Source organism: Coptis chinensis, chromosome 2 (assembly GCF_015680905.1).
Source record: "Coptis chinensis isolate HL-2020 chromosome 2, ASM1568090v1, whole genome shotgun sequence".
Classification (NCBI taxonomy): Eukaryota; Viridiplantae; Streptophyta; class Magnoliopsida; order Ranunculales; family Ranunculaceae; genus Coptis; species Coptis chinensis.
The window spans coordinates 90,106,364-90,177,538 of NC_141457.1; the positions used below are offsets into that span (position 1 = coordinate 90,106,364).

Here is a 71,175-nt window from a genome sequence, read left to right on the forward strand (position 1 = left end):
CGGAGTGGAGCTCCCAAATACAGATGGTAAGATGATTTCAGAAGATAATGCCACAACGTTATTCTAGTACGCAGAGATAGCGGAGGGGATGAGCCCTTCGCGGACGATAAGGTCCGAATTCAACGTGGGGGCGAACTGAGCAGCCCCACCACAAAGGCAGCGGGGGATGAGCCTTCGCGGACCCTCGCGGTCCAAACAGCGTGTGGGGGGCGGGAGGAGAGCCGTCCCGGACCCTCGTGTCCAAAGCCTCGAGCGGGATAGGATCCGCGGACCCTCGCGGTCCAAACAAGTAGCGTGTGGGGGCGAAGCAGAGTATCCCGGATCCTCGTTTCCAAAGCCTCGAGCGGGATAGGATCCGCGGACCCTCGTGTCCAAATAGCGTGTGTGGGGCAGACAGAGCTGTCCCGGACCCTCTTGTCCGAAGCCTCGAGCATGATAGGATCTGCGGATCCTCATCAGACTCCACTCCAGAGCAGAGATAGCGGGGGGATGAGCCCTCCGTGGACCTTCATGTCCGAATCAAACATGGGGCAGGCTGAGCTGTCCCCAGATGTGCATTCCGAAAGAGAGCGGAGGGGTGCGGGGGGGATGAGCCCTCCGCGGACCCTTGTGTCCGAATTAAACATGGGGCAAGCTGAGTTGTCCCCAGATGTGCATTCCGAAAGAGAGCAGAGAGACCTTTCACGGATGTGTCGCGGGGTTATCCGAATGAGTGCGGGGGGGACGAGCTCTCCGCAGTCTTTCGTGTCCGTATCAGATGTGGGGGCAAGCTGAGTTGCCCCTCGTCAGCCTCCACTCCAAAGCATAAACAACGGGGGGGATGAGCCTTCCGCGGACATAAGATCTGAATCAAACGTGGGGGCAAGCTGAGTTGTCTCTCATCAGACTACACTCCAGAGCCTAGATAACGGGAGAGATGAGCCCTCCTTGGACATGAGATCCGAATCAAACATGGGGGTAAGCTGAGTTGCCCTTCATCAGACTCCATTCCATAGCAGAGACAGCGAGGGGGAGGATCCCTTCGCGGACTAAACGTCCGAATCAAATTGGGGGCAAATTGAGTTGCCCCTATCTCGCTTCACAACTGATCAAAGGCGGGGGGGAGGAGCCCTTCGCGGACTAAACGTCCGAATCAAACTTGGGGCAAATTGAGCTGCCCCCATCTGGCTTCACAGCTGATCAAAGAGAGCGGGGGGGAAGAGCCCTTCGTGGACTGCACGTTCGAATCAAACTGGGGGCAACCCTGAAATAGCTTCACAGCTGCATAAAAAGAGCGGGGGGGAGCCCTCGCGGACTTTACGTCCGAATCAAACTGGGGACAAATTGAGCCGCCCCCATCTAGCTTCACAGCTAACCAAAGAGAACGAGGGGATTAATCCCTCCGCGGTGGTAGACAACTTGGGGGCAACCCTAGCTGGCTTCACAGCTAAACTAAGGCGGCAGGGGAAATGAGTGCAACAACTTGGATGAAAATCAAGATAGCCACTTCAATGCATAACGAATCGAAAGAAGGGCTTGAACCTTCGACCTTGTGATTAACAGCCACACGTTATTCCAATTGAGCCAACTGAGCTATTTCAACATGAGACCCGAATCAAACATGGGGGCAAGCTGAGTTGCCCCTTATCATACTCAATTCCGTAGCAGAGACAGCAGGGGGGATGAGCCTTCCGCAAGCCGGAGTTCCAAACTGCAATTGGGAGTAAGCAGCTTATCCAGAAGAAACAATACTATTGAGTTCGACAAAAGAGAAATAGAGGGTACGAGTCCATTTGTGGACGGGATATCGAGTTCCATGAGTAAGTGCCAAGGGGATGAGACCCTTCGTGGACAATATGTTGAGTGGAAGAGTGAGAGTAAGAGTGAGAGTGAATCAAGGTCTTCTCGGGTCCACCGGCTTTGTCGACGGACCCGAGAGGGGGCATTTGTATCAGCCTAATTCATGACCATCAAGGTGACATGTCTTCGGGACCGAGGCAGGTGAGGTAAAAGAAAGAGGGAGCATGTGATCCAGTCTACGAGTCATGTAAGGGGCGCGGAATTTGGAGGGGCATAGGGACTAGTGGGATTTCAGTGACCCAAAGGGAGGCGGAATAGTGAAGGGGCATACGGGAGTACGATAGCAAAGTCGTGATATATCAAGAGACAGTTGGATAGTTAGAGGAGGGAAGCGAGAAAGAGGATCAGGGGATAAGGGAGCGGAGATCGGTTAGAGAAAGGAGGAACTACGGTTCGGCTTGATCCCCCAAAGAAGGGGTACGTAGGCAACCCACTCGGGTTCAGCCGGTCAGTGAGAGTGAGCACTATTCCTGGAGAACGACCTGTAAGATCGGGGGTAGAGAAATCGGTAAGTACAGATGTCTTCTTCTTATTTATCGTATTTTTTTCCCTCTAAATAATTATACTAATTGCAGCATCCATGGAGTTTTAATGATGGATTGGTGGTTATGTAACTGGCTACATCATTGTGCATGATGCACGCATGCTGATTAATCCAGGTAGAGCAGGAAATGGAGCAGTATTTAGAGACGACACATGTCAGATTCTGCTAATCACTTGTAGGTATGTTGGTATCAATACTAGTTACATGGCAGAGTGCATGGCTATTTTAGAAAGCATTGAGCATGCAATTCAGAAAGGTTGGAAGAAGTTGTGGATCTAGTCTGACTAAGTGGCGGCTGTCACAGTATTTGGGTCATCTCAACTCCTTTGGAGTGTGAAACCAAGGTGGGAGAAGTGTATGAAGGAGCTGGGGCATTGTTTCATTTGAAGTGCATGGTGAGTAGCCAACTTCTCTGCAGATCAAGCAACAAGGCATGTTACAAGACTTCCTTCTCAGTGTTTAATTTTATGCCCCCCATGGATGACCAAATGGGAGACACCAGGAGCTACCTATTTTAGATTTGTATGAGTCTAGAAAGTCTAATGGCAGCCTAGTACTAAACCCTTGTAACTATGTTTTTTCCAATAATATATTTTGCTTATTCAGAAAAAATAAAATAGATGAGACTGCGACATTGCATTTAGATGTATCTCTTAATGGTGTAAACAACGTTCTTCCACTCTCCGTACTCTCTTAATTGGCAGTTCTCATTGCTCAATTTATTGTTGTTCTGCATAACCAGGCCAGTTGCTTTTGTTTGATCTTTGGACTTCTATAACTAATGGATAGTGGATACACAACTGCTTTTATTAGATTATTACTAATTTAACACTTTCAAGTTGAATTTACAGTTAACTATAAATTTGCAGAACTCTGTCCACTACTAAATTTGCACTATTGAGTTTGTATTAATTATACTATAAAAGTTGTGTCCGGGTGCATGTTTTGCTACTAATAGCATCTATAGGTGGTGGTAGTATACTCTTCATATTTGAAGAATGCGACCACAGAAACTAGTCGCAAATTTCGACCAACTCTAGGTGGTATAAATTTCACCCATAATTTGATCGTAGGGGCCACCAACAGCCATTATTAGTATCGGGCGACGCCACCATTGTCGTCGCGCCATTGATCGCCATGCGCCAAGATTAATTACTAATGGCGCGTGCTATCGAGTACAAACTCCGGCATTTTAAGAAATTGCTTCATTCTCACCCAACACTCTAAAACTATCTCCACAACTATGGCTTCTTCTTCATCTTTGCAAAAAACTAGCCAACACACCGACGTTGCTGAATCAACTCAACAATCATGTTATTTTGATACACTCGATCAAGACAGGTGCCAAATTTGCACCTCAAGAAAACACCTTGCGTTATCATGCAAGAATCTGAACAAAAGGTGTCTTGAAGCACCACATTGTCAAGGTTATTTGCTCATACATAGAAGTTGTAACGAAGATGGAGAAGAAGTAAGATTTTTGAAATGTCCAAATGGTATATGTCCTGGTATGGAATATATATATATGGAGACAGTCTGTTGATATGCACGTGTTGTGGCGAGGATGATCATTGGTATAGGTATTGCCCCTATGCGCAGATAGCATGCCCAAATGGTTGTGATGGTGTTAGAGAGCTGAAAAAGTTTGCGAACCTTGAAGGAAAAGGTCTTGATCTATTGAAGTGTTTGGTGTGTGGAAAATGTGAGTGGTTAGGTGCTGTAATGGAAAAGGTTAAGAGTGGTTAGAGTGTTGTAATATGAGTGGTTAATGTTAATCATTTTATTTTCTATGACTATATAAAATAATTTTTTTTTAATATGAATAAAGTTTAATTTTATATAAATAGATATTAGTTTAAATTAAAATAAAATAGAAATTGGTTAACATTGTTTATTAATGATTAAAAATAAATATGCATATACGAAATTAAAGTACAACAATCAATGTCGGTCACCCCTAACGCTCCATTGATGCTCGACAAGGTCGCTTTTAAGTCTATCATGCATAGTCTTTGATTGAACTCGTCGAGTCCCCTCAATGTAGTGTTCCCGAGTAGGTGGGATCTGTGGTTGCCCTTCTGGATCAGGAATGTACCTCCTCATTTCATAATTTTTATTCTTAGCTCCGATTACCATATTGTGCAATATGATACATGCTCTCATAACAGTACCCATTGTCTCCACATGCCATAATTTGCAAGCTTTCTTCAAAATCCCAAATTTAGCTTGCAAAACCCCAAAAGCTCTTTCAATATCTTTTCTTGCAGCTTCTTGCATCGTTGCGAACCACTTCGTCTTTAGAGCATTAGGGTTTGAAATTGTTTGTATAAATGCCACATAGTCAGGATAGATACCATCAGCTAAATAATAACTCATATTATAGCTATGCTAATTTACATCAAAATAAACAGGTCAAGAAGTACCATTGATCACGTGCTCAAATATCGGCGAGTTGTCCAACACGTTGATGTCATTGTGTGGCCCTGGCATCCCAAAGAAAGAATGTCATATCCACAGGTCTTCGGTTGCAACAACTTTGAGAATAACAGATGGTTTTCCAGAACGACCACTGTAAGCACCTTGCCATCCAGTTGGACAATTATGCCATTCCCAATGCATACAATCAATGTTTCCCAACATACCCGGCCATCCACGTGTGGCAGAATGTGCAAGCAAGCATTCTGTATCTGCAATATTTGGCCTTCGCAAGTAGACTGAACCGTACAATTTGATAATTGCATCACAGAAATGCTTCAACACCTGGTTTCCACTTTGCTCGGAAATGTATAATTGATCGTCAAGTTGATCAGACACCGTGCCATAACCAAGAATACGCAAAGCTGCAGCCACCTTGACTAGATGATCTATACTAGGTTTACCAGCATTGTTAACTTTAGGCTGAAAAAATTTAAAATGAGTCTGAATATCATTGAAGATGTGAAGAAATAAAGATTTTTTCATACGAAAGTGCCGTTTGAAATCCTCTTTTGAAAGACAGGACGATCGACGAAGTAGTTGTTCTTCAAGATTTCCAAAGTCAGAGCATACTTTCTATGTTTAATTTTTCGACCCTTCTTTGAACCACCATGTGGTGCCTTCGGAGCATGGACTTGTGCTTGTGCAAGTACAACCAAAGTGTGCTTCATAAGGGGCATGGTGTTAACAAATTCTTCATCAAGACTATCTACCGTGTCTTCTGCTGGAGGAGATGAAGAAGAAGACGACGATGAAGATGAAGACGAAGATTGAAAGGGAAAAATCTCATACACTTCATTATCTATTTTTTCGCAATGTGTGTGTTGTTTGTTAAGGATTGATGTGAAATGGTTGAGTTGTTTGATACAAATGTTTGAGTTGAGTGTGTGTAAAATGAAGAAGGAGATGAGTGTAGATATAGGATGTAGAAATCCGGCTGTTTTTTGCCCGTTTTTTTCCCGTTGGAGCACGCGACATTAGAATTGTAGCGACAAGCATAACCGGCGTAGTGGTGGTGCCGGTCAAACTCAAAAAGATGTGGGCGACATTTGCAATGGCGCTGCAAGATTAAATGTCGCTCGCGATCTGCATCCAAATTGTCAAATTTGCGAACAAGAATGCGAACAAACAGGTGATGCGACCACGAATGCGACCACCTAGAGATGGTATTTCGGGAAATTTCGACGCATTTCTTCAAATTTGAAGGATGCGACCATGAATACGTCCACCTAGAGATGCTATAAGGAACGCAGTGAGGTGTATCACTTAGCTATATATAGAGAGAGAAACTCCAATTTATAATTTTCCCATCATTTTCTATCAAATAGTCAAGTATATTCAGTATTCAAAGATATGTTTAATACTGATGATAGGTGATGGTCCTTGTGATAGTTCTGACTTTTATTTTGCCAAGTCAGCAGCAAATTTTATATTTATTAGTAAAGAAGGATATACATTGTTAGCTACTTACACAAAACTCACCTATTGGGTAATGCTGACAGGTGCATTCCACAGTAACATGTCAGGACTCAACACAAGATGCTACCTGTCAGTAAACCTATAAGAGGTTAGATAGGGTATCTCCTATCAGTTCGCCCATGTATGTTTTCCTAGTACAACAATCATGTCATTGTTATCCAGGTTTGCTCCAAACAATTAGCAGCTTTGTCTGCTACTAGGTTCATTTTTCTTCTGTGATAGTTCTGACTTATTATCTTTAAAATTATTATTTATGAGTCTGGTTCCTCTATAACCAGGTATAGAGATGAATCTTTGTAACCGTATTATTGCACCATTAGATCTGTGCCGAGATACAGGTCTGTATTTCGAGACAAATGTGTGTATTTCGAGACGATCCAACAGTGCAATAACACAGTTACAGAGATTCATCTCTGTACCCGGTTATAGAGGAATCAGACTCTTTATTTATCATCTTAGTGTTTTGATCGAATAATATGCTGTTAAGGACGACTTCATGAGTTTAGATAAGAGAGGTGAGAGTAGAAGAGATGAAGAAATTGAATTGTTTGATTGCATGCAAAAGAGTTGGTTTCTTTATGCATTTGCATTTGCATTTTTTTTTCCGCCCCCCTTGGGTGAATTGTATGTCGTTGCCTCGTTAATATATTGTAATATTTGAGAGATTTGCGACTTCAATGTGGCGTGTGATATGTGGAAAAGCCTATTTTGTGTTGTTAGCATACCAATGTGTGTTGAGATTTCACGAGTTGGCTTAAGAAACTATGCTTGATATTAACTACCTCAGTATAGGGATAATTGGGAAGTTTCAAACCAAATATCATGTCGCAGCGAACATTTTTGTCCTGCTGCGTGAAAATAAAACAATAATCGTCCAATAAGTCTGTAAGGTTCAATCAACTAACTACTTATAATTTCTAATAAACAATTGTTTGATAGTTTTTATGCAAAGTCTCGGAGCCTGCAGTGATGGGACTCTGACTTCAGGTTTTATTTGCTTGGTTTGGTTCTTCGACTACGTTTGTTTGAGCAAATGAGGATCGTTATCTTCATCTGATTTTGCTACTGTGGTTTTCAATCAACTTATGTACCTTCGTCCACTGGGAAACTGGTAATGCTCAATTGTTTAAATTTGTTGACCGTGGATGGTCAAATGTCTGCACCTCCACCGGGAGTTGTCAAAATAAAATCAGATGGTTCACCTGGTGGTAATCCTGGACTTATTGCAGGTTGGGAAGTTGTGTGTTTGGGTAAGAACTCGCCCAAACACATCAATGGTTTCGTAAGGGAGGTTGTTGTAATGAATTGTTGAGATTGTACCTTCAATGGCTGCCTACATATCCAAATCGTTCTCTGGAATCAAGTCTCTCAAATGAACGTAGTTCTTTGTTTCAAAGGAATTAGGTATTTATAGGATAATAATGAGAAATATCATTTCCTTAATTGCTAGAAAATCTTATGTAATTATGTAAAGTCTTAATATGGAAGCATATCTTGACAAATATGTTTTCTAAATCTAAACCTGCTATATCTAGCTTATGACGCCATAATTTTGGTATGGCGCCCATATAATTTTAGGCGGAGACGCATTAACCGCCATAATTTTGGGGTATAAGCACGCTTATAATTTTTAGGGCATGGCATGCCATAATCTTAGGCATTGTGCATAGTAGTGAGTGGCACTATAATGGTACCCAACGATGGTTGTTTATAAGGGTGCAGATATGGTGGCACATACACCCTCCCCTCTTTGCCGAATGGAACTAGTTCCTTGTAGTGAAGAATAATAACAAAAACTAGTTAAAAAAGGATGCGACTAGTGGAAGTTATAGACAAATGTGAAGATTGTGAAAAGAAAGCAACCAAAGGTTGTTTGCTTGGCATGAATGCCTAAGGCTGTTTGTACGACCATGAAATTGATCGTTGTTTTTGTTCACTGTTTAGTTAGGCAACACCAGTGGTATGAAAACACTCAATACTAATGAGATGGAGAAAATTTTTTTTGGGCGTTAAACGTATCGTAGTCGCCCCCAATTGTTGGCATTTCACTGGAGAAACAACCATATTCTACGGCAGTTGGATAGATATTCTATTCTAACTATTCAATGTCAACCAGTGTTTACCCCCAATTTTAAGTTGTGTATAAAATATTGATGAAACTTGAGCTTTGTTGTAAAATTTGAGCTTTGTGGTGCATGGATTGCAAATGCAAACTCCACGACTTTGTGGTGCATGGAGAGAGGTGTTGCAAACGCAAACTCCATGACTTTTTTGTACATTGAGAGAGGTGTTGTAAACACAAACTCCATGACTTGGTAATGCACGGACTTTTTGGTACATGGAGAGATGTTGAAAATGCAAACTCCATGGCTTGGTGATGCACAAACTTTTTGGTGCATGGAAAGAGATGTTGAAAATGCAAACTCCATGGCTTGGTGATGCATGGACTTTTTGGTGCATGGAGAGAGATGTTGACAATGCAAACTCCATGGCTTGGTGATGCATAGAGTAAGGTGTTGCAAACGCAAACTCCACGACTTTTTGGTGCATGGAGAGAGGTGTTGAAAACGCAAACTCCACGACTTTTTGGTGCATGGAGAGAGGTGTTGAAAACGCAAACTCCACGACTTTTTGGTGCATGGAGAGAGGTGTTGAAAACGCAAACTCCACGACTTTTTGGTGCATGGAGAGAGGTGTTGAAAATGCAAACTTCATGACTTTTTGGTGCATGGAGAGAGGTATTGAAAACGCAAACTCCACGACTTTTTGGTGCATGGAGAGAGGTATTGAAAACGCAAACTCCACTACTTTTTGGTGCATGGAGAGAGGTGTTGAAAACGCAAACTTCATGACTTTTTGGTGCATGGAGAGAGGTGTTGAAAATGCAAACTCCATGACTTTTTGGTGCATGGAGAGAGGTATTGAAAACGCAAACTCCATGACTTTTGAATTTGTATATGTTTTGTATAGTTGAGCCTTCATATCAACTGTTTGTCTTTAAGAATGGTAACTGAGTAATTGATATATATATATTATTTTTGACTAACTAACTGAATGAAAATAAAGAACTATTGAATAATGCATTTTATTGATGATTGATAATCTGAAAAACAAAAGAAGATTACTTCAAGGACCAGTTCTAAGGAACTGTCGACCCAAACTACTAATTGTCTGGCTTGATAAAAACACATCCTAATCCAGAGTCGGATTTGTTGTGTGAGTCGTCCGTGTAAACCATCCATGAATCGGGTGATGGGGCCGTAAGATTTGTTGGGCCTTCCTCGCCCCCAACTGATGGCGCTCCACTAGAGATACCTTCGTCTTGGTTGACTTCAGGGATGAAATCGTTGATAGGGAAATCTGCCATTTGGGATGCAAGTGCATGACCCTTTTCTGAAACGCAAAGTGCAAAATTGATGCTATAAGCACTTAAGTAGATGTCCCATTCCGCGAGTCTACTTGATTCCTGGGCACTTCGGAAAACTTTGCGTAGAGGATATTCCGTGTATACTTTGACCAGTCTCCCTTGGAAATACGGCTTGAGGCGTCTGGCAGCATGAACTAACGCTAGAGCAATTTTTTCAATTCTCGAATATTTGCTTTCCGCCCCCGTTAGTGTTTTACTAATGAAAAAGATCGGACGACCGTCTTCTCTATCGATGAGCAGGACTGCACTTACTGCAGTATCTATAGCGGCCAAGTAAGCTCCAACAGGTTGCCCTGTAGTTGGGCTAGCCAAGATTGGTGGCGAGACCAGGTAGTTCTTGATTGATTGAAAGGCATTTTCACAATCATCATTCCACCTTGCTGAGTCTTTTAACGTCTGAAAGAAAGGACGACACCGATCCGAGTACTTAGAGATGAAACAATTTAGTGCTGCTAAGCGCCCTGTGAGCTGTTGAATCTCCTTTTTTGTTTTTGGAGAGGGCATGACTTGAATGGATCGGATCTGTTCTGGGTTAGCTTCGATGCCTCGACGAGTCATCAAATACCCTAGAAATTTCCCTGATATCAGTCCGAAAGCACATTTCAAAGGATTTAGCCGCATGTTGAATTCATCAATTTTGTCAAAAACTGATTGTAAGTCAGAGATGTGATCTCCACTGTGTTTGGATTTTACAACCATGTCATCAATATAAGCCTCCATTGTCTTGCCCAACATATCTCCGAATATGGTGTCGATCATCCTCTGGTGCGTAGCCCCTACATTTTTTAAACCAAAAGGCATAACTTGGTAACAAAAAATCCCTTGGTTAAGTTATGAATGCAGTTGCTTCTTGGTCCTTCATAGCTAGTGGGATCTGGTGGTAACCCGAATACGCATCCATAAATGATAATCGTGGGTAGCTAGACGTAGCATCCACCAATTCCAATATTCGTGGGAGAGGGTAGGGATGAATCGGGCAAGCTTTGTTAAGGTTCGTGAAATCAATGCACACTCTCATTTTACCCTCTTTCTTGGGTACTGCAACCACATTAGACAACCACTGCGGATATGAAATTGGCCGTATAAACTTAGTTGAGAGTAAACAATCAATTTCCTCTCTAACTTTAAGTTTTCTTTTTGTGGCCATGCCTAGGCTTCTGCTGAACTGGCTTGATGGTAGGATCAATGTCAAGTGTGTGGCATGCAACTTCTGAGCTAATTCCTAGCATCTACTCGACTGACCAAGCAAAAATATTTTTGTTCTTTTTAGGAGTGCTACCATTTTCTTTTGTTCATTTTCCGGCAGTTCTACCGATATGAAAGTTGTTTCTCCGCCTAAATTCCCAATTTGAACTTCTAAGAGGCGGTCTATGGTCGGCGGTCCTTCATTTCTTGAACTAGCAGTGTAAATATTGTGTGGGACTGATTCTGATTTAGATACTTGTTGCGAATTACTGAGAATTGTATTTCCCCGCATATCCGACTGACGATATTCCTCCAAGACCTTTTCATGACAGCTGTGGGAAGCCATCTGATCGCCGCGCACCTTGCAAATTTTGTCAAGAGATGGGAACTTTATTGCCTAGTGAAATGTAGAGACTACTGTGCCCATGCTGTGGAGCCAGTCCCTTCCTAGGATTGCATTGTAAGGGGATTTGCAATTCATCAAAAGGAATTCAATGTCGATTGACTTGTCCATTAGCGTGACTGGTAAAGAGACTCTTCATACTGGGGTTGTTGTTGTTCCGTCAAACCCAATGATTGGATTATTTTCTGCAATAATTAAATTTTCTGATAGCTGTATGTTATTGTAGCAACCTGCAAAAACGACACTGACAGAACTTCCAGTATCTATCATGATGCGCTAAACTCGCCATAATCCAACGAAAGCTGAGATGACGACAGCATCATAATGAGGATGATGGACGCCAATTAGATCTCTATCACTAAAACATAAGGGACCAGGCTTTGTAGTTTCTGAACGAATTCCTTCAACAAAATTAATGTTATTGACGTGATAAAATTCACGCAAGAAACCGAACTTAGCTCGTTGTTCACACTTTTGCCTTGCTCGTGAAATGTCATTGATTTTGGCATGACCAGCTAGTATGACATTGTGGCTAGTCATTGCTAAATTTTGCTTCACAGTTTTTGAAAGCAAAAACTCGTCTAATTGTCCCTTGTCGACTAGTCTTTGTATTTTTCCCTTAAGGGATCTGCACTCTTCTGTTTCATGGCCGAAATCATTGTGGAAGTGACACCAAAGATTTTTGTCACGTTTAGACTTAGTGTGTTCAGGTAAGGGCATCGGAGGAAAAAGTAAGTTGCGTCCCTTGATCTTCTCATATATCGCATCATACTTGGCATTTAATGGAGTGAGCTTCATTTTCTCACGAACTGTGTTAACATTTTCATATTTTTGTTGTTGTCCTTCCGATATGTTTTGCTTATGTTTTCCTTTACCTTCGTTTGAGTCTTTACTCCGAAATTCTTTATCTCTGGAAGCTTTTGATCTAACATCTTCCTCCACATTTGAACTGCATTGCGTTAAATTGCAAACAAATCGAACTTTGATTGTGGGGTCCCGCAAAAGGAGTTGTAGATTCCGTTTTTATCAAAATAAACTCCTTCCTTGAATGCATGAATGATCATTACGTCAGGGACATCGGTGACCTCTGCTTGTACTTGGTGGAAACGAATTACGAACTTTGCCAGTGCTTCATCCTTTTGTTGCTTGGTGTTAAGCAAGATGTTGACATCCTTAGGACGTGTCCAATTATGCTTAAACCGATCTGTGAACTGGTTTGCTAATTCATGGAATGACGCGATAGATTGAGCTAGCAAGCTGGAAAGCCAACGTAGAGCTTCTCCTTTTAATGTAGACGGAAAAAGTTTGCATAAGAGGGTCATCTCTGCGCCAGAGAATTAGCCTACTTTTAAACTCCATAATATGATCGTTCGGGTCACCTCCTGCTTCTTTGAACGTAGGAAGTTCTGGTTGTTTGAATCCTTCCTGATGCTCTACATTTTGTATCTTTAGGGAAAATCTCCCGACGACATCTTCGTTCATTGCAAGGTACTTCCATCGTGCATCAGCAACACCCACGTTGGTTATTGTTTTCTTGACAATGTCTTTGATTTGTTGTTCCGTGAATGGTGTGCCTGTGACTTCTAGATTTCCGATTTGAGGAGTAATTTCACCACGTTGCATCTCACAGTTTTGTCGCCCCCAACTATTGCTTGCTTCTATATTTGGCTGGTTATTTGGGTTGCGAGACCTATGCCGATAAAAAAGGCTAAGCTGTCGAACTGGGGAGGCGCTTCTTTGGTGTCGGTGTCGCCGTACTCTAGGCTGACCTTTGTTAACCTGTCTATATTGGTTTGCTGCATTCAAGTCATGTCTAAGGTCATGTTGCAATTGCGTCTCGAGGAGGTCGATCTTTAGCGCCCAAAGATTGCGCCTTATGGTGGATGTTGTCCACCTTTCTGATGCGCTATGATCAATCTTCAATGATCTTGTCATGTTATGACCACTGCTACGCCTAGTGTTTTTGGTATTTCGAGATCTGGATCGCCTTCTTGAATGGGATGTATGTCTGCTTGACCTTGAGTGATTCTGATGATGCTCAGGGACAGGCTCCAATGGATGGAATGTACCGTAATTAAATTGTAGTCGGTTGAATGCACTCCAATTTTCACCAGATCTGGGGGCTCTTGCCGGTGTGGAAGATGCAGCATCGGCGTCATCCCTTTGTACTTGCTTCCATTTGTCTAGTTGCTTCTGTAAGTAGTTGTTATGTTCTTTCTCTCTTCTGAATCTTTGACGCAACACTTCTAAAGGCACATCTTCATCTCCTATCTCCATATTCTCTGAATCCGCTTTGTTTGCCTCTAGATCTTGAGAATGAGTTATTGGAGCCTGAAGTCATGTACGTCTAGATCTGCGTTGTCGTGGCACCTGGAGGTTTGAAGGCTGAGCTTGCAGATCTGGAGCGACTGGTTGATTCATCAAGGTCTGACTAGTCGGAACTTCGGGATTGGGTAAATTGTTTTCTTCTTCTTGTTGTAATCTTGCGTTCTTGCTCACTTGAGATCTTGTTGTTTTTACCATTACCGAATCTTAGAAGAAAGAACGTGGACGAAGGTTTATTAGTAAGAACCACAGACAGTGCTAATTATGTTTGGGTAAGAACTCGCCCAAACACACCAATGGTTTCGTAAGGGAGGTTGTTGTAATGAATTATTGAGACTGTACCTTCAATGGCTGCCTACGTATCCAAATCGTTCTCTGAAATCAAGTCTCTCAAATGAACATAGTTCTTTGTTTCAAAGGAATTAGGTATTTATAGGATAATAATGAGAAATATCATTTCCTTAATTGCTAGAAAATCTTATGTAATTATGTAAAGTCTTAATATGGAAGCATATCTTGACAAATATATTTTCTAAATCTAAACCTGCTATATCTAGCTTATGGTGCCATAATGTAGCATCCCAGTATTTTTAAAATAAAATTAACATTTATTTTAATTTAATTATTTATTTTCAAAATTATTTGGATTGAGTTCGGGATCACGTGGGCTGGTTTTTTGGGCCGAGTGCGTGTTAGGCTTGGGTTGGGACCCAAGTATATAAACACATTGTTCTAGAGAATAGGGTTCATGGAGAATAATAAAATAATGAAAATGGAGGCAGAGCTTGAAGCTTGTTTGCTGGAGGGTGGAGCGCGACGACTCGAACTCGGAGGAATTCGTAGGAGCTGTTCATACAGGTGAGTAGCTATTTTGCTATTTCACCGGAATACAGAAACCGTTTTATTGTCTAATGTTTTCACTAAATTTTTACTGTTCATTACTCGGCGTCCTGTCGTGTTGTTAAAACTCGAACTCCGAAAATTGAGATTTAACTGTCCAAGCTTGATGGGCGTTAAGGGCAGTTAAAGTCCAATAGAGAAATCGTCATTTTTTTTACTTGTTTTCTCTGTTTGCACTTTTTTTTATTTACTGTGGTTTGGGTTTGGTGATTGAACTGTCGGTGGTAGTGGGGAGTTTGGGTGTTGCTTGAACCGTCAAGGACGTCGAGATGGAAATTAGAGGTGCTGCCAAAGCTTGAGAAGGCTTTAATGGCGCCGAACGCCATTACTGTCATACTGTGGGTTGAACCGTTATGTTTTTGGTTGTGATGAACTGTTTTGTGGATTGTTGTGTTGATTGTTTTGTTAAAGTGTGAGCGTGGGGATGTATATGGGGCAGTCGATTGGAGCTTGGAACAAGCTTTAATGGAGGCCGAAATTTCTCCCAGATCTAGTTTTGGGTAAATCTAGATTTAAGCATTTGAGGTTTTTGGTGTTAATTAAAGTGGTTTGGTTTTTCATAATGAGTCAAACCGATATGAGGGAGAAGGGATTAGTGGTGGCCGGCGGTTTTGGTGGCTGTTGGTGGAGGGAGAAGATGAACAGTAACCGATTTTGGGCTTGGGCCTAATCGGTTGGGCCAAAAACATTAGCTGTTAACTTGTTATGGGCCAGTTCTAATTTTTGTTTCTATGGGCCGATTTTATTAGTGGATGGGCCAAAAATCTAATTTTGTTATGGGGCGGCTCACCTTAGTTTTCTTTGGGCCGGTTTCAGTTAAATTTTCGGGCCGAATCCAATTAAGTTTTGTTTGGGCCTTCTCCAATTAGTTTTTGGGCCAGTTCAGTCTAAAGTTTTGGGCCTGTTTCTAATATTGCTTGGGGCCAGTCCATAGGACTTAAAATAGATCTAATTGGGTCTTTAACTGTTTAGACTTTCGGGTTCTAAGGTTTGGGCTTGGCTAGCAGTTGGGTCCGAACCATTACCTTGGTCATGAGCTCATGAGCCATGCACATTGACCTTAGCCATGAACCATGGCTATGACCCTGAACCTGTCGAACATGGAACGATAGTTTGACTTTGACCATGACATGTTGACTTTGACCTTTGACCATTGCATGTTGACTTTGACTTTGACTTTGACCGTTGATTTTGACCTTTGACTGTTGACTATGAAATGTTGACTTTTTCCAGTTTTTCACATATTTGATTATATGGACAAATGTAGTAATAAAATATTGTCAAAAATTCTATAACCTTGTTTGTCATTATCTATTTAAGATTTGACGTGAGTAGTGTGTAAAACATGTAAATATTGGGCTTTGATTGTGGACTTTTGACTGCTTAATTGTGCTACGTGTTATGTGGTATATTGTATGGACAAATAAACTGTTAAAATGCTGTGGAAGCTAGTATAAATTTGGTTGTCATTATCTAAGAAAGATTTGACATTGATGTTGTGTATTTTTGACACGTGACGATATTGAGATGTTAGGAGACATTATATTCCTAATACGCTATAATAAAAATGTTATGCGATACGTTTGGAGAAACGGTGATATTATATGATATGTTGGGATGTATATATTAAATGCAATATTTTTGGAGAAATAAAAGTAAACGCTCCATTATTTTATTTATGAGATGCTAGTATAGTATTTGTGGATATTTGCCCACGGGATTGTGGCTTAGTGCAATAATATATTGGCACGTGAAAGTATGACAGTGGTTATGAGATATAATTGAGATATTTCTAAATAGTGTGGCTTAGTGCAATAAGGTAATTGACCTGCACGTGATATAGTGGAATTATTATGAGTCATAAATGGATGCCACTTGAATAAATTACGTAACGAAAATCCTAGAACCTGACTACCACAACTCATGTGATTTGGCCCTTTCGGCGTTTCAGTTAATCTGAATGGCCTTCGGGCGTAAGTAATGTGATTGGCCCTCCTGGCGTTTCAGTAAAGCTGAATGACCCTCCTGGCGTAGCCGAATAGTGACTTGATTATTCCGTTCGCAAAATAGAACGAGACGCGCGATATTTTATGCCGAATAATGGCATTACTTACATAATGGCTTCCGTGTGAGGATTTACCTGGTGTGCGGCATCCCGCTCAGGGTAGTTACGCACGGAGTGGTACATTATGTAAGGGGGTACATAATTAATTAAATTATTTATTTAAAAATCGGCGGATTGGATTTTGGATACGCGGGCCTGGTTTTTGGGCCCGAGTCTGTTTTGGGCTTGGGTTTCAGACCCAAGTATATAAACACATTGTTCTAGAGAATTGGGTTCTGGAAGAATAAAAAAATATTAAAAATGGAGGCAGCTTGCTTGCTCGAGCGTTGGAGCGCGACGGCTCTGACTAGGAGGGATTCGTCGGGTTTTAATACAGGTGAGTAGTGATAAGAGCCCAAAACTGTAGTTTTAACCCCTTAATAATCATACTGTTAGACCAATTATGTGAATAATAAGTAAGAGTTAACATTGATACGCGTTTTTATGCATTTAGGGCTTCAAAGTCCATTATGCGAGAAATGTACCACTTTAGCGAGATCTGAGCAAAAGTCGCCAGAACTCAAAAGCGTATCTTTGGACTCAGACCACCGAATTGGGCATACCTTATGTCAAAACGACCGGCTCGGAAAGAGCTTTGTAATGGTCAAGCCTTGACCCAATCAGAGGAGCAGAAGTAGACGAAAAGTCTGTGGAAGTTAACTGCAGTGAAGAGGCCTTTTGAATTTGAAAGAATTGGGTTTTGGGGCGATTCTCTCGGCCCAAACCCCGGCTCCAGCCCATGCACGAATTTTGGATCTGAATGTATAAGAACAAAAGCTTAAGTCTTTGTTAATGGTAGATAAAGTAGTGAGAAAATAATAGTTAGCTTAGAATAGAAAGTAGCCATTAAAATAGCTTCTAGATCTAGTTTTATTTAATTGTTTTGATTAAGTATGCGGTTTCAATATCTAATTCATTTCATTAGATTAAACCTTGAATCTTGTTCTTCATTTGATTAGATCAATAAAGTAGTATTCTTTATCCATTTCGATTTTGTCAATTCCAATTCTAGATCTAATTTCAATTCATGTCCTTAGTTCAATTTAGTCATTAAATTAGATTTCATTATTGTTTAATTAAATAAATTTCAATGCTTTATATTATGTTTAGTTTTAATATAAATGGAAATGATTGCGGAATGATTCAAGGCTAAACCTCCATTAGAGGGTTGTGAAGCCTTGATGAAAGCTTGATTCCGATTATCGTTAGAAGTCGCCGTATTTTCTATTCCACTCTAGAAATGATTAGTTCACCATGAGAATGGGTTTAATTGTTCACATGCTAGTTATGAATTGGTAGAAATGCCATGTATAATTAGGGATTAGGAATAACCAATTGTTGCGGCGATTCAATTCGGATTACTGACGATTCGTCGTTAGTGGATTAAGTTGAGTTATGGTGGAATCAATCCCCTCTAACTCCTTATCATAGAATCAACGTAGCATTCCTTAGTATTCGATAACCCGACTAGTTGCATCTTGTGGGTAGTTGCATCGTAGTATAATTCCCTTTAAAACTCTCATAGACTTAAAAGCGACTAGTTAGATTAGAAAACATCCATGCTAGAGCACTAGGAGTGGAGCGAACTTGGTACTCCATTCTATTTCGATAGATTCGAGAGTTGAAGATTTGATAATTGAGATAGTAAAAGTTTTAGTTTTAGTTTACTTACGGATTGAATTCATCGTTCATTTCAGTAGGTAAACTACTCATTTTAAGTTATCAAATGCCCATTGCCATCTTAGTTGCACTTTAGCATTGTTTTCATAATAGAATTAGTAATTTTAAGTCCCATTTCACCCACCCACCCTTGTTTGATTCATCTTTGTGGTTGCCGTTTCAGTTTTGGAAAAATTCGAGGAAATATACAGCGCCAGCAAAGAAGAGAGAGCGGTAATTCTTCGCTATCTTTGGAACTCTGTTTATTTTCGAAGGCCTGGCCAAAGAAGCGCGACCAGCGCTAAGTTACTGGAATTTCGAATTTACTACGAAGGCGCTTCAAGATAGAGATGGCGCTTTTAGCTGAAATTTCCGGATTTTCCGCGGTTTGTTTGAACTTTAAGTTGTCAAGTTTTTTGGTGTTCTATTCTCGATAAAAACCGAACAGCGTACACAAGGCGCTATTCATAAGCGAAGCAAGGACGCAATCAGGTATTCCTTTCTTCCACACCTCGCGATCTCCCGTTAGAGGTTTATACTAGTATATCGAGAATTGTTTGGAGTGTTGCATGTTTAGTTAAGCTCGACTTAGCCTTGCAAGAGATTAATGCGGCGAACAAAACACCTAACGTAAATACACAACAACATCAACAAACAAGTCTATCTAGTATACCACAAACTACACCTCTAGCTACTATATCACACACCACCGATATAATGGGGAAGAAAAGAGACTCCTCTCTCCGGACTTCTACAAAGCCTTGGCGATAGCCCCAAATCTTGCATCGTTTCTAGCTTGGACCACCGGGGATTTGAGAATCCTCCAAATATTTTTAATTTGTTACCCGCTTTTCATGGTTTAGACCATGAAAAACCTTACCAAAGCTACGTCGTAGGATTGAACAAGTCCTTATAACATTCCACCATCCTACGGTTGGTTGAACAAATTAAATTAAAGGGTATTCCCTTTCACCTTAGCCCGATAAGGCGGCGTCTTGATTAAGCGCCCTTGGCGCTAATTACGTGGACTTCGTGGGGCTAAACTTGTTGAAATTTGTTTATGGAACATTTTTACCCCCCTCAAAGACGGATGAGATGCTTTCCAAGATTCATTTCTTTCGACAAAATCCTCATGAATCATTTTCGAGAGGCTTGGAATCGTTTCACCCGATCCTGCTTATAGAGTGTCCACACCATAACCTAAGCAAAAGACCGTTAGTTCGTGCCTTTTTCAAAGGACTTCAACATCACCATAAAGGAAGTCCTTGACATAATGAATAGGGGGTAGTTTCTTAAGTAAAGGAGCCTCGGAGGCTTATAAAATTTTAGAGGATCAAACTAAAAGTTAAATAACAACTGGGGGTAGTGATGATATCCCCGCTCGGCTAGTTCTTCTTCCACAGTTAAGACTACCCGGTATGTTTGAGGTTAAATCAGATCCCGAGCTTAAAACTCTAATTGAATCCCTCACTAAAAAGGTAGATGCCATATCGTACAACAAAACCAATCCCCGTTATGAATGTAAATTCAAGTCCATGTAGTTTCATTTGGAGTCCCTGAGCATCCGATTCCCATTTGTCCTATAGCCTATGAAACGGGCTTGTTCCATTAATAGTGAACCCTAAGCCCTTGGAGACAAAATCCCAACTTCGGTTGGCGGAATAACCAAAAGCGTCACACCTCAAGGGTACAATAATCAATATGTTAGGCTACTGAAAGCTTTAACCAAGCCCCACTACGACACAAGCGGTGGGGGTAATTTTAATAATTATAACAACCAAGTGCAACTTACCGACAAGGTCAAGCACAAGGTCAAGGTAATTATAATAATTATAATACTAATAGAGGTATCGTTCGGTAAATAATAACTATCAAAATCCACCGATAAATAATTCACGGGAAATAGTTCCATCCACCACAAGTGACCACTACACCCACCCGGATCGTCTTGACACCTTTATACAAGTGAGCAAAAACTTTTCCAAACCATGGCTCAATCAATAACCACTACAATCGTAAATAATTTAACTTAACACCGATAATAATACTAGTAATGAATATGAAAATGTAGGTGAGATAAATGTCATCACCACTCTGGTTTATGTTTCTACACTCATTTGATTCAAAAGTTATGTCAGATTAAAATGAAAAGTGTGCCTCATTTTTTGGAAAATGGTCTCTATTTACTTTCTTCTATGCTAGAAATAAATTATATTGATATTAGTAATTCATCATGCGTTATTACCTCAAAAAGAATATTTTCTTGATTAATCCAACAAACTTGTGGCAATTAAGACTTGGTCATATCAATGCGAATAAGATTAATAGCTTGGGTGAAAGATGGATTTTAAGTTCACTCCGCTTTATAATTTTTCCCCTCAACATGTAATCTTACTTAGAATGAGAGATGACTAAAAAGAATTTTTAAAGTAAAGGGGTCAAGAGCCACATAGTTAATGGAGTTAGTACATACAGATGTACATGGGCCTATTAATGTGAAAGCAAAAAGGTAACTTAATGCAAAATGTGATTTTTGTTTCAATTAAGTGCACCAATAACTCCACAAAAAAGAGATTGAGCGATCTAGAACGCGTAACCTTATGGGGCATGGTTTGGACTATGGTAAGTTATTCAAACTCTCCCTATATCTTTTTTTAGAGATAAGCCTTAGAAAATGTCGGCAAATATTCCTATTTATGTTCAATCTAAATTATAAGTCAATCTAGATTAACTTATAATTTGATAAAACTTTCATGTAAAAAGTTCGAGGAGTTCACCCTAAACTACTCGATTTCTTAACCCCGTCATAGTGGGAGGACAAATAGTCTTCCGGAAAAGTTAACCCTATTATTAAGGAAAAACTTTCTATGTTATATCGGATGACAAGGATAAAGATCCTATAAACTCTGAAGAAGCAATTTGATATTGATTCAAAAAAATGGCTTGAAGTAATGAGATCGGAAATGGAGTCTATGTATTCCTACAAAGTCCGGGGAACTTGTTGATCCATTGCCAAATATTAAGCCTATTAAGAATAAGTATTTTATTCAAAAATTAGGAGTTGATAGAAGGTAGAGACTTTTAAAGCTTGTTTGGAAAAATGTTTACTTTCAAAGGGGGGTATCGACATGAAAAACTTTTTCGCCAAGAGTATGAAAAAAATCCATTATAGTCCTTCTAGTGATTCTTGTTGCTCATTATGACTATATGATTTGGCAAATGGATGTAAAAGCAGCGTTTTAGAACTTGGAGGCTTTACAGTTCCTACAAGCTTTAAGAAGTTAAGGAATGTAAACTTTGATCAAACAATCAAATCGTTTGGTTTTGATCAATGTAATGAAAAAGGACCTTGTGTTTTACAAAGAGGTTGAAAGTAAGATGGAAGGACCTTGTGTTTTACAAGAAGGTTGAAGGTAAGATGGCTATGTTATTGGTCTTATATGTATATGATACACTATTCATTATGAATGATATAGTCTATGAGGACCAAATATGCGTAGACCCTTATATAAATATTATGGGTTTTAGAATGGTTACTAAATGGCTTTGAAGGCCAGTGGGAGATTGTTAGGATATTTGGCATTTACAAAGCTAATGGACATTTATTGATTATACATGATGATGTTTAATTAAATACACGAATCTTATTATTATGCATATGGGTGAACTAATATCATATGATGAAACCATAAGTTCCATAGGTAATAAAATTAGAACAATCAAGCATATGAAAGAAATATCATATCAGATTTGATTATATCTTATTTACCTAGAATGCTCATGCTAGTGAAAGGTGAAGTCCGGACGCTTCAATTTTATAAAGGTAATATACATAACCGCTATATGATAGGATGATAATATCTCAATCATTTGAGTATGACTCTAAGTTTGTATATTGGTGTAGTCACATGATCGATATTGAGGGGATCAAAGTGAGAACATACTATAAATTCAACTGTTAAGATTAGTGTGCAAATCTCACTCTACCAATTAATCCCAGACTTGAGGAATTGTGAAAATTCATCAGGTTAATCAAATTTATTACTTTGAAAAGTAATGTCTATTCATAAACTAGACTTAACATTTTGGGTAATGAATGTGGGGCGCTTGAATTACAATTAATAAAAAGGATCCACCACTCTACTGAGGAGTTATGTATTAGGAAATTGTGACATAACTAATTGAGCTCAAAAACGGCCGATATAAAAATAGTTTTTAATGCTCAATTGATGTTAAATGTCACATTGGGTCAATTAAACATGGGTGTGATAGTGAAGAACAAATTCCCAATGGTTTAATTGTGAATACAAATAAAAGTAGATGGACTTAGATATAATTAATGGTAGGAAATGATTTTCTTAAAAATTTCAAAGGCCTTATTGTAAATATGAATTTGTTAATGGGCATTTTCATATTAAAGATATATATATTAAAAATGTTTTAGTATATCAATAACAAAAACTTGTATGACAAAAACTTGTCATCTTTAAGATAAGACTTGAATCTTAAGTATCCCACTGTGGCACACTTACGTGATTCTCAAAGTTCTCATTATATAAGAGAATAACTTTTAAATGAAAGGGACCATTAGTCTTTTTAGGAAAAGTACAACCAAGTAGAAGAAAAGTTTCTTAGAAGCCAAGTGTGTTGTGTGGTGAATACTACTAAAAGACCAAGACTAAGTTTTTTTTTTGATTCAAATTTGGAAATTTTTCTTTTGTGTCAATCTCTAATTCTGGTTTTGAAAGTATTTTTTCTTTTAATTCTTTTTTTATCAATAATAGATTAGCATTTTAAAGATATAGGATTAAAGTAATCCCAACACAAACATCTTCTCCATGGTTCTAATCATGGATCATATGACCCAATAGGCACTAGAAGAGGGGAACAAGTCGAGTCCAGGCTCCAAAAGAATGAGAGGTGCAAAAGAACAAATCCAACAATCCACCATTCGCCCACAAATACCTAAGGATTACGTATCCTTACACAAGAATCTCACCTACAGCTACACCTAACAAAGAACGCAACTCTGGAAGAAAATTTGAAATTCCAGATAACTAAAGAAGGTAAACGAAACATGAGCTGCTCCGGGGAGCTCAATAAGGAATCAAAGAATGCAAATTTGAATTTCACAGTGTCACAAACCCCCAGCAGTCAACCTACAACTTGTATAGTAACCTGAAAGGATCCAGCCTTGTCCTCATCAGAATCGCATATGATGAGGTCCTCAACCATATCAGTGTCCTTGCCACTCAATATCCAACAAAAGTTCAAGTTCCAAAAGATGGTCCTTTTTTATTCTCTCAGAAGCATAGGCTTGCATGACTCAGCTTCAATCACAGTGAGAGTAGACTAGTAGAGAGAAATTTCTGTCTAAGCACTATTCTTTCCACAAACAAATTCTATCACCTGTATCCACCCAGAACCTTACACCCTTCCTATTTCCCAATAACCTTATAAAGTATAAACACCAAACCAAACCCTAGTCACAAACTCAGAATGTCTGGATGTGGTAATAATGTGGGCAGAAAGTCATTTTGGTACATTCTCAGCTCATTCGGGAACTCAAAAGTTGAGAACTGAGAAATACATTTAAGATAACAAAAACATAAATATATTGTAAACTCTATACAATGAAATTGTGATATAAAAAAGTGCAAAGCAGATTTCATCCATATATCCACCTCAGGCAGCTGTTATACTGATCGATAATAAGTGCATAACTGCATACCATAAAATGAAATAACTAAAGCTAGCAAATTCAGAACTACGTGGTGGTTTACATCAACCAGGTGAGGTGTAAGCCTCAAAGAGGTATGAAATATTATCCTTTTGGGAGTTTTGTACCTGCCCAGGTATGGCCAATTGAACAATACTAGGAAGGAAAAAGGTGTGTGTGAGGGGGGGGGGGGGGCTGTGTGGTCTGAACATTGTTGAAAATCATAGTATAAAAATCTAACAGACATCATTGTAAAAAAGACGGATAGACACATTCGGCAACTTGTTTTACAATTTACTAAATTAAATTATTATGCAGGCAACTTGATTTTTTCAGCACAACATTAAGTAACAACAACAACAACAACTGACTGACAAGACACTATCTACCAACCAAAAGAAGAGAAAGAAAGAACAAAAAGAAAAAAGAGTAATTTCATAATAAACATAATTAAGTAATGTCAATGAGTAACCCATCCAACCCATCAATATAACGCCAAAACACACACACACACACACACACTGAAGTCATTTATCAGAAGAAAAACTAAGCTGTGCCTATGAGATTAATTTCACTGCCCCTTGAGGTTTGAGCCCCAAAACATACACCCTCATATATGTGATTCTAGATTTGTAGGACTTGTCAAACCTTCAAGTGGCTTCCGCCTCCAAGGTATATGACACTGCTACGCCTTCTCATAGCTAATTTTCAAAACAACATATCCTTACCGGTATGAGAGATAACAATATATGGAAAAGCACATACACACCCATGGAAATTCAAAAATAATAGGAAGGCTAATAATCTAAACAAATGCTTGTAGATGAACAAAATTCCCTAAACATCATAGCAAATCCAATATAGATGAACAAAAGAAATCTCTTCAAACAACAAAACGCAGCCAGTATGCCGCCTGCTATACAAGAATGCAATAAGCTCAAAAGTGAATTCATATATTACAAAATCAAACCCCTCATACCTCAATGTTAGGTTCTACTACAGCCAGTGATTGAGACATCGGAAGTTGAAAAGGCAAAGCCATTGACATCAAGTTTTTCAGATGGAGTAAGCTGTCCCATCTGTTCTGTAAGGTTATCCATGTTCTTCATGTTTGTGTTCCACCAAAATCTACCGCGATCAACAGGCTTGCTTTCACTCTTTCTGTGCTAGGTATCCCTTCTTTCTGACTGGACCTCCTGTGTTTCGCTGAACCAGGAGTTTCAGTTAGAAATTGTTCCCAGAAAACATCATTTGCTCCAGTAGGCACAGCAGATGAAGTAGTCCTAAGTTCCTCATTTTTCGGGGACTCCGTTTCAGTAGTAGCAGCAGCAGGCTTCGAATTCACATCAATTCCCAAATCTTTAGGACGAACATCTGGATTTAGTTGAAGGGAAGACATAACTGGGCTTTCCACATAACTCGTTGATTCTGCCAACTCGGGGGAGGAATGGATATCTTTTGAATGAGGTGAAGAGCAAAGTAACTTTGGCGACTGTGGCTGCATGCTCATGTCTGTGTCCCCAGATGATGCTCGCATGTCAGTAAGAATGGCTGCAGCTCCTCCAACACAGTGCATATCTTCCCCAGAAGCTTCACCAACCCCATGCAGAAAATTTTCCCAAGTATTCAAGGTGACCTCAAACTTCTCAAATGGTTCTGCATTCACAACCAGCATAGGAGGAGCATCTGACCACTCTCCCAACACTGGCTTGAATGTCACTATTTGATTCCGTTCGGTATTAGCCTCTTCACAAACGTAATCTGCACTAGGAAGCCTCCTCTTCTTGTTATTCTGTTCCGACTGCTGCATCAGACTTGGTATATAACCAGGTCTTTGCAAAACTTGAGCCAAGAAGGCCATCATTTGCCGCTGTCGATGTTCCATTTGGTGCAAACGCCCCTCCAAAACCTCCAGTTGCACCTCCATTCCTTTTTTCTCTTGTGAATGTCTTTGTAAATCCAAAAGAAGCAAGGCCTTATCATTTTTCAACTTCTCAATTTCTTCCTCAAGTTCTTGCCTTACTGATTCATTCAATACCCCTTGTCCAATATTCTGCATAGAATGACTGTGTATCGGCTTCCGTCTGTGAATGTTCTTTAGTAAATGTTTCTGACCTCTTACAAAATCCTCGTTCGCAAATTCCCATTGGTCAGGATCAATTTTTCTAAAACCCTGAATAATAATATCATAATTCTAATTAACATTTATAGTTGAAGTACCAAAAAAATATATAAAAAAACAATTAAGTCTGTTATACTTACATAGGTATTGAGCTGTCTAACAAAGCTGGAAAAGTTATTATGCTTGAAATACTTAGGCAACAAGTCCCTCGCAAACTCGGCGTGATTCCAAACAATGAAACTATTATTCGTCACGCTCCACGACACAACAGAATCCGTTGACTGATCATCAACCATCTCATAAGTCTTCGTAAGAAACGGAGCTGGCGCATTCGAAGAAGAAGAAGAAGAACCACTCCCCCCTTGTGACCCATCCATTTTACGCCAACACCCTTCAAATTGCACCAAACAAAACCATATCAACAATTCCTTCAAATTCTCAAAAATTCAACCAGCCCCTTTCCAATTGAGCAGCAAAGCACACTTCCAATCTTCCACTAATAAGTTAAATTTGATTGGGGAAAAGGAGAATTGGTGGGAATGGAAGAAAGATTGGATTTTTTTTAAATGAATTGAGAGTTGGAATTTGAAAACCTAACTTGATGAAAACCTTGAGAGCAAGTAAGGAAAATAAATTTTCTTCTACAAGTCAATCAGTTTTGTGCAGGACTCGATTATCCGTAAAGCCGCCAGCAGGAAATATATATAGAAATAAAAGTTTGTTTTGTGCCTCAAAACACGACAGAAAAAAAGATAATTGGTCAGTTTTGTTTAACGAATTTAACTATTTTTTTATGGAAACTACCAAATGGCTCACCAACTAAACCAATCAAGAAATATCGTTATTATTTTATGTGGGCTACTTTTGTAATTGGGATACTGAACCAAAATTGTTCTATTTTAAGAAGGGGCAGAAAAAGTGGAGAAAATGTTTATCTGGTAATAAAGTGGAGAAATCAAATAGACAATTAGACGTCAGAAGAGTCTGGTCATTGTTTGCCTGATCATTAGGAACTTCAACTTGGCTTTGCAAGTCGGAACATTCTAACAACTGAAGTCATATTCAATTCTGGAAAGAACCTGGAAAGTGCCTAGCTTTGAGATTATCTGGCATAGGAATTTTGTTGGAAATTTTAGTAGTGGTCTCGTTTGTTTCAGACAGAGTGATCTGTACGTTCTTGCTTGGCATCTAGACACGGATTAGACACGGATTATTTGAAAGGTTCTATATATAAAGTCATTGCATACATGCATGATGTTTGACTTAGATGCATGCCACAAGTTGTTGTTGTTGACTCTTTCTAGTTTCTAGTATTAAAATCAAATTTAAGAGCCTTAATCACCGGTGGGCACGGACTGAAAAAAGCAGCTGTTTACAGATTTCAGGACATAACACGACAAGGGGGAAATCGACCCCTCACAAATCACAATGTCAATTTTATATCAGCACTTTAAAATATCACACCGGTTCCTCAATACTTTTGTTCAATGGAACCCACGTCCAACCGTCCAACAACCTAGTTTACACGCACAGTTACACTTTCTTTCTGTAACTTAGAGCTGTAGAGCCCATATGCTTAAACCCAACTAAAACCCCCAAAGCCCCTGCATGAAACGTGAAAACGTAGAGCAGACGAGAAGTTTATGTTGTTTTAGAGATGGCCATGCAGTTTACGAGGTTTGACGGTGTGGGGTTTAACACCTGTGCTGTTGTTGGCCCCTATAGACTCACTGCATTCACGCATGCAAGCATGGTACTTGACTCTTACTACATGCCCAAGTGGTTCTTTATACTTGATACGATTCGAATCATTGAATTGAATCAAAAACAAAAAAAAAAGGGACTTCACTTTTAATTTGAAGTTTTAGGCCGAGTTCAATTGTCCTGTATCTCCTAAAAAAACTGCCAAAACACGGCTCCAAATCTCCAATGACCCAAGCCAGGGCAGTCTTTTATCTTTATATCTCCAAATTATTTCCCATATATGAATATATGATACATACCAAGTGATTTACAAAAGATTTTCAGAAGAGCCTTTCTACTCAGACTCCCTCTATAATTCTCTTGGGACTCCATTTCCAAATCTCACTTTTTCTTTTCAAAATTAAAACCAAATATATAAACAAAATAATAACAAATAACATGCCTAATTAAATACTAAAACTAAAAATAGTAATAAATAAATAAACAAACTTACTAATATTTTCACAAACAAAAAAAAAAAAAAAAAAAAAAAGTTGAATTGGGTGTGGCAAACAAATCATCCTATTTTACCATCTTCATCTTCAATCACACCATTTTGATACACAAACCATTCATTATCTTTCATGTCTAGTTCATCTACACATTTGTTTAAGTCAATAGAACCATATGATTTTTTGTTCTTCATTCAAGAGGCAATGTGTGTTTGATTTTTTTTTTGGCGTTGGTTTTGACAAAAACAAGAGAGAGGGAGTGATTTTTTTTTTTTTTTTTTTTTTTTTTATGCAATATAGGTAAGTTTTGTTTTTATTTTTATTATTTTGGGTTTAGTTATTTAATGGGCGACAACAACACATGGCCCAACGCAAACAAAAGTTGCGAAGTTATCTCTTATTGGCTGGATTGGAATGACATGGCAGAAAACAAAAAAATGAAATAATTAACACCAAGAAACCACAAGAAAATAAACAAATTATTCTCTTATCGTTTCTCTCTCCTCATTTCTCCGATTCCCCACTCCTTCCTCTTATGCAAAAAAATAATAAATAAATAAATAACCCCCACTAAAATGTACATTTCTTTGGATCCTATGCAGGCATGAACTCTTGCTTTTTGAAGCTCTTCGAGAAGGTCTGGAAGAAAAGATGGATAGAGATCCTCGTGTATGTGTTATGGTGAAGATGTGGGTCATTATGGAGGCTCCTACAAGGTGACTCAGGGCCTAGCCAAAAAGTTTGGTGATATCAGGGTTCTTGATACACCCATTGCTGAGAACTCCTTCACAGGTATGCCTATTGGGGATGCCATGATTCGGCCAATCATTAAGGGTATGAACATGGGTTTCCTTCTCTTGGCTTTCAACCAGATCTCAAACAATTGTGGCATGCTACACTACACTTCAGGAGCCCAGTTCATCCTCCTGCTTGTTATCTATGGACCTGGTGGTGTTGGAAGCAATCTTGGAGCAGAGCACTCTCAATGACTTGAGTCGTATTTCCAGTCAATTCCTAGAATCCAGTTCATGCCTGCACAAGATCCAAAGAAATGCACATTTTAGTGTTTTTTTTTTTTTTTTTTCAGGAAGAAAGAGTGGGGAATCGGGAAATGAGGAGAGAGAAACAAGAAGAGAAGAATTTGTTTATTTCTCATGGTTTCTTGGTGTTATTTAATTCTTTTGTTTTCTGCCACATCATTCCAATCCAGCCAATAAGAGATGACTTCGCAACTTTTGTTTGTGCTGGGCCATGTATTGTAGTCGCGCCCTTATTTAATTGGGTAAGTTATTACTTATTTATTTGTTTCTATTTTTGTTTTTTGATTTTTGAAAATATAAATATAATTTGGGTGCCACGTAAGATAGAGTCCAGCCAATAAGAGATGACTTCGCAACTTTTGTTTGTGGTGGGCCATGTGTTGTAGTCGCGCCCTTATTTAATTGGGTAAGTTATTACTTATTTATTTGTTTCTATTTTTGTTTTTGATTTTTGGAAACAAAATATAATTTGGGTGCCAATGAAGATAGGGAGTTATGAAGGAGTCTAAATAGATTTTTGTTTCCATAAATGAAAAAGTAACTAGACCACGTAATTTGAAAAATAAAACAAAAACAAAACTACTCTAGGGTCTGTTTGGAAGTTTTCTTTTTGGAATTGGAATTGAAAATATAATTCCAAGACTTCAATTTCAAGTAGTAAAAATTTATGAATATATGGAAATCTAAAGTTTCTCACACCCTATAGAAACTTACAATTCATTGATTTTGGGGATTTAACGCTTTCCATTCCAAAGTGTAGAAACGGTTGTCAAACAGATGGTTCTTAATTTTTTAAAATATATTCCTGAATTCCAATATAAAATCATAGTTGCCAAACACACCCTAAAACCAAAAAAAAATTCCCCTTTTTAACACACACACACACACACACATTTCTTTAGACATGCCTCCCCCACTTTAACACCTTGATGCCGGTCAACAAGGTTTGATTTTGTAAAGTTTTTTTTTTTTTTTTTTTTTTTTTTTTTTTTTTTTTTTTTTTTTTTTAAACAAGAAAATAAAGAATTGTTTATGTTTATGTTTATGTTTTTTTTTTCTTCTCTCTGTCGGAAGAAAATAAAAAATTTAAACTAACCGTTAAAAATTGGTTTTTTAGAGGGCATAATTGGTATTCTATCATAGGTGTTTTTTTTTTTTTTTTTTTTTGTTTTGTTTTGTTTTTTGTTTTTTGTTTATTTTTTTATTTTTTTTTAAAAAAAAAAAAAAAAAAAAAAAAAAAAAAAAAAAAAAAAAAAAAAAAAAACCTAGGCTAATAGTCAAACCTTGTTGACCGGCATCAAAGTGTTAAAAGGGGCATGTCTAAAGAAGATTAGAGTTGGAATTGGAATTGGAATTGGAATTGAAAATAGAATTCCAAGACTTACAATTTCAAGTAGTTAAAATTTCTCAATTTGGAATTCCTATGTTTGGTTGCACAACAGAATTCATTTCCAAATTCCACAGAATCTCAAATCAACTGTTTGGCCACTCAAAATTTCCAAACCAAAGTTGATATATTCAAAAAAAAAATGTGTACTCTAAACCAACAGGCCTCCCGACCAAATTTATTATAAACTTTATTTTTGAATGTTTAAACCTCCTCTTTAAAGTAGTATTCTAAACATTGAGATGCATCATCAACCATTCTTTCTTAAAATCATCCGGAAGCCCATAAAAGACGTGTTCCTTAGTCTTATCAGCTGCAAGCAAATCAACAACTCGTGGTGTTAGAGAACGATCAAAATCCGGAACTTTATTAACTTCTTGGCATAACTTGTTCACATCAACGATGGGGAAGACGTGCACGGAGTTGGTCTCTACCATAAACTTCAATGTATCAATCATGGAAGTCACAAATACAAAATGCAATGGCATCACTCGTGGCAAACTTTTTTATTTGCAGATTGTTTCTCATCCGAACCTCTTTTCAATTGTTTGTCACTTCCTTCATTTTTGCCATTAATGTCCTCATGGCCATCATTCTCAATGCTGCCATTGTTTTTAACTTCTTCTCTTGCTTTATCAAGTTCTCCTCCCGTGTTAGCGCCAACTCCTTTTGCATTATTCTTCCCAACAATAATTGCTAACTCATCATAGTTTGTGAGAGGCTTATACCTAAACCTTTTGGCATCGGGATGTGATCTGCAAATTATTTAACCAATATTTAATAAAAACACCTTAACAATAAAAGGCAAATTTATATTACTAAGAAAATTACCTTAACATGGTTATCCCAACCATCATCCCTCACCACAATCATCTTGCGATTGTCATCCCACCGAATCGATTGGTCTCGGGCTCGATCCACGATATTAAAATTCTTAGTCCAAGTCTTTAAGCGAGCTTGAACATTATCCTTTGTCATTGCTTTTCCACATTTTTCTTTGATGGCATCAATGATTCTGATCAAAACAACAGGCTTCCAACCTTGTTCAGATTTGTTTCCCTTTTGAACTTGGTCAAGAAACGCCTCTCGGTTAATACACGATCCATCTCAATTGTCCAAACCACATAGTTTCCTTTTGCTTTGGTGTTTTTGGTTGTTCAGTGATTGATTGTTCTCCATTTCTAATAGTTCAGAAGTTACATACAAAAATTATCATTGAGTTCCCATGCAACATGATACAAATGCTTATTAATTAGAAATATAAAGAATAACATAAATTCAATCCAAGAAACATTGCAACAGACCAAACATAGACTAGAAAATAAAACATTCTCAAGTAGAAAAACTATAAGACTAAGTCATTTAACGATTTCAATTCTCAAGTAGAAAAGCTATAAGACTAAGTCATCTAACGATTTCTCGACGCCATATAGTCAACAAACATTTGTTGTGCCATCTGGTCCCTCATTACATTCCAATCATCATTGCCATAACTAATTTCAGTGATCAACTCATTTGTCTCTGGCCCTAAGATTTCCAACTCAATATCAACCTCAGCTAATAAAGGATCATCTGAATCTATGGTCATTATATAATTGTGAACAGCACAACAAGCAAGCACAATCTTCACTTGCATCTCAAAACTATAAAATGGATCACATCTTAGTATAAGCCCATCGTTTTTATCAATCCAAATGTCCTTTCGATCACATTGCATAGCGATGAATGCCTATGATTGAATAGTTCCTTAAAATTTTGTGGTCTTCTACCTCCCCTCCATTCATTAAGATGGTAGTGAACACCACGATACGGGGCAAGAAATCCAGGGGCATTGGCATATCCCGCATCCACAAGGTAATAGTTACCTATTTAAAATGACAACACTTCATTAGTCAATCTATTTCTAATCAATATGTATATCGTACTTTAATAACAATTGGTAAATAACATACCAATTGGAACAAGGAGTGGATCTTGCCTCCATAATGTAGATTGTAGTACTCTACTATCTGCCGCAGATCCTTCCCAACCAGCTAAAACGTATGTGAACTTCATGTCCATTGTACATGCACCTAAGACATTTTGTGAAACTTGTTTCTTCCTATTACGATAAGCTCCTTGTTCTGCAAGTGGGACTTTTGCAGGGACATAAGTTCCATCTAGTGCTCCCATGCAATCCTAATATCCCGTGTTGAAAAGTTTTAGATGAATAAGAACAAAACTTTTGTTCCCACAAACAACACATATTTAAAAATATAAATTTACCTTAAAATATGTAAATCTTGGATTCTCGGCAATTTGTGGATATGGAAGTCCCCCAAGTCGTCTAACAAGATACTTATACACACGTATTATTGCATTCAAAACTCGCTTAAAATGACGATGAACAGTTTCCCCAGAACGATTAAAACCAAATTTTACTACTCAATTTCTTACATCATGTGCAATGGTATGTAAAAAATATGCAATCTGTTCCTCTAGAGAGACAAACTTTGAATCTTGTATTCCTCCTTTTTCGATGCAAAAAATCACACAAACTAAGAAATTGGATTTTATTCATTCGTAACATGTTGCGACAATCGTTATCATTCCTATTAGTCAGCCTATTCATAAACTTCTCTCTTTCAATATCAAGATTGGATGTAAGAAATTTATCTATATATGTATCGTGGTACCATCCTACAGCACACAACGTTGTAGCCACACATGTAGCTATAACAACATCCATACTCTCATCGTCAGTATCGTATGTATGATCTTCCATCTATATTATAAGCATCAAATTATTCATCAATACATACATGCAAAGAAAATGCATAAAAACATTTACTTAATAAGCATTGCAACAAGAAGTTTCATCATCAAAGTGAGGAACCCTTTAATTCTACATGGTCGTGTTTACTGTGACACTTGCAAATGTGGTTTTGAAACCCCCGTCACTACATACATCGCAAGTATACTATACTTATTTCAGATCTGACTATTATAGATTGATTAAGGCAAAGTATTTGAGTTTAGATCTGCCAACCCTTAATCCACACACTGAAACCTATGATACATATTTTTTATTATGGGTCTTGTAGCATCTTATTATAAATGAATATAATTTAGTAGCGACTCATAATACTCGTGTTTTAATTTATTTGCAGTCGTATAAAATTATAAACACGGATCTTCCTATTGAAGTCTTGCTGAGATCGTTCCAAGCGATATCACTTTTAAACATGAAAATAAGATTACTGAGCTTTGTAGAATCACTAAATGCCTGATCTTGTCTATAATTATAGTTGCATACACAAATGCATAATATTTACTGCTGGGTACTAAAATACTTATTCCGATAAGGCAGACAATCTCGTTGTTGACACACTAAAATACTAAAATGATCTGTAAAAAAGAGAAAATGTTGCAAGTGGGTGGAACGTATATTAAATTTTTACAGTACTAAGAGACACCCTGCAGGTGGTTTACAGTACTGAAGCGGTGACAGACTCAAGTGGAGCATGTGAAGTTTCTGTTGCAGATGACCATGATGATTAGCTATTTGAATCAATGCTTATCAACAGCCTTCAGAAAGATTGTGCATCAGCCATGCCTGGACGTGAGAGGGCTCATGTGATTCTTACAAACAACGAACAATGGGATCAACTCAAACAATCGTTTTGCCAACAACTTGGGATTCATCAAGGATGAGCCTTTGGCGGCATGTGCCCAAGTTCTCAAGTTATACGAGGGCGACGAGGTGTAGAATAAATTGGTTTTGTTCGGCAGCAGTACTTGTTATTGGTGTTGAATATGTTTGGATTCTCAACTTTATTGTTATGAGATTCTAATATTTGTTGTTTTCGTGACTCACAAGTCGCCATTTACATGTCAAGAATTTCAATGAAGTCACTTTTACTTGTTTATTGGTCATGTTCATTTAAGATGATTCCAGATTAAACTTTATGTTCAAAACAGTAAGTCATTGATACATAATAAAGAGAACTAGAAATTTAATATAAAACATAAAAAGTAGAAAGAAAAAAGATAAGAATTATAGAACTGTGCAAACAACAACAACAAGAATAATGAGAGATGAGAGATGAGAGATGAGAGATGAAAAACCAACATAAACAAGTGAGAGAGTGCACACCTTGGACGAGTTGCAGAGGAAAAATGGACGAGTTTTCGACTAGTGTTGGTAGAGAGATCGAGTGGGATGTACGAGAGGTTTTAAAGAAGTAGAAAATATATCTTACCCGATAATTTTTCACCCAAAGGAATTGTGGAATAATGGAAATCTCAAGTTTACCCCCCACTAGAAACTTCATGATTCCTTTATTTTTTGGTTTTGGAGTTTCCATTCTAGCGCACAAAAGGTTGCCAAACGAGGTAACTCCTAATTCTTGGAAATATATCATGAATTCTCCCCTCAAATCCAGCATTCCAAACACACCCTTGGGGTATTTCTAATTCCCAATTATAAATTTTGGTTGGGGATATGTCTAAAATACCCTTAAATTTTTAATACACACACAGTCGCACACCGGTGATGAGGAAACTATTGCCCAAGCCTAAGCCCAAGGAATGCTTAAACCCAAAACCTCAGCCACTGCCTAAAATGTAAAAACTAGAGTTCCTCCCACGCACTGTCACTCTCCATTCACTCTGAACTCTCATCAAACGTTTCATCTGCTTAAACCCTAAACATGGTTTATCTCAAAACCCTTAAACCCCAATTCTTCTACACACTTCTCAAAACCCAAAAACCATCACTTTCCACACAACCCCATCCATATATCACCTCAAAACTCCATAAACTCACTTCTGGGACTAATTCGTTCTCACCTTCTTCACACTTTCAAAGAATATTTTCCACTTCAGCCCAATTAGAAGAACATTCCGAAACTGATGTAGAAACCAAGCCATTGATAAAGGGTACAAAGGGTTTGGATGTTTTGTTTAAAGAAGCAGTAGGACTAAGTGAAAGAGTAGAAGAAGAAGAAGAATGTGAAGGGGAAGTTTCAAATGGTTTTGTGGATATTAATCAATTGAAGAAGAGTTTGAAGAAAATAGAGAGAGAAGTGAGAATGATGAAAGGGTTTTGAAAAATGTAGAGAAAAAGGAGAATGGTTTGAAGAAAGAAGAATCGAATTTAAAGCGGGAAAGTTGTTGGATACATTGTTTAAGGAGAAGTCTGATTGCGAAAAGAAAGTTGATGTAACTGAGAAAGGTTCTAAAGAAGATGACCTAAAGCAGTCCATGACTGAGTTATCACCGGAAATGGTTTCGCTTTTGCATTGTTTGCATGAGAAAGGGTACTTAAAAAATGCGAATTTCATGCAGTCGAATAAGTTTGATTTGAGCTGTTCCTCGACATATTATTCTCGCACTTTCTTACAGGGTGCAGCTGAAAAGTTTGGAAAGGATCATCAGGAATTATTAGCGAAGTAAGGAAAATCTTACTTACATTAATCTCATTTCTATTATTGTTTGTGCATAGATAGATTGCGTATACTAAACTATCTACAACATCCACGTTAATAAATTTTAAGCTCATCCAACTAATAGGAAGAACCTTTGTTTAGTTATTTTTTTGTTTTACTCTATATTGAATACATGATAAAAAGTGGATATAAGGTAGAGTCGCTTTGCATGAGTAAGGTGTGTATAGACTTTCATCAAATACAGATTGTAACTGTTTTTGGAAATTTGGAGACTAATGTTTGGATTATTGGAAGTTCCCAACTTGACAGTTTAGCAAGGAACTCAAAGTGAACATTAAGCTCTTATCAATTCCTTGCCATTTTTAGCTTGAACCTACCAGGCTGAAGTTAGTTGGTGGAGCTGTAGATATAGCAAATCTAGGCTACTAGCTAGATACCATGATTTGGAAGTAACTACATTGGACTGTATACACTCTGCAGTGGGTAATAAATAATTTAGTCAGAATAATATCTTTCTTTTATACCTTACAAATTTGAACACATTCATAATTTGGTTGATCAAGTCTCTTTGCAATTTGATTTCTAATCTTAGTCATAAATGTAGTTGTTAGGGTAGTCCAAGTATTCCATGTAAATTCTGTATGGAATTTTGCATCAGCGGGAGTGTGTTTGTAGTTTTATTGGAAAATCAATAATCATCGCTCCAGTTAACAAGCCTACTATAAAGAAAACCACTGTGTTCTTTTCTGTTGGAAATATGTACAGTGACACACTTGTTGATATTGAAAAGAATGCCTTCAACTCACGTAAAGCATGCTCAATAGAATTTGCCACCAATTCATTTATGTGGTGGGCTATGATGTGATTCTGCCCCATGAATGTAGCTTTTGAATCAGTATCTTCTCCATCAAAGCTAGCTTCTCAAATTACATCAAGTGTAAGGTTGGAAGAAAATAAGAACAGGTTTTGACTTGATCAGTTGTGTTGGGATTCACCCATTAAACCTTTGGTATTGCAATTTTCTTCTTGGCATTGAACATGAATGCCTGGTTGAATGAAATGGAAGAGATGATCTTCATTGGATTAAACTTTAATTGCAACAAAAGGCAAGGATTTGAAATTATAATAGCGTAACTGTCACGAGATCTCTCTATAGAGAAGATGCAAGATTTCGTGATTTGTAGCCAAACTTATTCCATTGACAACAGTGTGCTGCATGCCTCGCATTGTGGGGATAGCCATCCTGTAGGACAGAGAGGATGCTTGTATTCGAGGTAGAATAAGATGAGCGATCTCTTAATGATGTATTTTTCTCGTTTATATTTAGGAGGAGGCCTCCCCCAGCAGTTACATACAACCTTGCTACCCCTAAATCCCTCCCATCAACGTGAATATAATTTGGACGACGTTTGGGGCAACCCCTCCCCAAACGCTTGACCGACTGCGACCCTGAACTGGATAAGCCTTAGGACCTCCTTCCTGTATTGTATTATCTGTTTCTGCGGAGTTCTTATTTGATTTTGTTATATTTATTTTCTTACACCGAAGCACCTATATCAACTCTCAAGGGGGGAGGGGGGTTTTGTAACAAGGATAACTCTCATAGTTCATAAGCTCTATCAGTATTTTTGTCCATGGAAAATACCATATAGATATGGCTATTTCAACTTCAAGAAATGTATTCTTTCTATGCACTATTGTTGGTCCTGTTGACTTGTGATTGGTACGAATGTAACATGTCATTAACTGATCATTGATTAGCATCCAAGACAGTAAAGGGTAACTTTATCACCCTACCAAAATTCACAACCAAGAAATTGGGCTAGAGAGTCTCATTTAAAAAAAAAACAACTCTAAAGCCCTATCCATAATTTTTTTGGGTTTTAATACCCCTACATTGTTTTTATTCGCCATAAGTGTTTTTTTATAGAAAATCTTTAGAATCTAAGCTTTTGACTTCGAGACCGAAAAGCCACTGTTATTTTTAATATAAATTATTCTCTTTTTCACCCTTCCAAGATAACTACTTGTAGATAAGATAACTACCGTAATAAAGATTGAATAAGATAACTACTTTTAGATAAGATAACTACTAGAACAAAAAGAGTAGATTTTGGGTTTGAATAGAATTTAACAAAAAGTACCGTGTATTGCTCCAAAAGTTAAATTTGACACTACCTGTTTTCATCCTAATGTGGGCGTTATAAACTTATACATTTTAAAATGCAGATGCACCATGTTATAAACTTATATATTTTAAAATGCAGATGCACCATGTTATAAACTTATATATTTTAAAATGCAGATGCACCACGTTATAAACTTATATATTTTAAAATGCACGATGCAATTCCACGTTATAAACTTATACATTTTAAAATGCATACACACCACGATTTTAAAATACGATACAAAATGCATTTGATTATTTATTTTGTGGGTTTGATTAACTACTATTAAATGAAACGGGTTGGTTTAGAGTTTATTGTTTATAAATTTAGAATATAGGGATTAGGGTTTAGTGTCTTAAGGTTTAGGCTTTAGGCTTAGGGTCTAGTTTATAGGGGTTAGGGTTTAGTGTCTTAAGATTTAGGGTTTAGGCTTAGGGTCTAGTTTATAAAGATTTTGGGTTTAGTGTCTAGTGGTTTGGAGTTTAGACTTAACGACTAGTGTCAAATGCCTCCACAAAATATTGGAGGCATAATATTTTTAGTTTTTTCATTACCGAAAAGCTAGTGTGCTTGTGGTGTACTTTCAACAGATAGCATCTCGGGCCACTCATATAGGCACAAATATCTTGGTGTATTGCAAAGAAAGAAGTATTGTCCAAGGGCTCTCATTCCTCACAAGACTCATACACTCTGATGCACCCTAGATGTCCTCTTTTCATTATATGCATTTTTAAATGTGAAGGCAGGTAGTTATAAGTGAATTTTTTGTGTGAAATTTAATTTTTTGTTTTGTATCCCACTATGGTACTCGGTAGATAGTCGGTTATGTTTGTTTCCAAGTGAGGATATTTTCGTCTATTCTTGGTAAAGTTGGATAACAGGTGGTTAGTTCCATATTCAGGTCAAATTGGAGTATTAAATTCTAAACAAATTTAAGGAGTCTTAGGACTACTAAATATTTATAACTAACTCCTCTAGACTAATTTTCTGAATTCACAACTGATATAAAGCACCTCTCTTCAATCCTAGAATTCTTGCCAACTTTGACCTGCTGTGTCTTCTTATGTCTTTCTTGGTTTGGCCATGAATAACCATTTTTCTAGCGTTGCAGATTATTGTCAGAGGAGGATGTGAAAAGGCTTCTACTTTTTGGTTGTCCTTCTGTTACTAAGAAAAGTGCTTTTGCAGCTAAAAGGTTGCGCTCTTATTTTAACATTCGGGAAACTATGGTAAGTGGTCTCTTACATTGAAATCGTTCACTTTTTTTATATTGATTTTCGTCCATCATTTAGAGAGATTTTATTTTGTCAAAATTGTCATGTGTGCGTTCAGGTATGCCGACCTTGCAAATTGAATAACGTATGTGAGTTCGCGAATCATATTGTGGGAAAGAAAGCTGATGAGATGAATGTAGGCGATTTGATGAGAAGTCTCACTTCGTACGGGTTTGGGTTGACGCATTCAAACCTGATTGTACCAGATGAAATTAAGGATTCTGTAAGCAATTTGCTCAAGCAGGTGGTCACGCATAGTCAATGATGTCATTGGTTATATTCTAAAAGATCGGGACTATGCGTACATCATAACACTTGGTCCCGATCTTAAGGTCTGCTTCAGCCCTTGGAATTCTTGTGGTGGTGTGCACTTCCTCTCTTTCTTCAAGCCGGATTATTTGCACATTTCATTTTCAAGAAAGTTTACTACAAGGACTACCTGTATGGTTGTATCCAGGGAATTTTTTCTTGAATCTATGATGTTATGATCTAAGTATGACTTACAATTCTGTCGATAGATATTGATCTAGTGGTGTAATAACAATTCTGTCTTGATTCTTGAGTCTTGACTTGTCCAGGTGCAATTTTTCGCTTTTGCAATTGTCTACCATAAGCGCGTTACTTGGGCCGACTCATCAGTTCCAAGCTGCGCCGTCCAAATCAAATTATAATGTTTTTTGAACTACCTGTCGCAGTTGCACTTCCAAAAAGTCAAAAACTCTATACTAATCAATAAATCACCATGCAAAGTCATATAGAATCAAAGAAGGTTATGGTTATGTAAATTCAGTTTTGTACACTTTGGTTCCTGTTCCACTCTAGGCTGTGCTTGTTTGCCTATAAAAATTTCCATATAAACTTGAGCTAGAACCATAGTTCGTGATTCCGAACAAAACTCCGGAATTCCGCTCGGAATTTCGGTTTTTCAAAAAATCAAAATTTTAAATATAGTGTCGAAATAATCGAAATTCCGAATTCTATAGGGTCGAAATTTATTGGATTTCGGTTTTTGGATTTACCGGAATTCCGAGAATTCCGAAATCCCGAACTATGGCTAGAACAGAGATTTTGAACTAAACTGTGTTTTATAGGCACCAAATAAGTGTTCCTACAAGTTCCGGCAGTGTTCGTCACTGAAAAAGGTGATTTAATCAGGCACTCATCAAATTGCATTGGGCAACTTTCGGCCCAAGCTCGACAACTAAGTCCAATAACAATAGCCCAATACACCCTGTATGGGTCGTATACATGACCTAGGAGGTTAGTGGTGACAATGGGACCGGATGCGGTATAGTAGGGGGAAACAGGTTGCATAGGATCGATCCCAAGATCCCAACCGGCCTGAACTACCGCGAGATGTGGAGAGAGGGAGAGCGGAATCATAACCGCAAGATAACTGCCGCGATACGTGGAGAGAGATGAGAAAATGGAAGAAAGAAGATCGAGGGACAGGAGTGAGTGGTGGGAAAAAGAGAGGAGGATATAAAAAAAAAAGGGGGAGAGTGAGAGGAAAAAGAGACTAGTGAGTTTGTAGGTTATAATTTTTGTGTATACATTTTGGCGCCGTCTGTGGGGAACATAGGAGAAAAATGGCCACTATAGCAAAAAGAAGAGTAGGAAGACCTAAGAAGGGAGCAGTCAGAGAAACTATTGAGGAAGTAGAGAGTGCTGAGATGGTAGGGGTAGGAGAGGAAGAAGTATCAGATGTGGCGGCGGACGCCACCAGACTTATGCAGGAGGAGATAGTTAGGTTAAGAGATGAGAATGATGAGTTGAGAAAGGAGAAGGAGATTACACGGGGTGGAACGGAACAGGGGGATCCCAGGGGCAGTGAAGTGGAAGGGGAGAATGTAGAGTGCCCGCTACCGGACGTCGAACCAACAGTGGGCATCACTTTAGGGGTAGTTCAGGCTATGATTGAGAAAGATAGGGAAGTGAATCGCGTAGCAGAAAGAGTGAACCAGAGCGCGGCACAAAAGGAGGTAGCGAGCCTCAATAAAAATCCGCTGGCAGATTCAATATGGAATTCCGAAGTACCTAAGAGGTTCTCCCAGCCTAGGTTTGAACGGTATGATGGGAAAGGGGACCCCACTAATCATTTGCACCATTTTCGGCAGCAGATGCCGTTATGGCAAGAGAGTAAGTATGATGGGCTCCACCAGATGATGTTCCCGCCACCTTAAGGGGAGCCTCGGACCGGTATTACCGGTTGGCTTCATGGAGCATTAAAGGGTTTGAAAGAGTGGAACGCACATTTGTCGATCACTTCATTCACCGTAAGAGAAGGGTGGTTGACATCGCGCTCTGCTCAACATCAAACAAAGGGCCGCAATCATCATTGAGGGAGTTTTATGCAGATTCAAGGAGGAGACGGCGAGAGTGGAAAGTCCGATGAACATACGGGCGGTCATAGCCTTCCAAAGATGGTTTAAGATCGGGAACCAGAGTTCATGAGTCGGTATCTAAGATTGAAATTACTACGTTGCATGCTCTGTATCCGAAGGTAGAGAAATACATACGATATGAGGATATAATGCGAGAACGACAAAGAAAGGAAACGAAAGAGGGTCGGGAAGGCAAAGTCAAGGGGAGGTTGAGAGAGATGATCGAAAGGGTAAAGGTAGAATAGAGCGACAGAGAGAGATGATCTTACAGAGGGGAGAACCGAGGGCCAGAGAGGACATGAGATCAAGGCAGAAGAGAGGTGCGAGAGAGGAAGCCATATTGGGAAATGGAACAGACTCCTCTTAACCGACCATTAGAGGAGATCTTGTCTCTAATTAAGGAGCACCAATATTATGAGGGGTCGCGGAGTACCCCAAGGGAGATAGAAGGGAAACCATTTTGTGAGTATCATCAAATCAGAAACCATGCCACGAACGAATGTTATGCCTTGAAGTGGTTAGTAGAGAGGATGATTGAAAAAGGAATGCTCAGAGAGTTTGTTGCTGAAGTGCGTCAAGCCGAGAGAGTGCCAGCTCCGGCTAGGATTTTGGGTACGATCAATGTCATATTTAGTGGAGAGACTCTGGGGAGGAATGCACATAGGGACAAGGTAAGAAAGACATCAAGCCTACGACAGGTGAATGAGGTGGTGAGTGTACCGCGGTTAATTAGTGGAGCCGCGACGGCCGACGGAATCATTATGTTCACCCCAAAGGATTTGGAGCCGATAATTTCGCCGCATGAGGACACCTTGGTGATTACCATAGCAATGGGAAATTATCTAGTTCGGAGGGTGTTGATAGACTGCGGCATTTCAGTTGATTTGTTGTTTAAAGGGGCCATGGAGGAGATGAGCATCGACAGAAACCAGTTGAAGGTTCCTCAAACCAACTTGTATGGGTTCAATGGCAGTATGACAGAGCCCATAGGGGAGGTAAAGCTGCCGGTGACCGCAGGTCCGGCGACGGTATTCACTAGGTTCATGGTGGTGGATTCTGAGTCGCAGTATAACGCAATTTTAGGGAGAAAATAGATTCATGAAATGAAAGCCATTCCATCGACATATTACCAACTAATCTGCTTCCCCACGAAGGGGGGAACATATGAAATCAGGGGGGATCAAGTGGCAGCGCAGAACATCCATCAGATCACGGTGAAGAGATTGGTCCGAGGAACCAAAGGGGAAGGGCCATCTCAGGAACAAGGATTCGCGTAGCAACTACAGGAAGCGGGAGTGACAAAAGGGTACGAGCCGCCGTTGGGACCGAAGACGTTGGATACGATTGAAGTAGTTAACCTGGGAGTGAGAGTTGAAGATAAATTTACATCCATAGGGACTGACTTGCCAGAAGAATGGAAAAAGAAGCTGGTGCGGTTCTTAACAGAAAATTCAAGTGTGTTCGCATGGGCGATTGAAGATATCGCGGGTTTAGACCCAGAGTTTGCATGTCATCATTTGCACATGAATGAAAGTGCAAAGCCGGTTAGACAAAAAATGAGAAGTTTACGGCCCAAATATGCTGAGGCTATTCGCGAGGAGGTTGTACGGTTGAAAGGGGCGGGGATAATAAGGGAGGTAGAATACACAGAATGGTTGTCCAATGTAGTCGCGGTCACGAAAAAGAACGGCAAGGTCAGAATGTGTGTTGACTTCACGGACGTGAACAAGGAGTGCCCAAAAGATTGTTACCCAATGCCGCGGGTGGATGAGTTAGTGGACAGAACTGCAGGATTCAAAGTGTTATCTTTCATGGACGCGTCCATGGGGTATAATCAGGTCGCTATGCATGGCCCGGATCAGGAAAAGACCACGTTCGTGGTGGAGGGCGGCACGTACTGTTACACCAGGATGCCCTTTGGTTTGAAAAATGCTGGGGCGACATTCCAACGATTAGGAGAAAAAATGTTTCAAGGGAAGATTCGAAAGGGGATGGAGATATATATTAATGATATGGTAGAAAAGAGCATGTCGGAGGAGGAACACTTGGAAGGTCTTCAGGAGACTTTTCATATATTGCAGGCACATAAACTGAAACTCAACCCCAAGAAATGTACTTTTGGGGTAACTTCTGGAAAGTTCTTGGGTTACATAGTTACACACCGCGGCATAGAGGCGAATCCTGAACAAATCAGATCGCTGATAGAAATGTCGTCCCCTCAAAATGTAAAGGAGGTGCAAAGTTTAGCAGGGAGAGTCGCGGCCCTTAATCGTTTTATTTCGAAGTCATCGGATAAATGTCGACCATTGTATCGATTATTGAGGAAAACACAAGACTTCAAATGGACCGCGGAATGTGAAGAAGCCTTCCAAGAATTGAAGGATTATCTAGGGAAGGCGCCTTTATTGTCGCGACCATAACAGGGGGAGAAACTGTATTTGTATTTGGGGGTTTCGGAGTACGCGGCGAGTTCGGTCTTGGTGCGAGTTGTTGACAAAGTAGAAAAGCCAGTGTACTTTCAAAGCAAGACCATGTTAGACGCAGAGACCCGATACAGCCGAATTGAAAAATACGCTTTGGCTTTGGTATTTTCTGCCCTAAAATTGAAACCATATTTCGAGGCGCATTCAGTGGTAGTAATAACAAATCTGCCTCTCAAGCAGGCACTGAGGGCAGAAAAGTCAAGAAGAATGCTAAAATGGGCGGTAATGCTCAGTTGCAATGAAATTCAGTACCAAATCAGAACCGCAGAAAAAGCACAAGCAATGGCGGAGGTATTGGCAGAGTTCCCAACCAATGACCCAACGTGGGGAGAGGAGATGGTAATGGACCATGAAGGAGAGCCTAACCGCGACCCATTGGACCCATGGGATTCACAGAACGGTTGGAGAGTTTTCGCGGATGGCTCTACTATAGATACAGGAAACGGAATAGGCGTAGTCCTGGTAACTCCTGAGAATACTAGGCTGGAGTTATCAATGAAACTGGGATTCGCGGCTTCAAATAATGAATCAGAGTATGAAGCAGTAATAGCGGGTTTAGATTTGGCTCAAGATCTGGGCGTGAGCGAATTATCTGTTTATTCTGATTCTAACCTGGTGGTGTGCCAAGTGAATGGGGGATTTGTGGCTCGTTGCCCAAGGATGGCAAGATACTTGGAGGTCCTACAAAGGAAAGCGAGCAAATTCAGTAAGATTAAGTTTACCCATTTGAATCGCGGAGAAAATAGACATGCCGACGCATTTGCTTATGTTGCGGCGGTATTACCAGGAACGGAAGGGCGATCTATTGAAATAAAGGTGTTGAACAAGCCTAGTACCACGGAAGTAGAGAATGTTTGTCTTATCACGGAGATTGATCCTGGTTGGATAACGCCCATCAAGACTTTCCTGATGGGGGTAGAGATTGATAACACATAGGAGAGGTGTAGAATGGAACAGGTGAGCCAAAGATACACTTTAATAGACGGGAGTCTATATAGAAGAAGTTTCGGCAGACCAATGTTAAAATGCATAGGTCCGCCGCATGTTCAGGAAGTGTTGGCTGAAATGCACGAAGGGGATTGTGGAAGTCATTCAGCGAGGAGAACAACCACACACCGTTTGATTTCGCAGGGGTACTTTTGGCCACACATGAAGAGTGATGCCATAGAATATGCCAAAAGATGTGAAAGATGCCAGAGGTTTGCACCGGCGATACATCGCCACCGAGCCGTTACCGGTGTGCTTTCGGCCGGGCCGTTCGCCATGTGGGCAATGGATATAGTTGGACCGCTGCCCATGGCAAGCGGTAAAAGGAGGTTTATGTTAGCGGCAACAGATTACTTTACCAAGTGGGTGGAGGGAGTGGCGCTGCAACAAGTCAAGGAAGAGAATGTGAACAAATTTCTATGGGAGAATATCATTTGCAGATTTGGATTGCCACATACAATCGTCGCAGATAATGGGACACAGTTTACTAGGAAGAAAGTCCGGAATTTCCTTCAAGTGTTCAAAGTGAAGCAAGGGTTCTCAGCTCCCTACAATCCGGAGGGGAATGGACAGGCCGAAGCTTCAAACAAGGTCATTACGGATAACCTTAAGAAAAAGCTGGAGGAGCGAAAGGGGCATGGGCTGAACAGTTACATCATGTGTTGTGGGCATATCGAACTACACCAAGAACATCCACTATCGAATCACCGCTCGCGAATGGCGTCGGGGGTAGAAACCGCCATTCCAAAGAAAATGATAGTATCCACGACCGTAACGCAGGTATGGAAAGTGGACTGAATGAGAAAATATTAGCCGCGGATTTGAATCTTGTTGAAGAGAGAAGAGAGAAGAGAGATAGCCCGTATTCGGTTGGAGGAATACCATCGGACTCTGCAGACGATGATAAACGAAAGTGAAGCCACCGGAGTTTCAAGGTGGGGACTATGTGCTGCGACGAAGTTACTCCCCGCCACCAAGAAAGAAAACGACGGGAAGTTGGGGCCAAACCGGGAAGGTCCATATGTCATCGATAAGAAGGGTACATCCGAACTTATGGATTACTGCATCACGACGGAGAAAAGATAAAGAGGTCGTGGAATATCAGAATGTTGAAAAAGTTCCATGTCTAGGACCTTTGTTTAGTCTTTTCGTATTTGATAGCGCACTCTTTGTATTGTTATTATTATGACTATGAAATAAACATGCACTTCTTCCAATCGAGTTAGCAGTAGATAATAGAAATCAAATAAGGGACGGATATAGTTGCCACAACAAGCTTCACAGCGGTTCAAAGAGAGCGGGGAAGGGAAAATCCCTTCGCGTACTGTATGTCCGAATCTATCTGGGGGCAACCTTGACTAACTTCACAGCTATACAAAGAGAGAGTGGGCGGGGGAAGAGCCCTTCGCGGACTTCATGTCCGAATCAAACCTGGGGGCAACTCTGACTAGCTTCACAGCTATACAAAGAGAGAGCGGGGGGGACGAGCCCTTCGCGGACTTAATGTCCAAATCAAACTGGGGGCAACCCTGAATAGCTTCACAACTACACCATAACAGGCTATTTGCAACGGCAAAAAAGCGTTGCTAATAATTTTTGCAACGTTGCAAATATGGCGTCGGTAAAGTGTTGGAAATATTTGCAACGCTTAAAAAGCGTTGCAAACAGAAATTCAAAGCGTTGCAAACAGAAATTTCACAAACGCTTTTTAAGCGTTGGTAATTTGTTAAAATTTTTACCAACGGTTTTTAACCGTTGCAAAGTTGTTAGTTAATTTAAAAAAAAATAATTTAAAATTCGTTTGTAACGGTTATAAAGCGTTGCAAATTTGTTAGTTAATTTTTAAAAAAAATAATTTAAAATTCGTTTGTAACGGTTATGAACCGTTGCTGATGGGTTGCTAATAAAAAAAAAAAAATCTCATTTTTTGTAGCGAGACCAAATTAAACCAATTTGGTGGTATAACACATTAATATCGGTTCCCCTAGGAGTAATAAAGTTTTGTGATCAAACCGCTATCACAACGCCTATTTCCACTTACAGTTCAAATCAAATTCATCACAACATCATCACTACAACAAGTATACACAAAGCTATATACCCGAACCACCAAATAACCCCAAATAATAAGATCTCATACAGACATACCACTTGACAACAAAATGCAGAAAAACAGAAACACATTCAAAAATAAACAAAATCCAAACCTGCTGTGCTTGAACATATTCATCAAATCCATCCAAAGTGCAATCACGATCAAATACACTTTTCGGAAACACAACATTATTATCATCCCACTCTTCCTCAATCAAAGGCACCATAATGCTCCCCATTCTTCTACCCCGTCACTTTTCCTAAACACCCTACACAGCACAAATGCATCCTTCCCCACTGCAAATTTCAGTAACTAGATGGTTATAATCTTACATTGCACAAATATGACAGGCTAAAGAAAATATTAAGCCAAAACTGTAAACTATCTAATGAAGCCAAATTTGCAGTGGGAAAAAAAAAGATGAATCCAAAATTTGAGAAACAAATATAAGGAAAGACAAACATAATAGGTATAGAACTGAGATACAGCTCAACGACTAATCCAATAAATTATTTGCTGAAAAGGAATACACTTAAATAAACATATGGAATTCACGTCGAGTTTGATATATAATTGGTGATGGTTTTCGTGTTCATTCAAGTGACTGAAAGAATATCAACCAATTTGCATTCTATTGAACTACATTTCATTAATTAATCAAAACGCAAAGAATACATAAACAATCACAACAAGAAGCCCAACAATGAAAACAATAAAGATGGTTTACCTTATTGTACAAAATAACTCCCGATGAAAGCAATATGTAGACTAGTAAGTACAAATCGTTAACAATAGTGGTTTCCCAATCATTGTGTCCCTAGTTTAGTGAATAACTTCTCCACTTGAAACCGGACATTAAGATTCCATAATCTATCCTCAATCACGTATCAAAGTACATCACCAACCAATGACCCTTCCAGTTTACTAGTCGATTGTACCAAGCATTTATAGTAACATGTTAACCTGAAAAAAACAATATATATATACTAGAACATAAGTACCAAGGTAACAAAAAAATGATGGATCATATTCAACACTTAAAGTACGGATCTTGAAACAAAAGAAACAATAATAATATTACATTCTATGTATATATATATATATATTTCCACATCACATTATAGATGAAACAACGGTATAGTTCAGGTGTAGAAAACCTCATCATGCCGTCATCGTTGTTTTGGTTTGAGGTTGCTCTAGCTTCGAACTCTCCGAATCCCTAAAACGCTCACGAGAGAGAGAGAGAGGTATACAATCTTGTGTTAGGCACAGAGAACAATACTAGCGAATACCATTTTGTGAAGGTGAAGTGGGGCTCACCCATCCCGGGCGGAAACTTTTGTTTTGGCAAATAATGGATGGTGATATCTCGGTGTTATTACATCATGCAGTCCACCTCAGGCACCTCTGCGACTGCACATGACCCCGTAACCAATGTAAGAACAAAGATACATATTTCTCGCATACATATTTCTCTCCACCATGCCCCTACTCCTTTTTTGGTGTTAATAGGAAACGCATGCCAGAAAAATTATACATTACACTATTATTAACACTGAAGAGAAGTCTGAAAAATTTATTGGAAAATTTAAGCTGAAAAAATTCAAGTATTGCACGGAAAAAGGGACTCACCAAACAGAGAAGTCCGAGCTCCAAAGTGAGATGGAGTCGTTCCTAAAGGATGCTACTTTGGCCAAAGGCGATAGTGAAAGTAAAACCAAAAATTTCAAATTTCTTCCACGGTATGTAACTTATGAAATGCGGTTCTTGAGCACCTTGAACTTCGGTCGGTGGTAAATTTGGCTTGTCCTTACCGCACATCCAAGCGGGATTGCCGCACTATCATATGCCATGGCTGCTTTAGCAAAGGTCTTCATTGGGCTGTTGACTCTCATCTATAGACAAATCAACCACCTACGAGAAATGCTTCGAGTCATGAAATATAATGGACATATTACAAGATATCGTTGTAAATGCAGGAAATGAGACCGATCGACTTAGTTACGGAAAAGAAAAAGTAATCCTAGATGTCTAAATTCCATATAATGCTATCTTTCATAAATTCTTTCAAAAAGATTGCAATCGTGGAAAGAAAATGAAAGTGTTAATTGCGATAAAGGCACCGACCTTCCATATCCATGTCGAGAATCTGCGGTGAGTGGGATGTATCTTCATTTGCATACCGAACTTCGAAGGTCTTGACGGCTAACAACTTTGCTTTCGGGACCGAGTATGCTTTGTTCGATTCCATTAGACACTTTCTTTTCATCCATTCAAAATATTCATTTGCAATATTTTTTAAACCGGAACTCGGTGGCCCTTCTAGGCGAATATAGTCGTACATTATTTCCTGCCAAGAAGTGTGTGCTTGTGGTTGAGTTAGAAATACGGTATTCTTTCCTTCCACAAGTTGAGCTCCCGGTACATCTGCATTGAACAACCAGTATAGCCCATGGATCCCGTACCTCGCAATCGAGTTGTCTTTACCAATAACTCCTGAAGAGAATAGAGGGGGGTTTGCTTTTGGGTCGTTGACTCGAACCTGGAACAATAATGACACTCTTAAATCAGTTTATAATGCATGACTAGACCTATAGCCCACACTATTTTTTGTCGAATTTTCAAACATACTTGCAATTCAGCCCGCGATTCTTGGATGCAAGTGCTACTCGAATGTGTACTTCAACTTTAGAAATGTATGTGTTCCTATCTGCTATACTTCAAAACAAACCACGGGAGATTTTTGTTTTAGTCAGTCAAAGTCTATAGATTAGCATTCATTAAAATACATCATACAGGAGAGCATGGTAACAGTTCAAAGTTACAAGTTTAGCAAGCTATACTTCCAAATTTTATTTTCTGTTTTACTAACTTACTACAATATATTAAATGATATTACTTCCTGATGCACCCAAAATAGAATTCAATCCCAAGTCATCCATTCCTCAAATAGTCAAACCAAAATTTCATGACAAAATAATTAAAAGAACTAACAAAGAGCATACAAGTCCTAGAGAACTGGTTTACAGTTCAACCTTCAGTTCTCTATATGTACCGGTGGTAAGCAAGTGCAGCAACAAATTGTCTAACCCAAACATGTGCTCTACAAGGTTTATGCAATCTGAACTTAATAAATCCACATTGGCTAAAGTAGACAATCAACCCTTTTGTAATCAGCGGCATAGCAACCCATGAACAAATTCCAAACCGCTTAACACAACATAAATAATGCAAACCAAAGAAACTTAATCATTTTCAAACTAGTTCACACAAATTTGAAACCAATTACAACACAATGCTAAAACCTTGCATCCGTGACAGACACCAACAAACCAACACACTTAATCTTATTACACAAATGACCATGAGATAGATGCTTAATTTGATGGGCCTATCACCTTCACATATAACAGACTAGGAAGCAGGAACACTATATGAACAAGGGAGCAAACTCTTATACACAGTACCAATCCTTAGACAGCCTCCCCCTCACCTCATATATATATATATATACAACATAAAATATTCTATGTACATAATATATACACGATTGGCTCATACAGATATGCATGATGATAGTCCAAAGTTTTATCCATTAAAATAAATGTTAATAAGTAAATTACCTTGTGAATATACCAATTGTAAAGGAACTGGCAAGACAGTTGAATCATCCCCAATGCTGTTTTTCATTATCACATCATCTGTGAAAAGTAAAGTTGAGATTATAAAACAGATAAGAAAAACAAAAGAGCAAGGAACGTAGAGCAAATAAAATAATTAAGGTACTGTAACTAACCTGAATGATTCATAACTCCAGAGACGCTCTCATAAGACTGTTCAGCAACAACACTGGATCTAAAATCAGCAATAGCTTCTTCTAACAATGCTGATTTTTCATCTTCGTTACACTGTTCTACGCACATTTACTGCAGCATACTATACATATTCCATCATGAGCATTGAGAATTACACAATAGCATTGATCTGTTTCTGTCATGACCTGCAACAAGATAGTGATTTTATTCATTGATTAGAGAGAGAGAGAGAACAAAACATCCTTAGCAACCAGTCCAGAAGAATGACATAATAGAAGAACACTCAAGTCGCTTACATGAAAGGATAAAATATAGTACTTCTTCTGGGAAAAGAAAGGGGAAGAAGGGGCAAGGCATCTTACTAAAATATAGTACCTTGGAATCTAGTTGAATTATCATATTCATAAAAACTTAAGAGAATCTATTTGCAGTGTACCTACAGACAGGCACTACTTACTAAAAAGTCGAACCACAGAATAGGAACACATTATTCAGAGGTTATCAAAAACTTATTCTTATAGTTTGGCGGTGAGCTCCAAAGAAAGAATGATGAAACAAGTAGAATTCAAATCGACAAATGCAAAATGATGTTCAGAGAGTGACCAAATTCAAGGTTTCCTTACATATCAAGGTTCATGCAATTTAGTAAAAGGCGGTAAACTTAAAAGGACATCACCCGAATACTGCGTCATCTAAAACATCATCATGAAGAAGGCTTGCCACCTGATGCACAAAAAAAGGATCTTGTTAATTTATCTTAAGGAAAATTAAACTAACAGATAGAAAGAACACAAAGTTAAATAATATCATGTCAGTAGATGCTGCTGAGATTTTCTATTTCATATGGACCCCCTCTCAATTAAGAAGCCAACATAGACACTAAGATGTTCACTAATGGATTGCACTGATACAGCCTAATCCAACTCAACCTACATCCACAGATTCCATTTATCTTATAAATATCAAATAACTACTACACAACTCCCAACCTACCAATATGAGTTTAGGTTCCACAAAGACATGGACTATTATATTTGAGCGACTTTTAAGTATCGGAAGTTACCGTGCAACTGTTTATATTTCATAATGTACGTGTGACTTTCAATTCAATATGTAATCTACTAATCTCTCTCACCCTATTGTGGCAACTGATCCTGCTTACAAGTTTCTTACATGCCATCATCTGAATAAATAAACTGACAATAGAAATACTTAATTGCATTTCTTAGTTGATGCGTTAGTCTCACTTGTATAGAGAACTTTCTTGTTTGAAATTATTTTTCAGCTCAGATGTGATAATCATAGACAAAGATTTGGAAACCACATCAACAAATAAACTCCAAACGTCATTACATCTTACATCTGAGTGGCTTAACAAGCAAAAACATGAATTAAATAAGTTCCAATTTCTACTAATCTTCACTTAGTGTGGCACGATTATATTACTCTATTAGAGTAATAACCATAATTCTCTTGTGATAGCAACTGAGTTTAACTTCTCACCCTCTGTTATTTATAATCGTCCTCATTGGGCTCTATGTCACCGTCTTCGATCATGATGCAATGACTACTGATCGAGTACAGAAAACAGATACCAAGTATCACTCACGTCCATGTTTGAGTTCTTAAATCTAAAATTTGGCTACCTAATGTTCGATATATCTAACCTAAATATTCAACAATGGGTAAGTACTTCAGCCATGCAACGCCAAAACTAGCAAACCAATGAGATTTATGTCCAAGAAAAAGTAACATACCGAAGTGTTATTCTTTCACTGGCCCAATTGTTTACCCAAAATTTGGCGTGACGCAGCGAGAACTGAGACTGCTACTGTACAAGTAGTCACTTTCCTCCCTACGTGGAGAGAAAATAAGGGAGACGATTAAAAACTGTTTCCCATATGTTCACACATAAAACTTTTTGTCTGCAACGACAGTGATGCACGTACTCTGTACAATAGTGCAGAATTAGTCATGTTTACCGACTAATGTTACTAACAGGATGGTAATCATTTGAACTGTAAAACTAGTACACTAGTAGTATATCTTTTACTAAAAGCAAAGTTCTAAAGCATTTGTACATAAATTGAGGACAGATGACTGCTAGATTACCATTGACAAAAAATATATAAGCAAGTAATAAAATAGGATATGACCTCATTCTTGGATGGGAATGAGTAGTTCAACAAGTAGTCTGGGTGTTGAATTGTTGATCTAACCAGTTTCTGCACTACCACAATAACAACCAAACAGGGGTTAAAAATTTACAATATACAAAAGCAGGTCAAATATTGTAATGTCCAACCAAGCCCACCTGTTGCGGGGATTCGGCTTCTGTAGAGCTCTCAGACAGTTGTTTGACTGCTGCACATTTTGTGATACCCCGAACCATTGTTGCAAAAAACTGAATGCAGAAAGAGCAAAAAGTTGTAAAACGTGCCCAGCCCATAAAGAAGAAGCTAATTATTATTAGTTACCTTTAAATCTTCCTCCTTTGAGAATGTTCTAAGAAAAGCAACTAAGTCATCGACTGATCTCTTTACAGGATCACTCATACTAGTTCCCATCTTTGTATCATGAACAGTCAAGAAGTCTTTCATGAAAAAATAAATTAGTTGGGGAAAAGTAATACACACCATGAAAACGATGTTGCGTATCTGACACAAGTGAGAGGCATGGACCAATTGTTCCACAATTTCACCTGAAGTCAGATTATTCTTAAAACCCATGCTCCCAGTTGCACAGAACTTACAGCCCATTTTGCATCCAACCTGTTAAAAGACAAACAAACAAACAAAGAGGCCTTTCATCTACTGAAACAAGTTTCTTGCAATCCATATGAAGAAGTCTTTATTCGTGTCAGCAGAACATATAGCCATAGAGCAAACATACTTGGGATGAAATGCAGAGGGTAGCCCTTGGACCTCCGGGACGGGGCTTTCCACCGTATGTTCCCAAACGATTGTCATATCTCATAATCACAGCTTCCACATACGCCCCATTATAGTAATAATAATAATAATACAGTCATATCTCATAATCATGCACCGATAAGCTAACTAAAAGTTTGATTGTTTTAATTAATTCAAATAAACCAAGATTAGTGAAAGAGTAAGTACCTGTAACTTAACAAGAAGTTTAGTGGTAACATTATCGTTTGATTCCAAAACAGAATCAACAGTTGTAGTCGTGGACTTAAATTTCGAAGTGAGCAAAGCATGTGCACGTGCAGGCAATGATGGTACTTCACTTAATTCACAATTAGGATTCTGAATAACGTATCTGCAAAAATACACCAAAATTAAGTATAAATAAATAATGGGAAGAGAGTGAAATAGTTAGTGGGTTTTCTTACTTCCATATGAGTGGAATGAAATTGGTGTTGATTTCGGCTTTCACGAATTCCTTTTTTATTGAACCGAAATCGAAAACCGAACGGAATGCCATTTGATTATTACGATGGCAGCTCAAATTTTTCCCCCTTTATCACCCTTTAGTCCTTGCTTTTGTGCCATCTTCACCACACCAACAAGAACCTACCACATTAACAATTCTTCACTGTCATTCATAACTAAACATGTTCTTGATTCATTTTTAAACAAAACAGAACAAAATCAATTACAAATTAAAGTAAAGTTTGAAACTTTACTTTAATTTGAAGAGAAAAACTAAAAATTTGAGGAGTCGAGAATTTGAAACTTTACTTTAATTTGAAGAGAGAAAACTAAAATTTGAGGAGTCTTGAGAATCACGAGATCTATTTTTCAATTTTAGGGATCTGCGGTGAGAGAGAGGAGAGAAAGAAAGTTATGTTTTATAGTTAGACCCGAAATAATAGAAGCTGGCGATTTTTTGGTTTCACTCTTTTGAAATTTTAATTTGTAACACTTCTCAAACGCTTTGTAAGCGTTAGCAATTAATTCTTGAAATTCATCAAATAAAGCAACGCTTTACAACATTGCTAACGCTTATGTAGCGTTGGCAACTTACTAACGGTAAATAAAAGCGTTGCAAATCAAAAAGGTGCGTGTTGCAAATATCCTATTATGGTGCTGGAGAGCCTTTCGGTGGACTGTAAGCCCGAATCAAACTGGGGCAACCCCGACTAGCTTCCCCAAACTATACAAAGAGAGAGCGGGGAAGAGCCGCTTCGATGAAAGTCCGAATCAAAATGGGGGCAACCCCGACTAGCTTCACAACTATACAAAGAGAGAGCGGGGGGGAAGAGCCCTTCGCAGACTGTATGTCCGAATCAAACTGGGGGCAACCCGGACTAGCTTCACAGCAATTAAAGTGAGCGGGGGAAAGAGCCCTTCGCGGACTGTATGTCCAAATCAACATGGGGGCAACCCTAGCTAGGGTCACAACTAACTAAGTTTGCAAATGAAAGGGATGCAAATAACTTGGTTAAAATAAAGGTAGCTCCTGGAAAGATGATGAAAAAGATATTGAATCAAAGTTCCGTATAGATCCATGGCTTCAACGCATAACGAATCATAAGACAGCCGAAATCGGAAAGTGTGACAGATAGTAAATTACAGTGCAAAAAGAGTACAGCGCAAGTTGATTGACACATACTACGCAAATGTAATGTGTCGATGAAACATTTGTCCAAACACATACAAAAGATAATTGTTCAACACCGAAATTACAATCACAAAGAAATCTGCAAAGAAAGAAATCCGACATGTGTTACTGCTGAGGATCAGTATTCAATTCTTCATGAGAAATATTTTCCTCTTCACCGACAGTGGTGCTGATGTCTACGTTCATTTCCGCTGGAGAAGGGTCAGCATTAGTAATGGGAGTAGTCACATCATGGGTAGTGGTCTCGGCAGCTTCAAGATGCACAGTCGATGATACCACGGATGGTGTATCTGTACCGGGAGGAGGCACTGGAAGAAGTCGACCTGCAGTGCTAAGCTGATCGAGTTGTTGTTGTAATTCACGAGCAATCTTCTTCGCAGCGAGACTCCGGAATCGCTCCGCGGCTTCTTTAACGGCCTTGTCTACAGCAGCTTGAGTGGCAAGTTTCTCCGTCTCTTTGAGGCTTTCCAGTTTAGAATTGACCCCCGCTACGTAGTCACGATGTTTGTCCTCAGCCACCTGGAGCTCCTTGTGGACCTTGACTACCGTGATCCGCAAATCGTCCCTATCCTTCTCCAACTTGGCATATTTTGCTTTCCAACCATCAGGGCCATGTATTTCCTGCTTCGCCGCCTCCAAATTCTCCACGGTGCTGGTAAGGCGCGCAGCACATAGCCAATATCTAGACTCAGCTGCAGAGACATATTGGGTATAAAGGGTAGTCCAAAGGATAATGATCAAGTAAAGTTAATAAAACACACCTTTTCCCATCCAGTGTAAATGGAGGCCCTATGGGAAGCGACGGTACCAGAATCTCCATAGGCTTGATCCCGAGGGAGATGAGAGCTGAAAAAGAAAGAGGCAGAAACAGCTGGATTTTCCAAAGCTGAGTCTCGCGTAGTGACATCGCGATCCCTAGCCCTGAACTTGGGATGCCAAACTTTGACAGGGCCAGATGTTAAAGGACCAGCTGAAAAGGAATCCTGTCTGGGGCAGCGCGAAGATATAACAGACCGCGAAGGTTCATTGCGGCCAGTGGTATGAGGAGGAGCAGTAGAAGTAAGTTTGGCCTTTTTGGTGGGAGGGCTCTTGTTTGAAACTTTGACAGGCCCATCTCCATCAGAGTCGCTGTCCCAAAGCTTGTACTTGTTCACATCCATAGCGGTAGCAGACGGGGGAGTAGAAGTATGAGTAAAAGTCTAGGCAAAATCGTCTTCCCACTCGGCCACACGAGAGTACGAAGGAGTGGGGGTGTCCGCAGTAGTATTCTTAGTTTTAGCAGCAGCGGCACGTTGGGCAACGGCTCGTGAATGAGAGATTTTGGTGGTATAGTTGAAAGACTTGTGGGCCGGACGTTTTCTTTTTTGAGGTGGGGATGGCTTGGGCTTTCTTTCTTTGGGGGGCGGCAGATGATAGAAGGGGCATTGGTATTTGCCAATGTCTTTTAGAGAAGGGTCGAGTAAAAGAGGAGTGGCTTTTTCCGGATCAATGCCGAGGACGTCGCACTGTGCACTCCCTAGTTCGCGAAGGGATTGGAAAATTTCTGAGTAAACGCCGTTGTATATCTGGGATCGCGAGTCGGTCTCCAACCTACATCACCAACAATAAAGACAAATTAAAGACAAGTGAGACATAAATACTGCGACTCAAAACGGCTTACTTACCACTTGTTAGGAAATGGAGATGCCTCAGAGAAACTTTCGAAGGGAGGTCCGCGGATAAAAAACTACCGGACACATACAATGGATACTGGTGCCACACCTTGTCAAAAGTGGTGATGTGAAGAATAAAAGACTTTTTTTGTGGACGAGTGCAGAAGGATTGATATCCCACACTCCCAAGTTTAGTGCTTTTCTTTATATAGAAGTGAGCAAGGATATCGCAGAATTGGATTTTGGGGGAGTGAGTCTCATTGTAGTGGTTGGCGGCATACATAACACGCCAGAAGTTACCTATGTCTTGGCACGGAGGAATGTTGAAATGGTTACAGACCTCGACGTCAAGAAGAGTCAAGGGAAAACGCAAACCGGCCGCTATCTGTCCTACAGTAGCGACAAGATAACCGGGGCGCGATGTTACCAAGTGAGGAAAGTGGGTGATGCCAGACACGTGTTCTAGAATAATGTCACTAGGTATGCCATAAGCAGCTTTAACAGCATCTAGGTTGGGTCTGCGGTAGTAGGATGGCGGGGGAGGCAGAGAAGGTTTCCTCCCGGAAGTAGAGGGAACAGCGATAGGCTCAGTAGAATCAGAAGGGGATTCAAATCGGTCCACGAAGTGGTGACTAGATCTAGGGGTAGAAGACACAGATTTATCGGATTTGGTGGAGGAGGATTGGGTGGCTGAGGTAGCCTCCAATTCCGATACAGACATGATGGAATCGGTGCTACGAGGGGAGTTTACAAAAAGATAGATATGCAATCTTAGAAAGGAAGAAAGTGAGGAAGCAGCACCCTCAAAAGCGAATAAAACAAATAATGAGAGGAAAGGAAAACATATTAAAGGGGAAGACAAACCTGTAACGAGAGAGAGCCAAGGCAATAGAGGTCAAGAACACAAACCGTGCTGGAGAGCTACCGGAGGAAATAACAGGGGGAAGAAGTGGGAAGAGTTTGAAGAAAAGGAAGTTGAAAAGATGGTGAATGTTTGCTGTTTTCGGGGTTTTGAGAGAAGAGAGAGGTTTGAGTGGGATTTGAAAGGGGAAGGGGGCAAAGGGTATTAACCAACAAAAGAACCAAGGAAAGGGAGACACATGGAGTCTCGATTTTCGAAGATTCAAAGTACGAGGTGCGTGCGCCGTATTTTCAGGTGGCAATACAGAGGGAACACGTGGGACACGTGCTGGGAGAAAGAAGATAGGGGGACAGAGTAACAGGTTTAGGAAAGAGAAGTATACCGCGAAATGTGTATGAGATGAGAAATGTTAGTTCTCGGCCCATTTGTTGTTCGCGGACCATCAATAAGGCCGAGAGAGGGCATCTGTATGGGTTGTATACATGACCTAGGAGGTTAGTGGTGACAATGGGACCGGGTGCGGTATAGTAGGGGGAAACAGGTTACATAGGATCAGATCCGCGGTATCCCAACCGCTCTGGAACTGCTGCGAGACGTGGAGAGAGGGAGAGCGGAATCATAACCGCAAGATAACTGCCGCGATACGTGGAGAGAGATGAGAGAATGGAAGAAAGAAGATCGAGGGACAGGAGTGAATGGTGGGAAAAAGAGAGGAGGATATAAAAAAAAAAAAGAGTGAGAGGAAAAAGAGACTAGTGAGTTTGTAGGTTATAATTTTTGTGTATACACACCCCTCAACGCATACCAACTATCATTTTTTTCAAACTTTTTTAGCTGGTATCATCTCTCGCGAGACTGAACCCAAAAAAAAAAAAAATTTCTGTCGTGTTAATACTTCGAGTGTTGAGTTGTAAATCAATAATGGGAATTGAAGTTGGCGACTTCACCCAATTCGAGTCGTGTCCTGTTTGAGTATATACTCAAACTTGGTTGGATTGATTAAACTTGATTATGTTGATTAAATTTGATTGGGTGGAAGATTGGGTTGATTCAACTTGATGATTTCAAACTTGATGTTTTTTTGGAGTTTGGGTGGAAGATTGGGTGGATTAAACTTGAGTTCGAGTTTGCCCAAGTTTGATGAAATTGTTTCGAGTTTGAGTTTTAGTTTGGATTGATTAAATGGAAGTTGATTTTTAAAATGAACATCGTGACAAACAAACCGAATTTTTTAAGTCCAAACGACCCAGCCATGTCGCCCAAGAAAGTCCCCAAACGACCCCGCCATGTTATCTTGGAGACTGCCCAAACGACCCCGCCATATCGTCTAGATAAACACCAAGAGTTTTGTCATAAACGACATGCGTAGACCACTTGAGTGTACACTCAAACTACATGGTGAGGTCGTTTGAGTGTAAATTCAAACTACATGACGAGATTATTTGAGTGTACACTCAAACGACCCGAGAGTTTCGTTATGGCGAGACCGGTTGGATTGGTTGTTGGGCCAGGACTTTGATGGCAAATTTGTAATATGACAAATTTGTAATATTTCTTTTTTTTTTGGGTTGCCGAATCCGATGAGTGCCCAATACAGGACCTGAAAAATTAACAAAAAGAATGCAAATTAGACAATTAGTGGACACTTTGTTGGGCCATCTCAAAAGAGAAACATTACATGTTTTTGTATATTTTGAAATGTAATTTGGAGGTGGAAATTTATACCAATATAATAGCTTGGAACATCCCATTTCTAGAGACCTTAAAATATTCATATTCTAAGAGCATCATCAACGCGTTTTTAAATTTCGTTGTGACACATCATCATTTTTAGGAGCGAAAAATTTCTAAAAGGAAGGGATGAAACAATGCGGTTTGGGTAAATTTTGCTAAAAAAATTTGAATGGGTAAAGTTGTCCCGTCCCACTCCAATTTTTTTTAAAATGGGAGTAGTTGTCCCGTGCACTCTATTAGCCCATTTTATTTGAAAACGCGCGAACAATGTTCCAGTAACATTTGCCCCGCAAGAACTCACCAACATAACTCAAAATCCAAACCTTCAATCACCCAATAAAAATTCGATTTTCAACCAAATTTGTTTATGTTTTTTGCAATGGATCAACGTCGTCGAGCTGGACGTAAGAAGACTATTATGCGTGGCTTGGGGAGTTCAAATCCTCCGGAAAATGATTTCAATTTTCCACAGAGATTGAGTATTGTTGATCATCCGACATTGGCTCCCGATTCAGACATGCATGTTTCATGTTTATATAACACTGACGGAGTAAGTATGAGTTTATGAACGTTGTTCAATTGATTTTGATTTAAAATTGTGTTTAAAATTTAATGTATACTAACTGTTTGATTAAATGCCTCAACGTATAGAAAATGAGTTCGACGAGATGGAGATGCGCAATGCCGAGTATTAAAGACTTCTGGAGTCATCTAGTGGAAAGAGGGGAGGAAATGGAGCACGTAAGAGCTCAAATTTTGGGAACACCTTTTGGTCCATTGATATCGTGGTAACGAGCATTCGACCGATCATCCAATCGATATTTGCATTGGCGGACGATGGTGGCACACCACGCACACTTTTCACCTTCCATGTGGTGAGATTGGTATCACACCACTTGATTTTACAATGCTAACGGGTTTAAGTGTGGGCGAGGAGAAGAAGCCAGTTTTGTTTGATTCAAGTATCGAAGATGATTTTGAAAGGTTGAAGACTCTCACGCCTTCGTTGTTTGATGTTGAAGGTAGACTTGTTTCGAGAGAATATGGATGGCGATACATTTTGAACTTGTACATCAGAGAAAAATTCATGCACCAATTGAGTATTGAATATTGTTTAGAACATGAAGTTGACGCCCTATATTTGGACCCAAACTCTGCGGAGGAGGATGAGTTTATCAGGATTTTTTTGTTATATTTTTTTGGCCAAGTTGGTTTTACAACAGGAAAATCTGGGGTTCGGGCTGGTTGGTTAGCGTCTTTGGTAGACCTTGATAGCTTGGAAGATTTTGATTGGGGAGGTGCTTTCATGGCACATTTATATACAGGGCTTGATTTGTTTGTACAAACAAATCAAATGGGGAAGCAATGCAACGGAATTACTTGGATACTACAGGTAATTTAATAGGATTTAACTTTTAAGATATAAGCTTTTATTTTGTTAGTTAAATATTATATAATTTAAATTAATTAGATACACTTTCATTTGATTATTTCAGTACTGGTGGTATGAGTATTTTGACTTGCTTAAACCCTATACTGAAAGAGGATTGGGTTAAGGACTTAAGGCCTCGCCCACAGGGATGGGCTGTTTTTGGTCATACTAGATTAAAGGAAGAGGTCCATAATGATCTTCAAGTTGCTAGGATCCAAATAGAGACGAAAAGTATGAAATCTATTGTTTGGAGTCCGTGGCAAGGTTCTCAATTTGAGAATATGCATATCTGTCAGCATAGTACTCTAATGTCGTTAAAAAGATTCATATTGCAAGCCCCTGATATACGTGCTTGGTTCCTTGGAGATAGGGTGACTATGCAAACCATTGGATATACATATATTCCTGCTCCCCCACCCACAGATATGCGTGCCATGGATGTTTCAGAGAATTTGATTGAACGGTATCGCGTTGAGAGTGCGTGGCCGTATTTTATAGATTATGTTGATGTGAACTCCAGTGTTCATTATGAGACTTATTGGCGGAAAGTTTCTAGGGGAAGCCTATCTGCGGGTCCACTATATAGAGGTGCAAACATGGATGTCGCAACTAGTCAGAGTTTTAGGCGAGACGTCCAATTCCCAGAACCTGCAAGTTCCACAAGATCATCTGGAGTATATCATGGTTATACACCCCCACCTAGTGATCCATATGACCCATGGTTATACCGCGTTGTTAGTTCTCGGGAATGGAGACCACATTTCACTTTGGAGCGTCCGGTGCTTGTACCGATCTACAACAGTTTAATGAGGTATATTTATATTTCATTATGTTAATTTAAACACACTATGTATATTTAACTTATATACAATATTGACACAATGCAAGAAACAGATGAAAGGCAAATCAACCAGGGGCTTCGAGCTAGTTTAATTGAGCACACTCAACAGTATTATGGCTATTTAGACGAAGAACGAATGCAAAGAGCAAACGCTGAGCGTAAGATGGCTGAGATGACAAACGAATTGGAAGCCTTGGTAATTTTATTATATGTTTTACATTTTCATTTTTTTTTTTATATATATTCAATTTTATATTTTAATTGCATTGTGTTGATGTTTCAGAGAATTGCTACTGATATCATGCAACAAAACAGTGCTCCTAATAAGAGAGGGCGAAAACGGAGAGGGAGTGGCTAGAGCAGTCAGGGCAGTGCTCCATAGTGTTATATTGCACTATTTTGTAATAATTTAGTTATGTCATTGTTTTTGTTGTTGGTTGTTGGTTGTTGTTGTTTTTTAGGGTTTGAACAGGTTTTTGAGAATCTTAACACGTTTAGGTATATGAATTATGTTGATTAAACAAAGGAGGCTATGTCCAATTTTTTTTATGCATTAAATTAATTATTACATTACGTTAATTTAAATTCAAGACATTACGTTAATTATTACTTAGAATCTATACATGCTTTTTATTATGTAGACAAAGAAATTCTCATGTGAACAATCAAGCCCATGTGAACGTGACTAATAAACCCATGGGCCTCAATTTATTATTCCTCCAATCAATTTATATCCGTTGGCATTATTCCCAAGGGGGATCAATTTATATCCGGCATTTATTCCTATTTTCATATATATATATTCAAAGTCATTTTCATTCCTCACTCCAGCTTCTCATTTTCATTCTCTAATCTTTCTCAACTTCAACTACCAATATGGGGATCAAATATTGTCCACATTTCTACACTTGAGATTTGTCGATTGGTGTAAGGAAGTTGGTCATTCACGCTTACTTCATGTCCATATATTAACATCAAATGCCCAAACCCTGAATCAACGGCATGATGATAGTGGTCATAACTATCAATGATGATGGAACATTGGAAGACAAACTTCTAAAGTGTGATGTTGATGATTGTCCCTCAAATATCAACATCTATCATTCAAAAGGTTGACATACCACATGTCATTTTTGCAAGGAAGCAGTAGATTTCTGCCCTAGGTGTGGCTTGTGCGATCAATGCAATCCTTCAATGTGTGGTGGAGAAACAAGTCGTACCTCTTAGAATTTAAGTGTAGGATATGTAATATTTGTATTTTGTTTAATTCCCTAGTGTATTGTCTTTAATTGTTTTGCATGTGTTTTTAAGTCCGTAGAATTTTATAAGATGTTTTGTATTTTTTTATTTCAAATTAAGTTGTAATGTTTTTCATTTCTAGTTGAGTTGATTTGTTTTAATTTCAACTTATAAACAAACACATTTTTTCAAAAATATACTTTCATTAAAACAAAATACAATTTTATTTAAAGAAAAACATACACGTAAATAATAAAAACATATTACAACATAAAATTTAAATAAATTAGTACGCTAAAACATAATCTAATACCACTCAAATACATGTTCAGACCCAACGGTACAAAAGCCCAACGGTACAATTTTTGCAAATCTTCTCAAATCATTCAGGCCTAACGGTACAAAAGCCCAACGGTATAATTTTTGTAAATCTTCTAAAATCGTTCAGGCCCAACAGTGTAAAAGCCCAATGGTAATAAAACCCAACGGTACAAAATCGAACTGTTTGAATTTTTTATTAAAAAAAAACAAAAAAAATTTGGACGGCTAAAGTAGTCCCGTCCCACTCTTGGGACGGGTCAAGTTGTACCGTGCACACCATTTCTATTTTCTTAACCAATTTGGCTCCAGTTTTGACAATTCTTATAATATAAACGATAATTTGACAACGCGTTGGTGACTCAAATTGCTATAAACATTGTCAACTATCACATTGAAAATAAAAAATAACAACGCGTTGATGATGCTCTAACTAGGGCCAAAAGATAACAATGGCATTTGTGTAATTAGTCTCACAATACCGTTTTCTAAATCTTTTAACCTTGCTGAAATACCCCATATCGTGTCGCATGTGATCTTACAGTTTGGGCTGGTCATCAAGTCGAGTAGTTCGGAGCATAGTACAAAATATCAGGATATGGGTATTTATCGATACTCAATTTCTGGATATATATCGTGGATATATCCCTCTCTTTGGAGATATTTGACATTGTTTCACATGCAAATATCGTGGATATATCTAAAATATCGATAAATATCGTAGATATTGTAGATATTTCTTGATATATCATGATACATTATTTATATTTATTTAAAATATAATGGTAAATATTAAATAAAATTGTTATATACACAAAATATCACTAAATATCTCCAAATATCCTCAAATATCACAAATATCGCAAATATCATCAAAATATCGTAGATATTTGCAGTCATATATATCTCTTAACATATCGTGATATTTATATATCTTTTTCTGAAATATGGATAGATATCCCCAAATATTGCGATATATCGGGATATTTTGTACTATGGTTCGGAGCAACTCGCACTTGGCTGGACTCAAACGTGAAACTTGCTCGTTCAATAATACGAATCGAGTTTGAGAACATTTTAGAACTCAAGAGGCTCACGAGCTACTCATAGCTCGCATTTTATATAGTTCTTTTAACGTTTAATTAGGATAATTTTTATGTTAGCATGTTGGGTTATAGGAACTCAATACATATTGTTGTAATCATAATGTTTACACTTTGTAATAGTTATTAGATAGTGGTTTATTATGGTATTAGTGGATTATGGTTGCATTAATATTTCGTTAAATGGATTTAGCAAATTATTTTGGTCTTGAGGTAAAATTATGTGTCAATTTGTGCTCATTTATCTTTAGTTTGTGGTCAAAATCGAGCCTATACACGAAACAAATTGAATCTATTATTGAATTTGAATTTGTAGTCTAGAAGAATAGAAATCTAGACTCTTTGAGCTATTCGAATACTCGATGAGTCGAGATTGAGCACGAAATAAATAAAACTCGAATAAAATTTGAGCTCGACTCGAGAAAAACACGAGCTGAGCTTGAGCACCCTAAAACTCAACTTGAGTACCTCGATGACCATCCCTGTCTACAGCTCAACTGATATGGGGTCATGGGTCCCACAAACTCTCTTACATTTCTCACTCTCCCTCCCACGATATTTGCCGTGTAGAAAATCTTCGCCTTCTCGGCCGAAAAGCCAAAATTTAGACTAAGGAAAAATAAGTAGCGGACACGAGATTGTTTTCCAATCACTTAACTGCTGACCTGAAGAGTTCCAGACTTCCAGTGTCCCAATGCGAAAGCTTAATATAGGTATTGTTTTCTCTCTCTGGCCTCTGCTTTTACACGTGCGAAAGCTTAAAATAGGTACTGGGACCCACTTGGATAAGGATATGGTGTTGCGGTCTTCAAAGTAAACATCTTTCTTGTCAAGGCAAGCAGGAACATCAGAATTTTGAAGTTGGATGGTTCGTTAGATTGGAAAGGATAGCAAACCATTGAATTTATGTACCCGTCGTTAAATTTAGCGACTAACAATCGCTGTCAAGTGTCAACTAGCTTAATATTCATTGCAGCATGTGTTGGTAGACTGTTGACAATTTGTTTTCTTATAATCTTATAAAATTTTGTTAGTTGCAGATTTGCAGTTGCAAAGTTACAACTTACGAGCAAATAGACCTGATTAATTCAAGATCAAACATTAAAACAGTTCAGTAATCATAAATTCAGTTAACAATAAAAAAAAAACAATCACAAATTCAAAACTGAATATGCAATTTTTATTAGATTTCATAAATTTGATCTCAAGTGCGCTTCTGATGCTACTCCAAAGGTTATGCTCATATGCCTCATAGCACAAAATGCTTTGGTACGTCAGTGGTTGTCCATATCTTCAACAAATGTAACTAAGATGCACTAAAAAATAACTAGGGATCATTTATTCATTTCTTACTGGCTAAGGTTCTTATGATTATGTGCTGCAATCGACCAGTTTTGGCTGTAACTGGGTAGACACCAAAATATAGAGCACCATAAAAATCCATAAAAATGTGTAATGGTTGGGATCTGGGACCAGTTGATTCAAACCCGAGTGTGGAAAGTACACGAATGTGGTCAAGGGAGATGGGCTAAGAGCCAAGGAGTCAAGGACTGATGATATGCATCAACGTCCATTGTAATATTGTATGCCACTCCACGTTGACAGCAGGCCCCACAGCCAGAAGCTGTGACCAGCGACCAAACGTCTGTTTCATCTCTGCACGTGCATTGTTGTTTCTAACACTTTGGCGGTGGGTCCACACTATTTATTCATTGTTTTGAAAATTTGATAACAACAATTAATGATTCTGCCAATGGGGAAGCGACACGTACACGATAAATGCGGTTAAGTACAAAATAAGAAAGTAGCTGTTGTAAGAGGGAACTGCGACTGCGAGGCTCTGACAAATACCGCGTGGCTGGCTTTTCTCCGTTAGTGAACAGACGCCTTGTCCGGGATTAACGCGGGAAATTAGGCTTTTGAGCCAGACAAATGTGATTCTCAAATCAGCTGAATACAAGGATAACCCAAACTTAAACAAAATAAAATGAATTAGGGTGATCTTGGACACACTCATAAAACCATTCCTATACTCCCATAACTAACTAAAGTTTTTGCCATACTCTAATAACGGCTTTCAATCTAATAATATCTCCCAAATTCATTTGGGGTATTTTCAATATTAGTTGTTGACTTGTTATCATGCTTATTGGTGAGAGAAATATTGCTAGAGAGCAAGATAAATTACTGGAAAAGAATTCAAAAACATATTTTATTTTATTTTTAAAGAAAAAAGAATATGTAAATGACTTGTTTTGTTTTGGGTACGTCCTTAGTCACACAAACCGTGGGGAGAGTAGAAAGCTCCCGTTCTCAAACCGCGGTTTGACGCTTTTTATTGAAAAGCTCCTCGAAACCGCACTCTAGATTTTTCTAAACCGCGCTCTGGATTTGAAAGCCACGCTTTTACAGTGAGAGTAGTTAATAAGTTTTAAATCAAACAATTACATATTTAAATAAACTATATATATTCTAAACCTCAATTGAAAATTTTGAAGATCAACAAAGATCCATATGAAAGTTAAGTGTTTTGAAACCCAAAAAAAGAAATGAAAAAAATAAGGATTTGATCAAAATAGCTAGACTACTATAATTGCTTCTTGAGGATTCATGCTAAACCAGTCTTGGTCGAGAGATCGAGAGAGAGAGTAGTTTGTTGCTTTGAATTCAAATGATGAAGTTCGTGGGTCTTTGTGTAAGTTGATATAGTACAAAGAAGGAAAGGTCTAAAGAAGGAGACCATAACTATGATATTGTACTCCCCATATCAAAATATAATTATGCTTAGTACTTACTAGTAGAAGAGTAGTCTAGTTGACATGTGACCCAAACTGTTATGACAACCGTAAATCAACTTTCAAAGTGTTCAAAGTATAATGAAAGGGCCTATGGACTTATTATCGAAAAAAAAATATGAAAGGCATGTGGGCTATAGTTTTGTTCTTTTTCCTAAATCTATTCTTTATTTTTATTTTAAATTATTATCAAACACAATTACTTTATTAAACATAGGTTTATCAAATGAAAAATCAGTGATAATTACAAATTTTATGGTTTATATTTCAATATTTAATAATTATATTAGTATAAATAAAACGCTCCATAGGCGCTCTCAAAATGGGAGCTTCTCAAGTTAGGCGCTTTTGCGCTCTCGCTCTCGCTCCCGCTCAACGAAATGGTGACTAAGGGTACACCCATAGTTCGTGATTCCGAACGAAACTTTGGAATTCCCCTTAAAATTTCGGTTTTTCAAAAAACCAAAATTGCGAATATAAAGTTGAAATATCTGAAATTAGTTGAAATTCCGAATGTGATAGGGGTCGAAATTTAATGAATTTCGGTTTTTGGATTTGTCGAATTTCAAAAATTCCGAAATTCCGAACTATGAGTATGCCTAATAAAAAAAAGAGCAATTTAAGAACCTAAATATATCTTAAATAATTTTATTTATTTATTTTAAAGTTGGGGTACGGAAATGTTTTAATGGGTGTGTCCAAGATCACCTTTGTTTTTGGGCTATACATTTTTTTTTTTTTTTAAATTTTTTAATTTTAGAATTTTCTATTTTTCCACATTTTTCGAAGAATACCTCAGTAATAAGAAGATCGTGATCATTTTTGTTATATATTAAGTCTATTACTTATTACTAATTTAGGATGATTGTCGAATTTCATTGGGCAGGAATCATGAATGGATAGCAACAAATTTTATTTTTTTCCTTTTGAACTTTAGTATAGGGCTATAGGATTATTGCAAGGCCGCGACCAACCTTATAGTCTCAAATAAATTGAACCTGCTTTGTCCTCCATTGCAAAACTCGTTAACCCGAATTCCATTTGCAAACAAGCGTTCCTTTTTAAAAGGATCTCACATTTGTAGGCTTGTAGCTACTGGCGGGCACAATCCAAGACCAGTTTCGGTTATAATTACTATCATTTTATTAGCACTAATATTAGGAACAAAAATAACATATAACGATTGCACATCCATAAATGTATTGAATGGACAAAAACCTGAAATAATAGTAGAAATAAAGTGCTAATTTAAAGATATTCTCTATTTTTGAACCATTCTGGCTTGCATTTATTTGGAAAAATATATATTATCTACAATGATATAAGTTGATGAAAGGATGACCCATCTATTAATTAGTGAGTAGGTCTTGCTGGCCGGATAACAAACTAGCAACAACAATACCTAGTTGTAGTCATGGGACCATGTTTTCCAACACCTGCCTTGTTCAATGTGCTAATTTTGTATGCAATCCTTGAGTTACATGGTTCCGGTAAAAGTAAGTAAGACTCATTAGTCACGTGTGTTATAAAGCATGCTAAAGATTATATAAATGGTTCGGATTAGTTCTTGACATCAAGAACAGTACACTTTAAGACAGCAAAATCTTAAAAGTAAACACTCAGACTTATTACAAAACTTAATCATTCATTTTCCCATTTTACCCCTACCACCAGATATCAATTCACTATGGCACTCAAGTAATTATAACAACTCCATAAGGTCAAACAAAACACCTCAATGTATTTAGTTCTTCTCCATCCTCCAACCTTCATTTCTTTGATCACTGCTTTCTAAATCTCTCCCCTCCCATTTTAACCTTTTCATCTGGTTATTTTCCAATCTGAATACTCCGATCTGGTCAGATCTCTGACTTTTTCAACTAGGGTGTTGATCAAATTTAGTTTTCAGATTGAAACAAAAAGATTGGATTAACGTTTTAAGGTAGAGATGACGTCGGGCACGAGACTTCCGACATGGAAAGAAAGAGAAAACAACAAGAGAAGAGAGAGAAGAAGAAGAGCTATTGCAGCAAAGATATTTTCTGGGTTAAGAATGTATGGTAATTATAAACTTCCTAAACACTGTGATAATAATGAGGTTTTGAAAGCTCTTTGTAATGAAGCTGGTTGGACTGTTGAAGATGATGGTACTACTTACAGAAAGGTAAATTTTTTTTCTCTCTCTTTGATTGGCGTAATTTAGCAGTTCATATTTAGTTAAATTTTTCCGAGATTGATCAATTTTAACATGCACCGGGAGTTTCTGGCGCACGCTTTTTACGGATTTTTTTAGTTTGTTTTTCTACTTGTTCACATGGAAACTAGACATAAGGTGGACTGAGTAAAGTACAATAGTACCCTTCTTAAAAATTGAAAAGTCCAACACCTTATGTTTAGGAAGGGTAGTTTTGACTTTTGATATTCCTCTTCCACCATGTGATCTTTTTACCTAAAATACCCCTTGATACGTTGGGTCACTTTTGTTAATGAAGAGAAATTATCGGATTGTGTAAAGTTGAGTTTTGGGGGATTGTAGTTGTCCTTTTTCTTTACTGATAGAATTAATGTTAAAAAATGTTAACAGGTTCCTTTGTTTATGTCATTGTTTAATCTGATAATTCTTTGTTTAGTCTGATAAGCGTGTAAAGATTAAAACCTGAACGTGGTCGGGGGAGAACGTGCTATTGGAAGAAACAATCGTTGACAAATTGTCGTTTGAACTAGGAATTTATTGCAATAATGCCACTTGCATTGTTTAACTAATACTCTAGTGTACGCTTTTCCCTTGCTCCCCAGTCTCTCATGGTTTGTGAGTTATTAAGTAATATGGTGGCGAATGTTGTTTTTACTGAACTTACTGGAAATGCTTACCTTTACATGCCATTTAGAAACTGTAGACTTTTTTGGATCCGTAGAGTTGTGGTATTTGGGAAAATCATGTCATGAGGTCAATTTGTTTGATAAGAGTGTATGCAAGGTCGTGGCTCTGTTTGCTTTGGATTCACTATACATCTATCACTAACTTGAATGAATTTATATCTCTAGGGTATAAAGTTTCCTCATGGACCTAAGCATGGACTAAATGACATGGTTTTATCTATGCGACTTATTACTTGAGTGGCCTTGGTCGATTGATTTGTGGATCAAACGAGGCTTTTGTCACTCGTTGAT

General features: G+C 38.5%; 6 protein-coding genes, 2 long non-coding RNA genes and 2 pseudogenes across 10 annotated transcripts in view; 5 read left to right on the forward strand and 5 right to left on the reverse strand.

The window, feature by feature from the left end:
- Nucleotides 1–4,324: 4,324 nt before the first annotated feature.
- Nucleotides 4,325–4,759, reverse strand: LOC147518798 (uncharacterized). The gene has a single exon (XM_086594017.1). The coding sequence runs from the start codon at nt 4,757–4,759 to the stop codon at nt 4,325–4,327; it is 435 nt and encodes a 144-aa protein (XP_086450143.1).
- A 129-nt stretch (nt 4,760–4,888) lies between these two features.
- Nucleotides 4,889–5,538, reverse strand: LOC147518799 (uncharacterized). Its single transcript, XM_086594018.1, has 2 exons — nt 5,380–5,538; nt 4,889–5,281 (listed from the first exon to the last, which is right to left on the reverse strand). Exons 1-2 carry the CDS (start codon nt 5,536–5,538, stop codon nt 4,889–4,891), a joined length of 552 nt encoding a protein of 183 aa, XP_086450144.1.
- A 6,090-nt stretch (nt 5,539–11,628) lies between these two features.
- LOC147518800 (uncharacterized) lies at nt 11,629–12,150 on the reverse strand. The gene has a single exon (XM_086594020.1). The coding sequence runs from the start codon at nt 12,148–12,150 to the stop codon at nt 11,629–11,631; it is 522 nt and encodes a 173-aa protein (XP_086450146.1).
- A 12,857-nt stretch (nt 12,151–25,007) lies between these two features.
- Nucleotides 25,008–26,636, reverse strand: LOC147518801 (heat stress transcription factor A-4b-like; annotated as a pseudogene). Its single transcript, XR_015211886.1, has 2 exons — nt 26,322–26,636; nt 25,008–26,232 (listed from the first exon to the last, which is right to left on the reverse strand). The product of XR_015211886.1 is annotated as a heat stress transcription factor A-4b-like (transcript).
- Nucleotides 26,637–29,047: 2,411 nt separating this feature from the next.
- Nucleotides 29,048–29,365, forward strand: LOC147518802 (pyruvate dehydrogenase E1 component subunit beta-4, chloroplastic pseudogene; annotated as a pseudogene).
- Nucleotides 29,366–35,923: 6,558 nt separating this feature from the next.
- On the forward strand, nt 35,924–39,881 carry LOC147518803 (uncharacterized). The gene is made up of 3 exons (XR_015211887.1): nt 35,924–36,235; nt 39,515–39,632; nt 39,736–39,881. It is a non-coding gene; the product is annotated as an uncharacterized LOC147518803 (long non-coding RNA).
- A 2,527-nt stretch (nt 39,882–42,408) lies between these two features.
- On the forward strand, nt 42,409–45,480 carry LOC147518804 (uncharacterized). The gene is made up of 3 exons (XM_086594021.1): nt 42,409–43,078; nt 43,457–44,184; nt 44,725–45,480. Exons 1-3 carry the CDS (start codon nt 42,409–42,411, stop codon nt 45,478–45,480), a joined length of 2,154 nt encoding a protein of 717 aa, XP_086450147.1.
- Nucleotides 45,481–47,571: 2,091 nt separating this feature from the next.
- Nucleotides 47,572–55,226, reverse strand: LOC147518805 (small RNA degrading nuclease 3-like). The gene is made up of 17 exons (XM_086590537.1): nt 55,146–55,226; nt 54,797–54,977; nt 54,561–54,723; nt 54,334–54,425; nt 54,143–54,212; nt 53,919–54,034; nt 53,756–53,845; nt 53,598–53,666; nt 52,118–52,164; nt 51,423–51,626; nt 51,250–51,327; nt 50,258–50,344; nt 49,754–50,168; nt 49,259–49,521; nt 48,784–49,039; nt 48,354–48,589; nt 47,572–47,922 (listed from the first exon to the last, which is right to left on the reverse strand). Exons 4-10 carry the CDS (start codon nt 54,415–54,417, stop codon nt 51,620–51,622), a joined length of 483 nt encoding a protein of 160 aa, XP_086446663.1. The 5' UTR covers nt 54,418–54,425; nt 54,561–54,723; nt 54,797–54,977; nt 55,146–55,226; the 3' UTR covers nt 47,572–47,922; nt 48,354–48,589; nt 48,784–49,039; nt 49,259–49,521; nt 49,754–50,168; nt 50,258–50,344; nt 51,250–51,327; nt 51,423–51,619.
- Nucleotides 55,227–61,999: 6,773 nt separating this feature from the next.
- On the forward strand, nt 62,000–63,074 carry LOC147518806 (uncharacterized). The gene is made up of 3 exons (XR_015214127.1): nt 62,000–62,519; nt 62,597–62,745; nt 62,833–63,074. It is a non-coding gene; the product is annotated as an uncharacterized LOC147518806 (long non-coding RNA).
- A 6,462-nt stretch (nt 63,075–69,536) lies between these two features.
- Nucleotides 69,537–71,175, forward strand: part of LOC147518807 (BES1/BZR1 homolog protein 4-like) — a 3,284-nt gene continuing 1,645 nt past the window's right edge. For both annotated transcript variants that reach the window (XM_086590539.1, XM_086590538.1), the window contains exon 1: nt 69,537–70,168. In XM_086590539.1, coding sequence (XP_086446665.1) covers nt 69,953–70,168 — 216 coding nt within the window. In that variant the 5' untranslated portion in view covers nt 69,537–69,952. The remainder of the gene's footprint in view (nt 70,169–71,175) is intronic.

What these genes read in the sequence shown, in the direction of transcription:
- LOC147518805 (XM_086590537.1), bottom strand. Translation starts at nt 54,417, where the DNA reads ATGAGATATGACAATCGTTTGGGAACATACGGTGGAAAGCCCCGTCCC. An exon ending in CCCTCTGCATTTCATCCCAA is followed by an intron (nt 54,213 to 54,333) that starts GTATGTTTGCTC and finishes GTCTTTTAACAG; the next exon opens with GTTGGATGCAAAATGGGCTG. An exon ending in AAGCCGAATCCCCGCAACAG is followed by an intron (nt 53,667 to 53,755) that starts GTGGGCTTGGTT and finishes GTGGTAGTGCAG; the next exon opens with AAACTGGTTAGATCAACAAT.
- LOC147518804 (XM_086594021.1), top strand. Translation starts at nt 42,409, where the DNA reads ATGGAACAGACTCCTCTTAACCGACCATTAGAGGAGATCTTGTCTCTA. An exon ending in AAAGCTGCCGGTGACCGCAG is followed by an intron (nt 43,079 to 43,456) that starts GTCCGGCGACGG and finishes TTACATCCATAG; the next exon opens with GGACTGACTTGCCAGAAGAA. An exon ending in CCAAGAAATGTACTTTTGGG is followed by an intron (nt 44,185 to 44,724) that starts GTAACTTCTGGA and finishes CCTCTCAAGCAG; the next exon opens with GCACTGAGGGCAGAAAAGTC.
- LOC147518798 (XM_086594017.1), bottom strand. Translation starts at nt 4,759, where the DNA reads ATGAGTTATTATTTAGCTGATGGTATCTATCCTGACTATGTGGCATTT.
- LOC147518800 (XM_086594020.1), bottom strand. Translation starts at nt 12,150, where the DNA reads ATGAAGCTCACTCCATTAAATGCCAAGTATGATGCGATATATGAGAAG.
- LOC147518799 (XM_086594018.1), bottom strand. Translation starts at nt 5,538, where the DNA reads ATGCCCCTTATGAAGCACACTTTGGTTGTACTTGCACAAGCACAAGTC. An exon ending in ACTACTTCGTCGATCGTCCT is followed by an intron (nt 5,282 to 5,379) that starts GTCTTTCAAAAG and finishes AAATTTTTTCAG; the next exon opens with CCTAAAGTTAACAATGCTGG.